We start from the raw sequence: 71,402 nt of genomic DNA on the forward strand, positions 1-71,402 counted from the left end.
TTACCAGTATAAACTTCTTCTTCTTTACGTTCCTCGGCGGTTCTTTTCTTCGGCCTCCCTTGCTCTCTCAGCCTAACCGAGATAGCTGTTGTCCCCTGGTCTGTGAAGCTTTTAGTCTCCACCAGTTTGCCAAACCTTCGGCTCAGGAAGTGGTGGACCGCCGTCCTGTGTTCCTTATCGTTATCAGGTCCAAACATATAGGATGAGCCTCGCACTTTGGCATCTATGAACCTGAAGAAGTCCTCTGCTTCGTCCTCTGTAACCAGCTGGGAGAGCTCTCTGTAGTCTGGGTCTTCCCTCACCCTGATCTCAGGCTGAATAGTGACAGTCATGAGGAAGGGAAAGCGGTGTCTGACGGCCCGGTGCACGTTAGCTCTGTGGTGTTTGTCAGCAAAGGATCCCAGAGAGAGCTCCTGCTTGGTGGGCTTTTCTTTGAGAGTCAACACAAACTGCTCAAGCTCTTCGCTGACTGGCTGGCCTAAAATCACACTTAAATCAAAACTGCCTGGACTGGGTATAGTGACATCTAACCCACAATCAGCTGAAAAATCAGTGTCCTGTGAGACTACGGAATAATTATTCCACTTACATTCTGCACTGCTTTCATTGTTTTTATCTGAGGAGGCCCAGTCTGGTGTCTGTGTGGCGGCTGCTGCTGCTGCTGCTGTGTTAACACGCTGTCCAGTGATGTCTATCTCAGTCACCACAAAGTCTTTGATAAAGTTTTTTATGCTTCCAAGAAAACCTTCATGGTTTGATATGAAGCACGCAGGGACGTTCACTGCATCAATGTCCTGCTTCATGGTCACTTCATCCAAACACTGCAGAGTTCTCACGTGTTCTTGTTGCTGAAAAGGACAAAGATAAAATGTAATAACAAAATGTGTAAGCTGACAAAAACAAGTCATAGCCTATGTATTTATATGGCACAATTTATACACTTAATGCAATGTTACAGCGATGTACATGTATTTAAGAGAGAACTAGACTTTAAAAGAGAGAATCCAAAAGAGAATGTAAACATTTATACCAAATCAGATAAATACAATGCGATAATTTCATTAGACGGCAGCAGAGAATATTAGGGTTTTAAGCCTTTAAAAGCAGTCAGAGTTACGGCACACCTTAAAAAAAAAGATGTCTGGAGGTTAAGAAAGATCATAGGTGTTTTTTATTATGCTTAAGCCTAGGTTATACATGCGAAATAACCCGTCTATTACAGTACTATCCGTATCCTACACACAAATCCTACCTCGACTGTGCTGACAGAGAGCTGTACCTGCTACAACAAAGAAAGCAAAGCACATGCCTGTTTTTACACGATAATATACATTTATTGTGAAGATATAATAATTATTGAACTGTTTGTTTACTCAACGAACCTGCACGCGGTATGTAAACGAGGAGCTGTTGATGTAAACACAACAACGCTGAAACAATTCAATCCAGTTCCGCGTCATGTGACCGTCATGTGACCTTTCTTAAAGGGACCGACCATAAAAAAAACAACGAAAAAAACAAGGCTGTTTATAACTTAAACTTATAACTGTTCTCCGTAAACAACACTGCTCGTAGGAACTAAAATTACTTTAAATGAGTTAACCTTAATGTTAAAATAATGTTAATGTTATTTTTAACATCAACAACCATTTCAGATTAATTCAAATAGTGGCGTAAGTCATGAAATTATATTATTGGGATAACACTAATGAACTCAGCAACAGTCCAAAATATTAAAATGGAATTATGCCTACTAAAATATATAATTTACCACAATGATATACTGTCTCCTTGTTACACAACATAAATGAGTAAAATTAACTTAATGTTAAAGGTCCAGTGTGTAACGTGTTTAGTTGTTCATTATCAAAATCTGTGTTGCCCGTTCACAAACTTGTCCTTTTTCATGAATATTTACCACCACCATCACCAAAATATGGTGTACCACATTTGAGTCTTCTTCTTCGCCCAGAAAAAGAAAATGGATATTGAAAAGAGCAAGAGACCGTCTTTTTGAAACGTGAAGGCTACCGTAGCTGTAATACGTACTTTGAACTGCGTGGTGCGAGAGAGTTGATTGCGATATATGATCTCAACGCTAGATGGGAGACATTCCTACACATTGGACCTTTGTATGCATTTGTAATAAAAAACAATAGGCCATATGTCTTATAATACAAATTTACAGTACACACAAAAGTGTATTGCCTTAACTGTTTATAATATTATTATTATTATTATTGTTATTATAATCTATCAAATCAATAAAACATATGTTTTTTTATACCCTGTGGATATTTATTATGAATAACAGTCATTGTGTTATTAATTTGTGTAACAATTATGCAAGAGGGAAGGTTCGTCACCCAGTGGATGTGTTTAACGGAGCTGGGTTGTACACCCCATCCACCACCACTCATTCCTGGAAATGATTCATGTTGTACTGCTGATGCCAGGAAACACTACACACACAATATGTTCTTTGCCTTTGCTCAGGACTTCCTAAGAAAGCAAAAGTAATCTGCAACATGTATAAAAAACCATCAGCTAGAGTCCTGAGTGGAATGAAAAAGATTGAGAGCATATTTTTCCATAGTGAGGGTCCGTTTCCCAACTGTTCTCTAGGCTTCATTTCAAGGTTGTAGGTTATAGATTTGTAACATAACTTCCTGGAAACCTTGGACCATTCACTCCAAACAGCAAGATGATCATATTCATAGTAATATGTTTCTAATACTAGTGCTGCTTTGGACCAAGGCCCTGAAAATGTTCTGGGAGTCGGGGAGGAACTACATCTGCTGAGAAATGTTTAAAGCAGATGATATTTGCTTCACAAACTTGTGCTGTTTTTGTTGGTATTGTAAGTGTGATTCTGTATAAGACCTCACCTACCAGCACCTCTGTTTAATTATAATTATAGAAAAATACTATATCTTCTTTACATTTTACACTGAGCGGATAACTGAGGAGGTAGCAAAAAAAACGCTTAAGCAGTGTTAATGTATGAACTTCCTCTCAGTTAAATGCTGTAAGTTTGTTTTGTTGCATGTTATTGTTAAAGGGGGGACTCCAGGTATTCACTATTGCATTTCTACAAAGTTCTCCAGAGCTACCGAAGACATTTTTCAGCTGTTTTCACAGACTACATGTGTAAAATCCGTGGAGTTCCCATTTGACTAATACTGATGACTCTGGGATCAGCTAGCTGGACTAATGAACTATTTGTCCTCGCCTGTCTGGAGATAACTGACTCTGTCGTGAGTGATTATTGTGTTGTTTGTGATGCTGATATTGGTGTCAACTATCTCAGTCAGCTTTGTGACAAAAAATCTTTCATCCAAATGCCAAACTGTCATCATAGGAACAGAAAAAGGAGAAGTCAATCAATTAATCAACATTTATTTATATGGCACTTTACAGCAACCAGCAGGTATCCAAAGTGCTTTACATCAGGAACTAAGAATAAAAGAACATATCATACAATCAAAAGAATGAAACATAGAAAACAGTAAAATCAGAAAAGGTTACATACTGTAGAAACAGGAGGAGGAGAGGGAAATTGTCACACCCCTACTACGTATTAAAAGCCATTCTAAACAAATAGGTTTTGAGTTTGGATCTAAAAAGAGCTACATCTGTAATAGTGTGAATATCAGGGGGTAACTTGTTCCAGAGTCTCGGGGCAGCAACAGCAAAAGCCTGATCACCCCACCGTTTATACCTTGACTTTGGGACTTCTAAAACTAGTTGATTTGAAGACCGCAATGACCGGTTGTGCTCACGTAGGGTTACAATCTCAGACAAATACTCCGGGGCCAGGCCATTTAAGGCCTTGAAAACAAACAATAAAATCTTAAAATCGATTCCAAAATGCACAGGGAGCCAATGTAGGGTGTAGAGAACGGGAGTGATGTGTCCCCGTCTAGATGTAAATGTATTTGTTAAAAAGCGAGCAGCAGCATTTTGCACAAGTTGAAGTCGTGAGATGGAGGTTTGATTCAGACCAACATTAAGAGCATTACAGTAATCCAACCTTGAACTAATAAAAGCATGAATCGCCTTTTCTAGATCGTGCCTGTTAAGGAAGGGCTTAACTTTAGCCAGGAGACAAAGCTAGAAAAAGCTCATTCTAACAACATTGCTGATCTGCTTGTCAAATTTCATGCTGCAATCAAATGTAACCTCAACATTTTTGACAGCTGGCTTAGTGTATGAAGCCAGAGCTCCCAAACTCAAAGCTGGACTGTTTGGCATGCATGAAGTACTGAAGATAATACACTCAGTTTTATCTTCATTCAAATTAAGAAAGTTATGTGAAAGCCACAACTTAATATCATTAATACAACTAAGCAGGGAGTTTAGTGCAACACTGTCATTTGGTTTCATAGGCAAATACATTTGCAAATAATTTGCATAACAATGAAATTATGCTTGCCTATAATAGCCCCTAAAGGCAACATATATAAGGAAAACAGGATGGGGCCAAGAATTGAACCCTGAGGTACCCTACAAAAGAGAGGAGCAAGTGACAAGGAGAGGTCACCAATCCTGACAGAGAAGCTCCTATTTGCCAAATAGGAGCTAAACCTTTTAAGTGCCGAGCCTCGGATGCCTACACAATGATCAAGGTGAGAGAGGAAGACTGCATGGTCCACTGTATCAAAAGCTGCTGTGAGATCCAAAAGCACTAAAGCAGCAGGATTCCCGGCAAGGCAAGAAGTAGTAATTATTAATAGAAACTTTGGGTATAAAGAGAAGTAAAAACTGAAAGTCACTGTGAGACCTTGTGTATGCATGTGAGGGTTCATTTTCAGTGATCAATATATTTAGAACTTTAAACACATAATTCACACATGGAAGGATCAGTGTTTCAGTGTTTACTCAGTCAAACACACAGTAATGATTTTTCTGGACAGTGCAGAGAGGTCAGTGTTCACATCTATGATGGTTTGAAGTCAAGAGACGATATCATGAGTGTGCCAAGAAACACAAGTGTTAAACATTACACAATCGCAGATCATCGTTATGTCAGTTGTATGTTATGAGTGTGGATATTACTGTAATTTAAACATTCAGTTCTGTAGAAGACGTGTCGTAACAGACAACAGCATTTTCCCACAACAAGAATGTTGCTCCACGAGAATCAAACTGTGCAACATGTATCTCCCGAGAACATAATTGGTCCAAGCATTTCCAAGAAATAAAAGCATTTTTTGACCCTCGGCGTCCTTCCGCCCACCAACATCCTCTGCGCTACGGAATGTGTTTTCATGTCCTACAGATGTGTGAGTGGGTGCCAATGATTTTGTGTAAGCGCTGATGAAGTTGACTTAAACATTTGGAAGCATGGGACAGCTTTACATACGTATGCATGGATGTAAATGCCTGCATTTGTGTGTGTGTCTGTTCACCATGCTCTCCAGATGTGTCTGTGCTCCATCAGGAAATGCTCCACTCTGGATCTGCTTTAACAATTTACTTTTTTTCTGTTGGAACTCCAGGAACCATTAATGTTGGAGCAATGTGCATCTGACTCTGTGCCTGAGTGAGTTGCAGATAGATAGATAGATAGATAGATAGATAGATAGATAGTGTGAGTGTGTGTGGGACTCTGATGGGAAGTCATGTGATGCAGCCTCTCACTAGTTCCTTTGTTCGTCCAAGACAACAGTAGACAAAAAGAGCTTTATGGGGGACTTTTGACTTTCTCTCAGGTCCATTTGAGAGCTCTGTTTTCTCTGTCTTTGGATCAGTCTTGTTCTCTTTCTGGTCTTTCACTGGTAACATAATCAAGTTTTTGCTAAACCTCCTGTGATTACTTTCCTTTTCACTGTACCTACAGGTACACTGCCAATATTTCTCTCTCTGGCCCTGCACCACAGCGCACACATTAAAGTCAGCCATCACAATAAACTAATATTGTTCATCCAAACTGATCTTTTTCTGTTAATTCGGGCAGGAAAAAAACACTCGTGTGTCTGAGGTAAATGGCCCAGAAAGACGTTTAAAATATCCATCATTGTGTTGTTGCAATATCCACTCCAGCTGATGGTAAAGGTGTAACTAGTCATAACGAGGTTACATGCATTACTGAGAACCTCTTCATTTGACTTGAGTGATGGCTTTTCTGCTAATTATATGATCCATAACAGCACTATAATGTCACAGTATACATTGGATTTATGTTTGCAGTACCTGCACTATGTCCTACTCACAGCATTACAGTAAACATGCTCTCATTTATCTAAGCTGTTGTCGATACATATTGTACATTGATAAGTATTGTAATAGTAGGCGTACAGTGTGTCTTTAAAACAAAACCTTACTTATAGAGTGTGGTCTAGTCCTACTCCATCTGTAAAGTGTCTCGAGATAACTCTTGTTATGATTTGATAGTATAAATAAAACTGAATTGAATTGAACTTAAAGGCCTGGGGTCTAAACACACTGAGCAGTTAATTCTGGGCTACAGACCAGTCACAAAGTGCCTATAAAGCAAAAAAAAAACTAAACAATTCTATCACTTTTCACACATTCATGAACAATCTGTGATACTGTTTCCCCACAAATGATATTAATTAATTCCACCCACACACATATACAGCCCCTCCAGATGGGCAGGGCCATTCACCCAATACCATCGGATTTCCTCCCACACGCCCATGCACAAACACCAAGGAGCTGTGCGCGCAACAAGATGAGAAGTTTCTCTCTCTATTAAAGACACATCTCCATAGCGTGCACTTCTATTTAGGAAAACTTTAAACGGCATTACAAATATCGACGGCGAGTTTAAGCGCAACAACATGGGGAAAGTGAACGTCTGTTTGAAGCGAAGTTACGTTATAGTGATAAGTTTGATCGCGGTAAGTGTTTTTTTTTTTTCTTTCTGCTGCTTCTGCAGAAACAGTTCATAGGCTACTCAAATGAAACCGGTGCCACTTTGTAAGTGTAGATTATTCAACGTATAATCCGTCAAACTGTGGTTGTATCAGATGCTTACATCTACAAGTCGATTATTTCAATTCAATTGTTTTCAGAGCAACCTATTAAAGAAGTGTGATATCTTATTTGGCCTTATATTGGTGCTTCAGTTGTAGCCGAGAGAAACGAGAGGAAGTGGAGCTTGTTTTAAGAAAATGCAGACGTTTAATTTGAAAAATCAAAACTTGTTGGAATAAATATTCAGTAGAGAAAGTGAACCCCCAGTGGATAAAGGGGACATTGTAAATAGCTAAAGAAATCTCTCCAGATGATGATAAGCAGTTTTTGTTATTATTAATACCTTTTTTGTAGCTAATAAAACCATCTATAGAGTAACAGGAACTTGATGCATGACTGCTTACTTAATATTATGGTCTACATAAAACTGAATGTGCATGGATTCATAACCTCAAATTTAGTTTTTATTCTGCATACCTCTCTCTTCTTAATAATAATAATAATAATAACTATTATTATTATTATTATTATTATTATTATTATTATTACATACAGTAGGCTACAACATGTGGTTTTGCTTGTGTCCTCCAGGTACAACTGTTGTTGTTTTTGCGAGGCTGGTGGTTGTCTATGTTGTTTAGTACAGGAGCCTGTACATTCACTACACAATGGGACCTTAACATGCTGTGTGAGCAACATAATCTTTCTTAATGATTTCAACTGTTGGGTGGATAAGTTGTTTGAAGACGTCCTTTTTGGGCTGTGGAAACTATTTTCTGGCAAATTATTTTGTACTACACGATGAACGATGTTGCTATGCATTGGACCTATACTCTATGTATGGACCTGAAGGTGATGCTGATGAAGATGATGATGATGATGAAGTGTGTTGCTGCTGTTGCAGGTTGCCAGTGCCTTGCTGTTGGGAGGCACTCTGTTCAACCACGGATACTACCACCAAAATGAAGAGGTAACACTTAGTTATCGTACAACTTCTCATACAAGAGATCATATTATGGTTTGGCATGTTTTAGCCTGCCACAATGTATTCTTTAATGTATTCTTCGACTAGTGACAAAACAAGTAAGCAAGTTTTAAGTGTTTGCTACAGAAATGAACTTGCAAATCTAAAGCTCTACAGCGTGCATCTGAAAATTGTAATTAATTGCAAATTATGCATAATTCAAAACTTGAAAAAACACTACTATGGTGCTTTTTACAAAATGTGTTGTATGTCTAAAGTTAGCTCCTCAGTTTATTTCTAATTCGTATTGCTGTTTTTTAGCATGCATACACATACAGTAATAGCATACTCAGTGACTGAATGGTGACCTGTCAAACTTCATTCAAAAAGTCACTCCTGCTGAAATCTTCTTTTTTTCCATTGAAAGCTTTATACGTGTATTTTCCTCAAGAACAACACACAACTCAAATATTAGCACCGGAATAACTGTAGATATTTGCCTAAACTTACCTTGACATTCATAACGTTTTTACATAGTTGCAATCTGTGTAGAAACTGCCGATATTGACCTTAGGAACTAGAAGCAACAATTCAGACACTCCAGCAGCATGCATGCATGCTGTTGTCCCTGTTCACCAAGCCTGCTGACCTGGTTCTCTGTTGGTTTTCTCCACAGGTGGAAGAGACGTTGCTTACAGCCATTCATGCCATGTATATTATTTCCACCATAACGCTGGCCTTGACCATCACTGGTGTGTATGGTGCCTGCAAAGAGAAGAAGTGGGCGCTTATAGTGGTGGGTAAAGAAAAACACATTTTTATTGTTATGAGTAGTAGTAATTAGAGATGGTCCGATACCATTTTTTGCTTCCCGATACCGATTCTGATACCTGAACTTGGGTATCGGTCAATACCGAGTACTGATCCGATACCAGTGTGTCATATATTTTATTATGGTTTAACAACTGTATACTACTATCCCTGTATGGATGTGATATAATTTCTATCTTTGTTGTACGGCCTGGCTCAGGTTAAACTCTTTGTTAAACATGAACAAACACAAACAATGAACGCCCCAGAACCTTCTTTTATTATCCAGTTTGACAGTCAGTTATAACGGGAAAAGAACATAAATAAACTACTTTAACGTAGATTTTCTTTAGGGCTTTATTATGCGGTATCGGATCGGTGTATAAACTCCAGTACTTTCCGATACCGATACCAGCGTTTTAGGCAGTATCGGAGCCCATACCGATACTGGTATCGGTATCGGAACATCTCTAGTAGTAATAATCAAGTATAAATGTCCTAAATGTGTGTGTGTGTGTGTGTGTGTGTGTGTGTGTGTGTGTCTCAGTTTGCAGTTGGAATGATCCTGGGGTGTCTGTTCATGATTTTCATAGAAGTTATTGGACTGGCTGTGCGACCAGAGGTATTACAAAGTTAACTTTGAAATATGTTGTCCCATGTGATATTTCTTTTAGACCCAGTACAATATGGACTATATATAGACTATTGCTGGCATCACAAATGCATTCCTGATTAAGTAATACACCAACAGGAAAAGGCTCTAGTTATTTATTTTATATTAAGTGCCTTGAAGTACTTTAGGGTGCTGTCAGACAGCAGGAAAGATCAGGTGACAGTCACAACCCCACCCCACTTAGTTATTATTGCTACGCCTGTCCATTTTAGCTTACCATTCTTGCATAGCATATATGCGATTTACAGTTATAATGGTGGCTGATTTACCCCTCGAAATTCGTAGTAATATTTGAAACAATGGGTATGAGTTAAGTAAACAAAAGTAGCCCTCTTATTTCTATCTTACAACGTGAATTTTGTTGGCTAAAATTGCAAATAGAACCGGTTAACGATAAGTCGCTACACACATTGGCAAATCTCAGGCCCAGCAGGAGTGTAGCAAAAGTCACGTGTAGTGAGACATATACTTTTTACTCATAATTTAAAAGGCCGTTAACATTGAGTTTTTTAAGTACAGATTAGTGCATCACAATACACTTTCACAACTCTACACACATTTGCAAATGATATTGCTACAATAATACCCCTGATATAGGTTACCAGTAGGTAGAATGCTACAGGCCTTGTGCAATTTACGAATGTTAACGTTGATAAACCCACTGTTTAATTCATTCCTTACATTTTGCTTTTGTGTTTTTTGGTTTTGGAAAAGCAATAAAAAAAGACACCCCCTCCAACTCTGTAGCTAACGAGTATTGGTCTACAGGTAGATACCGTTTTGCCAGTGGCAGAATCTAGAGCTTGACAGACCTGCCATGCCTAGTTGTAGTTGAAAAACATACAGTAATATTTTCAAATTGCTAGTTGTCTAATTTTTTATATTACTTTGTTTTGTTGCAGATGGCTGAAGGACTAAAGATGCAATACCTACGTAAGCTGCCGCTGAATAATGCTACTGAGAGCTTTATAGACACCATGGATGACATACAGATACATGTAGGTAACCTTGTGTGGGGTGTGTGAGTTTCTGTATGCGTTCAAGTTATAAGTTATAAGATATTTTTGTCTAATCATTATTTTTAATCTCATACAGAAGCATTTCCAAGTGCTTTTTAAAGTGATAAACCAATTTAAAACACAGACAGACAGCACACATACACACACCACCAACAACAAAAACATCTTGCAGTTGAACAGAGAAAATACTACATTTCTAGTGCAATCCAGTAATCTTATCTGTTGATGACAAAGGCATGGACAAGTGTTTCTGAGGGCAGTATTTGTCTAAATATGGATGCAAAAACAAATGTGCGTGTATCTTCCTTCTCAGTTGCAGTGTTGTGGACTGGATCAGGGCTACCTGGATTGGGGCTACCACATCCCACAATCCTGCCTATGTGGTGAAGAGTCCACTAATCCATGTGTAAGTATGAAAGCTCAATTTCTGAACCTCTTGTGTACCAAGACCCACTGATATATAGTACGTATTGGTAAAACTCAAAGAATACTGTTTATCATTGTGAATCGATTAACATGGCGAAAAAGTCAGGGCCACTATGAGGTTGACGTTTGTGGTTCAGAGTGGAATGTCTCATCTCATCATCATCTTTGGATGAATTGTCGTGAAATCTAGTACACACGTTAATGTTTCCCTCAGGATGAATTGTAATAACTCTGGTGATCCCTGATTCATGTGTGTGTATTCTAGGTGGCAGCTCCTAGAGACAGCAATCTGTTTGAGCATGTGGTTGATGACCAGCCCATCATGATTTATAATGAGGTAATAAAAACATTCAAATTAAAATGTTAATTTCTACAGTTACAGGTTAACGTGCAAACTGGAGACGGTCCTCCCCCCGAAAAACAGCCACATAAATCTTTATATATTTAGGGCCCGAGCGCCGACAGCGGCGAAGGCCCTATTGAAACTGAAGGAATTATTTTCTGCAAATGAATTGGCTTTTTGAGGGGCTTAACATATTCAAAAACTCACCAAAATTGGCGGTTGCATCAAGTCTGGTGAAAATGTACGTATTTTAAGGGTTTCGGGAATAGGCGCACAAAAATGGCTCGCTAGCGCCCCCTACAAAGTTAAAAAAATTGAGCCCCTGCAGTGCGTTTAACGTAGACTCACGAAAGTTGGTTACAGATATGTAACATCACAAGATGTACAAGAAACATCATTGGAGCCATACCCTAAACCCAACAGGAAGTCCGCCATTTTGATTTCAAAGTTCGAAATTAGTGCGAATTTAGCCATTTCCACATGTCGTACTTTAACAAACTCAACGAAATCAACTTCTAATTCGGTCTGTGCCATCTTAAGACATTAAAGATGAAAAGTTGTTAAAAGAAAAACTTTTCGTCATAGGGCGTGGCTGTGGCGGGGTGGCCATTTTGTGCGTTTTGCCATCAAAACAAGAAGTGGGTGTAACTTGAGTGTACATTGTCCACTTGGCTCGAAACTTTTCAGGATTCATAAGAGTCCAACCCTGAGGACAAATAAAGGCCGATATTTATTTAAAGTCATAGCGCCCCCTAGTGGCAACAGGAAGTAGACCTAAAAGTCAAGGTGCTATACTTTAACAAACTCCTCCTAGAGATTTCATCCGGCGGACTTCAAATTTGGTCTGTACCATCTCAACACCTTAAAGATGAAAAGTTATTAAAAGAAAAACTTTTCGTCAATCAGTGTGGGCATGGCGTGGCGGTCATTTTGAGTGTTTAGCGATGAACAAAGAAATTGTTTTAACTTGAGTGTACGTTGTCGTATCTGCCCGAAATTTCTCGAAGTTGGAAGCGTTTCCAGGCAAAAGAGAATACGAAAAGATGTTTATGTCATTTTGACACAAATACATTTAATAAATTACATTTTGATGTTTGAAAGTCTCTAGGTTTTGACATAAATGCAGATATGAATGTAATTAAAAAAAAATAATAATAATTATCGATTTTCAAATATTGCACCTGTCAATACAGAACAAAATATTCTGTAGCCTATTTTGCCATCAATACTGCCGATGTTGTCTTTGCCGTAATCAAATCAGTATATGTTTATGTTTAACATGGTATTTAATTTTATCAATGGGAAACATACATGTGTACAGACAAGGCTAGCCGCGTCAGACACGTTTCTGGTGTGCAAAGACATAGAAAACGCCACACAGCCGCCACGCAACTGACACACAACAGAAACGCCACGCAGGCAGTGTGCAGGAGGTCTAAGAGTGCCAAATTTCCACGTAAGGAGGTAGTTTAGGATGGTGGATGGGTCAAACAAACAGAGGACTTTCATCCAGGAGACCAGGGTTTGTGTCCCGTTTGCGAACTTGTGTTGGCGAAGGAATGTTCTGCCTATTCTGCCCTACTCTGCATCTTGACAATCTCACTCGTTATGCCTAAACCTATCCAATCCAACCAACAAGGCAACGAGTGCTGGCCAATCAGAGGCAGAGTAGGACGGGACATTCCTTCACCATCCTAGAAAACGCAAATTTGAGTCCGTCTGGAAATAAAAGTAGACAGCGATTTTTTTTTTTTTTTTTTTTCAACTTTACAGAACAAACTGAGCTCCATCAAGTTTTGCGTCACATGCGTAACCGGAAGTGAAGTAACGTTTGATTTGAACCCAAACCATGATCTTTTTCTAAACTTAACTAAGTAGTTTTTGTGTCTAAACTCAACCAAACTTTTGTAGATATTTGAACGGAAAATGCTCTTATGTGTCGTTTTTCCTGCCACCGATAGGGGCACTAATTAATGAAACGCTGCAGGTCTAGTGAACACTGTTGTGCATTGCTACATGTGGCTGTTTTTACGAAGCCTCCTAATAAGAAAGGTAATACTTGTAATATCCTAATACATTCTAAGAACTCTTACGTTTCTAAAAAAATATTCTTTCTGTTGTCTAAAACTTTGGTTTCCAGCCTTTTTGGCTTCTCACCCCTTAAAATGAAGCAATGTTGACTGATCTGCTCTCCTGTTTCAGTCATGCATTCCATTATTGATTGCACATCAGATGGAGAGCATGCATACTCTATGTGGCATAATTCTGGGCATCACATTATTGTGGGTATGTACTGTCAGTCTATGTTTTTGCCTATATATTTATCTACTCTACCTTATCTACTCAATCCCTTGGTCTTCTTTTACACTTTTCCAGCTCTCTCCACACATTAACCATTATTCACAGCTATTGATATCATTTCATCTGGACTAGCTCTTCTGGAGCTTTTGATTATATTGAGGAGTCATGACACTGGATGTTCAAGTTGCCATAGTTTTCTGAGCACTTCAAAAAGTCTCTTCCATTAGGGCTTAAAAGTGGAGGTTAAAAGTTCATTTTCTTATCTCAGAAACAGCAACTGACAAAACAATCTCACCTCAAGGTCCATTTGGCAGCTGTTCTGGAGCTTTGGGGTATTTTGATTCACATTTATTTGTTTCCCTTAAGGGAATGGCCAGTATTATTGAGGTGGGAAGTGTGGCTGAACCTTAAGGTTTACTTTTAAAAAAAAAAAGCAAGGCCCTCCCCAACTTACTCAACATTTTCAATGGACCATCGCCTTGACTTAGAAAAAAGCAATACCCTCCTGACTAATTTCTTAAAGCAATATAACAGTGATGAAGAATACAAAGTAAAAACAGGGTTCCCGGGGGGTCTCAAAAAGTCTAAAAAAGTAAACAATTTCAAAATAAAAATTTTAGGCCTTAAAAATTATTGTGTTCTAGGTCTTCGAATTCTTTTAAACAGGTCTTAATTTCCTTACGTCAGTGTAACGCTACCTCTAATGCTCATTGAAATGTTCCAGCAGCGCTTTACAATGTTTTTTTATATTCCATGGTGTTGTAGTTCTTTCTGTCGCTAGTCCAAATATAATTTGCTGTATTACAACTACAAATGAGACCAACATGCAACTTATATTGCAGCCAATCTAGACACCAGTCCTATAATGCCAATGAGGAAATCAGGGAATTGTTTCAGACGATGTTTCCAGACTCTGACTTTGTTTTTGATGTCGTGATATAGGTCTTAAATTGCATTCATAACAGTCTTAAAAATGTCTTAAAAAGTCTTAAATTTGACTTGGTGAAACATGCAGAAACCCTGAAAAAACTGTGTTTTCTGTCCTTTTAGATTTTGTCAGTGGTGTTGTGCATCTTCATCTTATGTCGGTTGAATAAGAAGGAAGATATCCCTGTAGTGGTCTACAGTCCACAGGCTAAAGCAGGCAACTACACCGCTCTGACAGATGCTGCAGAGTACACCTGATTGGGATTGGTACGATACATAGTGTTTTTATGATGTTTGAATATATCAGAAGTTGCCTCGAACAACTGAAGTTGCATGAAAAATTTGTACATTTTAATTTTTTTTCTTAAATGTATTTGTTTGGGTAATATGTATTTGTTTTGCCATCTAAACCATTAAACCTTTTATTCATTTTTGTCATCCCGGAAGATGCATGTTTTTACAATGGTAAAGTTGTGGGCTATGGTCAGAAACAGCACATACTGTACTGTGAAGACTGTAAGTATTTTCTTTGTTTTAAATAAAGAAGATGAAATGGATGTAATGGAGCTTTTACAGGGTTTTTTTCTTAATTTTGTTAAATTACATTTTGATTAAAGAAGCTGCTGGAGCACTTGCAATAAGTACAGTTTTAGGATGTGATTGGTACGTCTATTGGTATGGCATGTATGACGGTCCAGAGCCTGTTGCCTTGCGTCCTTGTACTGTTGTTTGCTTGTGCACCTGCAGGTCGTGGCTGAGGTGCTAACAACGTAACTGAGAGCACCTGACCAGTCCTCCCTGTCTACTTAACCCCGCCTGTCCAGAGACCAGTGTGTAGCAATCCCTTCACCCAGCACCAGCATCAGCAGTGCATTTTGTGCCAAAGCAATTAAAAATGACTATAGTCATGTGAACAACTGACCAAATGTTCATATAAATAGTCATAGTTTGACAAAGTTTATCAGATGCTTCAGTTTATGGTAGGAGACGGGAGTACAGATAGCAGGGAAGCAACTAATAATGTATTTTACGTTTTGGGTGCCAAAGAAGCAAATCCAAAGTCCTATAAAACACCTCTGTGACACCGCCTGCATTAAAAAAAAGGAAAATGTACTGGAAAGTACAAGCGCTTATGCCTGTCCCTCCACCTCCCAATGAGATGTCAAGTGTGTAACCTTACTGGCATCATGACAAAGAAATGTAACAGCTGCAGTGTTTATATTGATTTTTTTTGTCTGTTTCCTTGTTTGCATTTGTGGAGACTGTTGTGAGTTTGTAACCTGGGACCGTTTTTTTTTAAGTACATCAGGACATTTTTTTAAATCAGTAAAAGGACATGTTGAATGAAACAATATTCATGAAAGGATGTGTAACTTCTAATAAAAACAAGTAATGCTGAAATGTCTTTTTTTTTCGTATATAAACTGAGCAGTGGTGAAAGAAGTAGCAATACTTCATTACGAAAAGTGGAGTGGAGTAAAGTTAGTACAATATTTCCCTCTAAAATGTAGTGGAGTGGAAGTCTAGTGTAGCATGAAATGGAAACACCTACGTACAAGTACCACTAAATTGTACAGTAGGTTACTTGACTAAATGTAAGTTTTTCAGCTCTAAGAAACAAAATATCAATCAAAATAAAACATCAAAGGAACAAGAATCACATTTTATTCCTGCTATTTACAAAATATTACATTAGTTCATTCCATAAATAAATAAAAACAGTGTATAACAGAAATAACAATACCATACTTGGCAAGAGTATATTGTATATTAGGCATTAATGGTTAAAGTGCACAGGTAGACATTGGATCTGCTGTGTCAGATGAAATTCATATGACAATGTATCAGTCAAGGATGACATTTCAACCGCAGGCAGCTCATGCAGCAAGTCATTTTAGGAGTGATGTGGCGTAAAGGCTTCTTTGGTGAGAGTGGCATCAGTCGGGACATTACAGTCTCTGCAAGAATATTGTTGACGCGTTTTCCTACAGGAGCCTCTCACAACCTGTCTGCAGTGGCCTTGCCAAAATGTCTCCAAACCTTGAAATCAAACTTTTGCAGGCGAAATAGTTGAGGATTTACTGCATGTCTACTTAATGTGCAACTAAACAGAATCCCCTCTCCTCCTAGTGGGTATCATTTACCCACTAAATATGCCTTAAGAACAACTTAATGGAGTGATGAAGTTTCAAATATACATTGTGCATAACAAGGCATCAAGACATTCTGTTGTCCCAATGAGAGCTGTGGCTCATTCCGTCGTCCAACCTGATTATTTATCCAAGGAAATACATTGCTCAATAATAAATACATGGTTATATTTCAATCAAAGCACTTTGTAAACACTGTTTATGAAATGTGCTACATAAGGGTTATTTATATTATTATTTGTTCAAAGATTATTGGTTGCTCTAATGCTGAAAATTCAATGAGTGAGTTTTAGACAAGTATGAATATGTAAATGTGTGCTTAAAAGAAGTTGGTCCAGTCGACAAGAGTTAAATTAAACCCATTAATTGATAAAGTAGTAGGTACAGTAGATGCAATTATATTCATATCTGTCTTTCCAAAGACTCAGCGATGTATCCAGGTATAAAGGAAATGGATTTAATAATATCTGAATATTATCCAGATAAGACAACACTTACTGTAAATAACAAAATTCTGGGATCAGGTCTAGCTACTCAAAGAAAACAGATGTCTGGTTAATGCTTGGTAAGATATAATAATTTCGAACATAATTTCAGATATATGACAAAAGCATTTGAAAATGTGCTGATTATTAAACATAGTTAATTTCAATAAATTGCAATGTTTTTACAGCAGTAGGACAAAGGAAATTGATCTATGTATGTATATTACTTTTCAATATCAGTTACATGCATTGACACGAAATTATGATGCCAACATATGTTGCTATAGCACAAAAAAGCCAGGTTATGGTATACAGCATAATGTGCAAATACAAATCAGGTATGCTTATGATAATAATTTAAAGTGTGTATCAAAACATATGAGGTGACTAGAAGGCACCAGGAACATATCTGTTTGTTAGGAGAAGAGCCATGAACTCCTGTTTCCTTTTTATCTGGCCCATCAGCTTGATGCTCATGACCAGTAGAACCACCTGGGGAAGGGAAGCAGCAAGAGTTACAAGCATGATGATTTTCTGCTGATCTGGGATCAAATCTGAACAGAACCCTTGTGTAATATGTCTGCTTCGTGACAAGAAGTATCCGTATGTATTTGTTTAATGCAACTTATAAAGCCCATAAAGTCCTACCAAACATATTAATGTGTGAAAATAACACATACCCAAAATACTCCACTTCCGAATTGAACAGCCATCGTCAATGAGAATGCAAGCTTCAGTTCAGAAACATACACATGTAGGCAAGGCTGTGAAAATAAAGTGCAGGTTTATTGTTAATGTGGTGGCAAAAGCAGTTACAATGTGAATGTAGAAATAACTTATCTGGCTATACTGTGATTCATTTGGCCTTTCTGTCTTCCACTGTCAGATTACACCTACTGAAGTGTACTGTGAAACTGTACTGTTTTTCCCAACGTTGGGGTCGGGACCTCTAAAAGCAGACACTGCTTCAACGTGAGAGGTCACCACCAACCAAAAGTGTTGGGAACCACTGTTGTAATTTCAAATTAAAATAGAGAGAATACAAGAGTTTACTGAACCATTTTTTCAAACCAATCTTTAAAATCATTTACCTCTTGATAAACATACTGGTTCTTTGGAGCCCCGAGTGTGGCGCTGCCCCGTAGTCGAATCTGGTGAGGTATACAAAAATACCAGGGGGAAAATGAGCTTCACTCAAAACTGGTGAAAGGAGGGTGCAACATAAATAAAATGAGGGCAAATTAAAATGTAAACAATAATTCTGTTCCTAGTCTTTCTTTACATTAGTTTGGATCATCACTCCTATCAGTTATCATAACATGTTACTTCCAAAAATGTGATCTGCAGCCGCACTGTAAACATTTATTTGAATTTGTAGAGCTACTTCAAGGTTCAGCTTTCATTCACTGAATGGGTAGTTTAAATACAGATAGACTGGGGAGTTTTTAAAAACATGTTTGCCTGTTGCTACACTTGTATTTCTTTGTTTGCATACAGTATTATTGATATGCAGAACAGACATGTCGTCATGCCGCTCAGTTGAAGCCAGATTACATTGCAGTGTGTTTGTTTTCATGAGGAAAGCTATAGGAAAGCATTTTTTTTTTTAGCACTAGCAGAATCTTTCAGTAGTACTCCAGTCAAACACATATTCAAGAAAATGTTTCCCTCAAATGTCTTACTTGACTGAAAGGCAATGTGAGGCTGCAGGACCAGAAATCCTAACGAGTGATCTTATAGTCTGCTTGTACAGTATAAAGGAAGATACTCACGCATTTTCCTGGATATTGACAGTTACAGGAGGCAGGGATGGAAGCGCCCCAGTCTTTATAGCCTTCAATAAGACCACAGCACTCAAACTGGAAGTGACAAACACACACACACACACACACACACACACACACACACACACACACACACGCTAAGTAAGAAGTAAATTCAAAACAGATAAACCAGAACAAAATGCATTAAACTATATTATATTTTATTTTATTAGGATCCCCATTAGCTGATGCAGAACATCAGCTACTCTTCCTGGGGTCCACACAAAACATAAAACATTACAACAGATAAGACGTTTTCAGACAAAAAACAGCCACATTATATAAAAATAAGAGCAGTATAACTAGTATTATTCTTTTGCAAATATAACTATAGATATTCCTCTTCATATACTCTTATAAATATTACACTAAATACATAAGCACTGAATATAGAAAAGTTAAATGCAGATGCAACAACATCTTTGTATACATATACATGTGCAAATATTCCTATACATAAAAAGTACAAAAGTAGTTACAAAATATGGTTACAGGCTTAGGGCCCTTAGATGTTGCTTTACTTGTTTTTTAAAGCTTGATTTATTGTGCGCTTTAGCAATCTCAGCCAGAAGTGAGTTCCATGCAACCATACCTCGATACACTACTGTACGTTGCATTGATTGTGTTCGGGATCTAGGAACTTTGAAAAGACCTCTGGTGGCATGTCTAATATAACATACAACAGGCACATAGACATGTTTAAAGTACAAATTATGACCTTTTAATGTATTGGCTGGATTTGTACAGGAAATGATTCCCCCAAGGCAGGGTAGGCAGATACCTCTTAAAGATAAGACAGACCTGCTTTCCCGGCCAAGCCCCAAAGACTACATATACTGCTGGTGTGGCTTCACTCATGTTTGATTGCCACCTGGGTGCTGTGTGTGATTTATGTGTCTGTGTATGGGGGTTAAAGTTTTTACTAAACTCTACCAAATATGTGTGTGTGTGTGTGTGTGTGTGTGTGTGTGTGTGTGTGTGTGTGTGTGCCTGTCTTCTTTAGGCAGCCTCTCTAGATTTCTTTTTCTTTGAATCTTCTATTTAACAGTGAATGTGGGAGCTAGTATCTTTTTGCCTCAGATGGCCAAGAAAATGCCCTAAAAACACTCCTAAGCTAGCCGTAGTCCGAGGTGAGCACAAGTTGGCTAACTAGAGGTATTTAAGCTATGAGGTGTGCCTCCCCAGTCCAGGTGTTCACTGAATCAAACTAAAACTATCACACAGACATGATGCACATTGTATTTTAAATTTTGTGTGACTTGCACTTTCTGAGGATATTATTATCTCTGATGTCCCTCGCAAATACACAGCCATAAAGCTTAGAAATGATAGAAAAGACACTCTAGAACTTGCCTAAGAATAATCACATTTTCAAGTTTTCTTATCAAAGAAATCCAGTGATGGTTTTCTGTACCCATGGGTTCACCGCAAAAAGGAACTGCTAATAGCTAATTCTGAATAATTTTAATGGTGCCAATTTCACAAAATGTGGGGCTTAATTCTTAGGCCACAGCTAACTGACTCTATAGCTCAACATACTACTTCCTTTTTACATGCATGCATGGTTACATGCCAAATTGAAGAAAGACAAGAATAATATTAGCAGAAATAATAAAAGACATGGCTTACATATTCTTTGAGATATATAAGCTTTTTAAAGATGGACAAATGGGACACACCATTTAATTTTGTGGTGGACAAAAATAGCATTCAAAGTTTTATTTATTTATTGTCTATCTTCACTGCACCTTATAAGGAGGAGGAATGTATTATCTGGAATGTATGGGCAATTATAACATCAAGTTATATAATATAATAAATACATTTATATTTATAAATATAAATGAGCTCCTTACTTCTTTTTGAATACTATACAACAGGGTCCTGTTGGCTTTGCTGGTTCCAGTAAGTGGCATCATGGACAGCAACTTAGACTCCTCGCGGACCACACGTTTCTGAGGAGGGAGAAATCACATTGAACACATTTGTTCTTTGTATATCAAGACATACTAGTTGCTTTTTAATTCCTTAGCATTACATTATGTTAAAAATCTGAATTTGCTCATAAAAGCAGGGCATTCAAGTACTATACCTCATAAACATCTTGGTAACTTAGTGCTGTTCTCACAATTATTGTTTGACTGGCTGCTGCCATCCCAGTTGCATACTGCACACACACATAAAGCAACAATAGTACGTGAAAGAGAAATATCATTTGCAGAAAACACATTTGAACACACACTGTCTTACACTGGCAAAAATAAAATATTACAAGGACACACACACAGTGGTAGTACAAACACCTGAAGCTGTTTTTTTTGTTTTTTTTACCAGAATCAAACACCATCTCTTTCCTGTACAGGCTCCAACCACACCAATCACTGAGAGCAGCAGGCAGCCGATCTCTACCAAGTACATTATCACTACAGAAACACTGGACACCAGCTGAGGAGAAAAATAACACTGGCGTTAAAGTGATACATTGATTGGCAAATGCCCTAATCAACAATTATCATTTTATGTATGTTACTTAATATTATATCGTTGTCACAGATGTATTTCCAAGATAGCAGGGCTACAAAAGAGGTCAAAGGTCAGGGTCACCACCTGAAGATAATTCATTGTCTTGCCCAAGGACACTTCAACTAGCAGCTTCTTGCCAATATGAGGGCTTAAACTCAGGTCGCCCAGAGTAAAGACAATATAAAAAAAGGCACAGCTGTTGTGTGTTCAGGCAATATTGATGAAAGTAAAGCCATGTCTATATAATCCCCCAATTTTCCTTGGATGACCCAGCAACTGTTTTGTTCCTTTTTTTAAATCTGACAAGATGGAAGTCATTTTTCCCTCTGATAAATAATATCTGCTTAGGAAATAATTGTCATCCGCTCAGAAGAACATGTGAAGTCAGTCTTACTTTGCCAGTTTGTATGAGGTCTCTATGCCAAGCTACTGTCATCGTCAACATGAAGGAGCACAGAGCCTTTGGAGAAAGAAATATAAAAATATGTTTTACAAGTTTTACAATGTCAGTGTCTCGAACGTTGTTTGCAATCTGTATATGGTATTTTGTCAGCCATTGGAAAAGTATCACCTTAAATGTTTTAATGTTTTTTATAGTTTATTTAAGTGCTAATGGATGGCAGTAGCACAGCTATCCAAGATTAAGATATAACCTTTACAGGACAGTAATATCACAGCCACATGACTCTAAACTCCCAGCTGAGAAACACAAACACATTGTCAAAAGTAGCATTATAAGGACATTAAAGCCATTCTTTTGGGGGCGGGGGGAGGTGTGAGGAGGGATAGAAGAGAATCGTTATGGTATCCTTTGTAAAAGCAAATTATTACCACCACTATGGCGTCTTTTGATCTTTCCTCCACTTTCTTTGTGTATAACCTTAAAACATTTCGCACTGAAATGTACTGCAGGAATGGCCACATTGTATCATTTTGATGGAGGGGATTCGCTGCTGCATGTTTGTATGTGAGACAGATATAACGTTAGCACTAGCATAGTCTTTTTGGGGGCAATTATAGGCATTTGGGTCAAAATAACAGCAATCAAATCAGACATTTCATCAGAGAAATATCCTATAAAAGGCAATCAAATAGGCCTCTTGACTTAATTTGCATTCTAAAACTGTTAAATATAGCCCATACCTACCATATGCACAGCGTTTGCAAAAATAAACGGCCTTTTCAGGCTCATTTTATCCGCCACCACGACCACTGCGCTCCGATGCATGCTGCTGCTTCTCTCCCAGGCTTTAAAACTACCTTTTACATAAAGCAAATATAAAGACTATAAAGCTATGATTATGACTGTAAGGGCATCTACAGTATCTCTCCGCACAGGACGTCACTGTGATGCACTGGGTGAGGGGTCTGTGCTGCTTTCACGTGCAGTCGGAAATGTTGGAATCAAGGGGATTAGCGCACAGGAATGATGTTGTTCTGCCAAAGGGATTCAGGTGCAATGGGTGTGTGCATTATGAGCAGGGCCGTAGAAATACTGAGCTACTAAAACACACCCCTTAGCAGCAAAAACACTATTTTATTGTATTTAGGCTATTCAGTTAACTATTAGCTATTCAGTTAACATGTTGAGTCTAAGAAATACTTACTCACTCACTAACTTTAGAATGTAAGCTCCACTCAGGTTTACAAAACTCACACATTTATATTGCCTATGAAAATACAGAGGACATGACCTCAGTGACCTCATACAGTCCTTATTATGAAGCTATTGTGTCTTTCTTATTGTATGCATCTCTTTTGGAGGCCCACTACTTTCATCCATTGCCGATTCATTTGAACACAAGTTATAGTGGACAAGAGACGTAATCCCCCTCGTATTTGTCTCTACTGTCTAGTCCACCATGACAGCTGAGAGTGTGCAAAGTAACTCTCCTGAGTTTGACTGGTCATTGTTGAAATTGGCAGAACTTCATTTTGAATCCTTGCGTCAAAATGAGTTTGCACTCCTTAGTTTGACTGTTGCATTTTTACTGGCACAATGACTGCATTTCCCAGGATCCCACAGCCATAATGGGGCTGGGCTACTTCCCTATAACAGGTAGGGCGGGTTTCTATTGTTTCCACAGGTGCTATTGAGAGAGGGAGAGAGACGCATGAGGCTATAAATCAGTAAAAACAGGAAAAGTAAAAGTAAGTAACAGAAGCTGGTGTAGGAAAAAAGAAACGGACACGTGAGTGAAAGAACAGCAGGTGTATTGAACAGGAGCCTGGATTACAGACAAGGATCTTTTTAAATTACATTTTATTTAAAGGAAGTTGCTTTTTTCCTTTCGACAGACGGCTTACCAGAACCTGTGCAAGAGGACAAACAGGATGTGATGTGCGTTCTTTTGCTCTGGGTCACAAAGTGGGTCAACACCTGAGAAGGAGCTGAAAGGAGCAGCAGAAACTGAGGCAGTTTTGTCCTACTGAAAGAGCACAAGAGGGGGGAGAGACAGCCTGAACTAGAGAGCATGGAGAGAATTATAAAGAAATTACCTTTTATTTTTTAAGCCACTGAAAACAGACAGTTAATTCTTCCAAGTTGCTGCTTGTGTGCTGTGTACTTCACAATGTGTACACTCTAAAATGTTCAAATTTCAGACTATTTAAAAAATATTGGTGCGGTAAATGGACTATCAGGTGCTTTCTAACATTTGAACAGCATCATTTTACATCTTGACAAACAAACTTTCTAAACCCTAAACTGGTTTTACAGGCTACATGTGGACCAATGTAGCTAAATTTACCCTGCTGCTGGAAATATAGCCTTGTGACCAACTGTAGCTTTCACTGGGAGGAGAAGCAGTGGAGTCATTTTTTAAATGAAACTTCTCAACATAAATGCATTTTGGGATCCATTTTCTTTTCAATGACTCAGCCTTTATTCAAGAGTAAAGATAACAAATCATCTCTTGGCCTTAAAGTCCAAACATTCCAAGTGATCTACAGTACAAGGGGAGGTCATCTCCTTCATTCCTACACATTCACATCCACAGTAAAATACTCTACTCTACCTCCACCATGCAGACCCCAGGACCTGAGCATGATGACTCTTTTGATTTGCTGTTTAAGATCATCCTGATCGGAGACTCTAACGTAGGAAAGACCTGCCTGGTTCAGAATTTCAAGTCAGGGATTTTCTCAGAGAAACAGCAAAACACCATCGGAGTGGATTTCACTGTACGGACCGTGGATATCGATGGGAAGAAAGTTAAGGTTGGCACTGCATGTGGTGTGTTTGAGTGTGTTGAGGGATGTTGAGGGACATACAGCCTTAATTATGAAGTCTGTAAGGTCATGTGTGTGTTGAGGAGGTGGTGATACGAATATGAAGAACATCAAATCTCCCATATGCAGACCTTTCTGTGAAACTAGCCATAGATTCAGTCATTTTCAATTGGGCCTACCAGCATGTGATTGTAGATACAAGGCAAAGTAAGAAGGACTTTTAGATGTGACTAGAGCAAATGATCAGCCTATCTTCAGGTCTTGAAAAGCCCTAAAAGCATTGAATTCAGTTTCCTCAAAATCCTTATAAGGTATTAAATGATAAAGGCAGTAATGTTAGGTATAAAACACTTACATGTTAATCCATGCATCTGTTTTATGTGGCTTATCTGGGTCAAGGTCCCAATTCAATGATATCATTAGGAATAATTGTTGTCTGCTTCTAGGGAGTATGAAACATAATGTGATACAGTCATGCAATAATGCTAACAGCTTAGCTAAGCAATAGCAAGCTAATGCTAAGCCATATCATCCCTACTGTTTTCCATCATATTTTCATACTTTGGCCCCACTCTGAAACAGGTAGTAAATGGCAATCCATGTGGGATCAAAATGTCTTAAATTTAACAAGGTCAACCCTTCAGAAACCGTGATTATGCTCCAGTAATCCCTGCTAAATGCCTGGATCCTATCAATGCTGTTGTAGAGCCAGCTGGCTCTGACAGTGACAGGCTGCAGAGCACGGGCCTTTTGGTAAAATATTATGAATATTAACAAAGTATGGCATCATTTCTAAAATGCAACTTCTGTCCGATGTGACTTTGTACAACTTTGTGGACTTGCCTTGGGATAAATTACACTACATAGTGAGAGGTGTCATTGGATTACAGTGTCAGTTAGACTCAGTCAAAAACCAGTCAGACCAGATGCTCACATGAAAGACCTGTCCTTCAGGTTGCTCTGCTTGAGCTTTTGTGCAGACAAAAATAAACCTGGAATTACTTCCTTCCATCATTAAGATGGAAAAGGAACTAAATGATTTAGGTGGACAGTGATAAATGTGAGAAATCACATTGAACAAATTGTACTTTGTATATCAAGACATACTAGTTGCTTTTTAATTTCTTAGCATTACATTATGTTTAAAATCTGAACTTACCAAGTACATTATCTTACTTGAGTACTTACGGTCAGGGGCGTAGCACAAAATTCTGGGCACTGCACAAAGGCATTCTCTATGGGCCCCTCCCTACATCCACATCTATTTATTCTAGCATTGTTTGTTACCCTTGGCCCGAGTGCCCAGGTAGTCGGAATACCCATAAAGTTCATCTAAAATACCCATCAGTTCATCATTCATGTGTAATTGATAATCTGTACTGATCAATGGGTAGACACAGGATCTGCAGCCTCTGCCTGTCTTAAACATAGATGTCTCTTAACACACACACACACACACACACACACACACACACACACACACACACACACACACACACACACACACACACAAACATACCTACACCAACTGTATTATTCTGTTGACAATCCTAAATAGATAAAAAATAAAGAATAAAAAAGCATTGCATGCTATCTCATCTCAACAAACAAGTCATCAATTGGACTTTAAATCAGGAGGAATTATTTACTCTATCTACATCATAAGCCTAACTGTAACTTCCACACTTCTTCCTCTTCCTTTTAATTCCAGAGTATCATTGACAGTTTTTACATGTAGAAAGTCAGCATTTGATAGCCTAGAAGCATAATACAATGTTAAAAAAAAGTTCTATTATGATCTGGTTTTTAAGCTTGTCTAGATGAATACAAGTTGACAGTAGAAGGTTCACAATCTTCAACATTGGCATAGAAAACAATGGTCTTGTTTGATGAGTTCAGATTGGTTGCCATGACAGCTGTTACTATGTGAACATGGTCTGTCAGATGCCCAGGGAATATTCTGCAGAGGGACACAAGGAATCTGAAACCCTATTTCCCATAAGTGTATGTGGGTGCATGTGAACTGTCATATTCTATTGTCATTGTCATTTTGTTATTTATGTGTATATACGCCATACATACAGCCATGTGTATTTAATCCATACAGCTGTTAAAGCTGATTCCTTGTTCTTGTCTGTGTGGGTAACAGATGCAGGTGTGGGACACGGCAGGTCAGGAGAGGTTCCGTACGATCACCCAGAGCTACTACCGCAGCGCTCACGGTGCCATCATCGCCTATGACATCACGCGACGCCCAACCTTTGACTCAGTGGCTCACTGGATCAAAGAGGTGGAGCTCTATGGAGCAACCAGTGTAGTGCTGGTTATCATAGGTGTGTGTGGATGTTAACATGTAAACATGTGAGGTGCATGAATACAGTATGACTGCATTTGAAGTGATTTGTATAAGAGGGTGAACAAAGGTTTTGGACAAAAAGTCAAATTTAATTCTCTTATTAAGGTCAACAAGTGTGGAAACTTCAAGTTTTAAATTCACTGGATAATTGCTATTACATTCCACTTAAAAACTTGTGTCTTGCAGTTGTACTTACAGTAGCCTACTGTGTGTACACTTAAGTGTGTTGAAATATTGGCCTTAGCATGTAAATTAGGTACATTGATAAAATTATTAACAGAACTTTGGCAATACAGACGCCTATTTTCAGGTATTGTTTGCATCTCTCAGCTCCCTGATTGTCTCCATGTAGGTAACAAATGTGACCTGGAGCAGGAACGTCAGGTTCCGTTTGAGGAAGCCTGCAATCTGGCAAAGGAGAAAGATGTACTGGCTGCTCTAGAAACATCTGCAAAGGTAATGAGTATACTCGCTTGTGTAAAACACAGAGGAGTTGGTAAAAAAGGTTATCTTAAGTCCTCTGTCTCCCCCTCTGTGTCTCCTTCTCTGTGTCTAGGAGAGTCAGAATGTGGAAGAAGCTTTCACCTTGATGGCCAGAGAGCTGATGTCTCGTAATGGCCTCAATGTCCAGCAGGAGGACTCAGAGAGCCACAGCACACCTCGAGTTCTTCTCCGGGCTAACTCTCGGCCGGTTAATGACATAGTAGCTGCCTACACATCACCAGAGAAGAAGACATGTTGCTGATTTAAACGTGGATAGGACAGGGAAGAGGGTGAAGGACGCTTTTCTTCATAAATGTTGGAGAAGGGGATGTCACTACCCGATCTGTACCGGAAACCCAATTTGTTCAGGTCCTATGCCCTGACCCCAACCAATCAAGGTCATTGCCTAACTCAACCATCTACGCACGTCCGTAGAACAAATCAGGTTTCCGATACGCATCAGGCTGCCACTGGGAAATGGAAGCAGATACAAAGATGCGGAATGTAAAGACTAAAGCATTAATGCGGTGGTTACTTAGTTACCACAACATATAAACATTCCAAGCATCCTCAACACCTACTGCCCTCAACCACGATATCCTTAACACAACGTTGTTTTTGTGGTATTTTTTGTCATGCTTCACTCTGCCGGTACAACTTTGGAAAATCTGGCAAAGACTTTGATTCTATTATAACATATAAGACTCTTAGTATTTCACCCACCTCTTGTGGTGCCACTATGATGAGCAGTGATCCTCTGCTGCTGCTGCTGTGACTACATAATAAAGTCTTACATGGTCACAAATGTACATATAGGATGTGAATGTCTTCCTTAAATCATCCTGTGGACTACCTAATTGTGAACACTAGAGGGTACTGTGCTGCTACACATGACCTATACTGTAGCTGCAGGTTGGTTGCTCATCAAGGTGATTTAAAACATCTGTGACTGCACTAAGAAACAATTACCCACGTTTACATGCAACACAGTAAACAGGAAGTCACTTTTCAAATCACCTTTAAGGCTGAACGTTGCCTAAAATTACTTCCTGCCAAGACAACAGTCAAACTTAAGTAACTGAGCTGACAATGCTTACATCCAGGATATAACTGTCTTTGTTTCTCATGCCAAATTGGCAGGCCTAATTTAAACACCAATCTGGAAGTCATGTAGTGAGACTTGTACTAATCTACTTTAAGGTTTATTGGTTTAGTGAGTGGAACAATTCAAGAGTAGGCTTGTATTTTATCCAACATCTGACAAGCAATAAATGATCAATATGACTTTAACAACAAGTTCTGCTAAATTGTAATCTGGTCTGTGTTTGAGTCCTTTACTGACAGCAGGGAAATGAATAATCCTGGTTTTAAATGGTGTTGGGGCCCAAAACTAGCCTAAAAATGTAGACGCACCCTAGTGGCAGCAAATTTAGGGGGGATCTAGGCACTCTCCGTTGGCTTGCGAGCTGGAAAAACCAAACTCTGTTCAGGCCAATCACATCGTGTATAGAGTTGGTAGTTAAGTTTTTCTTTGAGAAAAGTTGTGTGTTGGTGTCCAGCACAGTGGGTGGTGCTAGTTGACGATCAGTGAAGACCTTTGGCTTCCAAATTCCTTTCTTGACGGCATGTTAAATCTTTTGAATGATGAAATGTAACCCGTTACTCGATTCAGATGCCAAATGTCACTGTTAAAGGTCCACTAATCACTTTATGAGGTTTTATAACATTAATGTGAGTGCCCCTAGCCTGCCTATGGTCCCCCAGTGGCTAGAAATGGCGATAGATGTAAACCAAGCCCTGGGTATCCTGCTCTGCCTTTAAGAAAATGAAAGCTCAGATGGGCCAAAATGAAAGCTCAGATGGGCCAATGTGGAATCTTCCCTTTATGACGTCATAAGGGAAAAGGTTACCTCCCCTTTCTCTGCTTTGCCCGCCTAGAGAATTTGGCCCACCCATGAGAAAGAGAGAGACATCATGGCTTGCAAACGAGCGAAGCATGGCAGTTGGTCAAGGCCACACCCCCACCCTCCACTTTGCCCCCCCTCTCTCTTCCTCAACAGCATTTAAAGCTACAGACACAGAAATGGCACGTCCTAAGGAAAGCTCATTGTGGGACTGGCTCGTAGTGGCTGTAATTCTGCACCATGGCTGAATTTCGGGAAAAGAGACTTATACAGTATACCACTAAGGCCTATATAAAAGCATCCAAAAGCAGCATGTCATAGGACCTTTACAGTTTAATATCAGGCCTTTTATCTGGAAATTGCAAGATCTCCTTAAAACAGTGACTTACTGTATGATGCAATACATCCACTTCTCATCATATTTGGTGGTTAATTGGTGGCAGTGTGTGTCAACAAGTTCAGTGTGTCCACCCACATTTTTGCCTTTCATCATGTCTGTCTAAATACATTTTCAGAGAAAATAAAACCAATTTTATTTCTAGAAAACAGGTAGACAAAGTTGTACATGTATTAATACAAAAAAGACCAAAACTACTTTTTTAGAAGGAAAAAAAAAGTATATCCTGTACTCAATATCAAAATGGCTGTAACAGAAAAAAATAAGAGCACCTGCAGTTGATTGTTTGGGAAATTCAAAGAGACGTGGTTTGCAAAAAAAAAAAAGTTCAAATTGCATCTCCAAAACATCTCCAAACAATATAAAATTCAAATCAATAATCTTTTCAGAAAATGTCCCAAAATGAGTTACCCACACAAGATGGAAAATGTTGATTGCTAAAAAGACAAACAATTTTTTTCCCAAAATTGTACTTTTATACATATCACATTTTTTATTTAAACATCAAATCACTGAGTCTACCTTTATTAATCCATTGTTCAGCCTCTCCACAGACCTGCATTTTAATCCAACACTCCTTTGACCTCCATACTAAACCACAACAGTCTGCTGATCCACCTCCATTCTAACTCAGCCTGATGATCTCAAACCTGTTGGACTTCTTCTCTTTCAGGGGCCGAGGCAAACGCTCACCCTGCCCATCACCCATATCCGCCACCACCTCCAGTGCCTCATTGTCCATCCCCCCTTGTACCCCCTGTCCCGTATCCATCCCTCCAGTTTGTTTATCCATGGGACATTCCCCATTGTAGGTCTTGACATAATCCTCGACGCGCCAGCCCCTGAACTCCTGTGGCTCGGAGCAGATCAGGCCAGTGTAGAAGATGCCGGGGTGGTGCTTGAGCCAGTAGATCAGGTAGTGGATGTTGTAGTCGCAAATCCAGGGGTTGTTCTCCAGCGAGAGCTTCCGTAGGAAGTAGAGGTCCTCGAGTACGCCATACTGGAAATAATGGAGGCTGTTGTTGGACAGGTCAAGCTCACGGAGGTACAGCAGGCCTGCGAATGCACCTGGGTGAGGAAGAAAATTGGATCATAATAAGATGGCAGATACTGCTGCCTGAATAATAAAAGGTTTATCCTGTTTATCCAGAAAAATATAGTGAGGATAAAGACATCACTGAGACAGAGACTTGAAAGAAAAAGAAAAACGGACGCTGGGGACTATAATCCTTCTGAAATCTATTTTCAATCACTGTAACATACGTTACTGTCACTGCAGTTTCATCATTCAACCATAAAGATGACATAGATAGAGGGAACTTTAGGAGAGGAAGGAAGAGGGATGAGGGAGGCCCCTGTTATCTCTCAACTCATGAGATTCATGAATCTCCCAAAAGGGCTACTCTGCATTTGCCTTTTTGAGCCACTATGGCCACAGGAAGCCCAGTGTGCTCTACTTCCATGGTATTTTCCCAGGCACTGAAATGAACTGAACAATATTCTTTGTGAATTATATTCAGTTTGCAGGTTTCCTCAGATTATTTGGCACATTATTCTACTCTTGGCATGAGATGATGCCTGCTTATATTCTTGCAACTTAAGGTATTTTTCCTCCCTTTAGTTACTCCTCTGGCCATGAAAAAAAAAGTCCTTTAATGACCACACTTCCCTTAGCTAGTTGGTGTGATGTGTCACTTCCACAATGATTTTTTTGTTCCATTTGTTCTTTGTTTCAAAGCATCCTTATCTCATCATCCTTTAACCCTTGTGTTGTCTTCCTGTCGACCATGCATTTGTTGTCCTCCAACAAAATTAACTCCCGGTCTGTTCTTTTTATAAAGCATAAAGTATAGATACACCCAATTCTATTGTGCACCTTCTAGCCAACTTCATTCGTTTTACACTTTTGTTTTTGTTTTTGTTAATTTATGGTCAATACACCACATTTACTGTACATGAAATTATACCTTATTTTGGAGTAAAACATTCAGAAATTATGAATTATTTTCACTCTAGTGAAGATCAGATGAATATATGTTGATGGATTATCACAGACTGGTATATGTCAATGTTTAGTCAGGAAACAGTTTTACCATTTTATTATTTTGAATGGCAGAACATATTTCTGATAAAGGAACTTAAAACCCGAAGAAAACACAAGGGTTAAGACTGCTGTCAACTTGTTGTCATGGAAAGAAAGCAAGCAAAGAACTCTATATAATATAACATCCTAATCTCCAAGTATTTTAAACAGCACTCCCCCCAGGATTGCTGAGGCTAATGCTTTAAACACTGTCATAATTTTTCCAGCTTTAGTGCAAATGCATTCACATTCTCTGAGCTAACAAAGAAATGGTATGAAAACACAACCCTCGTCCAACTTTAGCTGAGGTGATAAATTAGGGATTTACCCCCAGGCTTGCCCAACTCTGGGCTGATCTTGAAAACAAGTCTCCATAAAAATGAAACGCAATTTCAAAGTCTCTGGTCACCATAACTACAGATATCCCTGTTGCATAAGTCACACTATTACATACTTGGCTGCTACTTCAATTACAGTAACACAAATGAGATGCAGGCAAGGATTATCTTCTACAGGGACTTGAAGAGCATTAAGAAATATTTTGTTTATAGAGTTCGGAGTTCCAGATGGGTGGGGCCCCACATTGTGACGATTCCTAAAATGTCAAGTTATTAGTTACAGGAAAGTGCACTAAATTGACCTTCAAATATACTGTATTTTTCTGCGGCTGTTTAAATTATGGTTTTGTCTATCTTGGGGGTATGTGCTGCAAGGAAAAACCTCAGCAATCTGGCACAAACATCCGCCAAAACAACAACGAAAGACCAATACAAATAATTGTGCATCTATTAGTAATAACCCTAGTGTGCCAGAGCCTTTTGTTAATGCTTTTCATGTGGAGGGTAACCAGAGTGACAAAGAAACATGAATGAAAAGGCAAGACAAAAGGAATCTAAACAAGTTAAAATTTACTCTAAATATGAACATGATTAGAAGGAGCAACCAGGATTGAGACCATATGTCAGTGGCTATCAAAAGTTCTCAGAATTACACTTTTTTTTTTTTTTTTTCCAAATAGTCTTGGACACATTGGGCAAAGCTGCAGTAGATTGTTTACATGTGTTACAGGGTAATGAAGAAAACCACCAGGTTTTTATAAAGGACTTCCCTTCTGGGCAGGAAGACATGAGCCCAAACATCATTAGCATGGAGAGGGTAATGAGTCTACATTTTTTTAATGACGCTATGGCTAATTCTGCTGAGGCAGCATTATTATTCAGAGCAGATAATCTGCTTCAGTATAATTAATCTTTTGAACACTAAATTATCTTGTGTTTCCCTGATTAATTTTCCTAAACCTTTCCTTGATCTCTATCTAGTAATGAGAGTCGCATATTTGGTTATTTGTGTTGTTAAAGGGGCCATTTTTGTTGTTTGTGCCAGTATTTTCATTATTTCATAATTTTCGTCATCCATGTTTAAAGCTTATTTGTAGTTTAACCTAGTGGTTCCCAAGAAGGCTATTTGCAACCCTTCATCACCAGTAGCATATGTCAAAATGTTGTGAACAAAAGTGATTTTTTGTTTGTTCTATACACGGGTTTCCTGTTTACAAACATTACAGGGTGCATGCGCATACCAGGGGCAGAAAGCCAGATTGGTGAGCTGGTCCGCTACTGCAACAACCTTAAGTATTGAAGCTTTCCTTATTGTTTGTATATAACTGCTGACTCAATAAAATGTGATTTTAGTTGGATCTGTTTATCTGTCTTTAATTTTGCAGTATTACTGTGATATATATGTATGGCTATAATTGTCATTTTAGGCTAATGTAATAGCCAATGTTAGCAGCAGGGTTACCCCTGAGTGTACCCCTATGGTTGGTCTATGCCTTAAAATAATGGCCAGGATTTCCGGGAAAAGGTACGATATGTGTGTCTCCATTTCAAAACATCACTGCAGGTTGACTGTTTTTAGCAGCAGAGGTTGATTGTGGGCGAGAGGGCGACAACACTGTCGTGGTTAGCTCGCCAAAACTCTACTACCGCTGTCTCTGCAACGTTAGCTAATGTCCGCTAGCATATGTACAGGCTAACTATAGCCAGTTAGTTTTGTGTGTAACGTAATAACAACCCACCCATCTTGTAGGAGCGAAGCTTAATATTTCATTCAATAAAATTATGTTACAAAAGGAGCACTAACGCCACAGGTCTTATGTTGATAACGTGGACGCAGATATAAGAAACTCCGAAGGCAGTCGTAATATATTTACCTAGCAGGCTAGGCTAACGCTGTTGCGCTAACGTTAGCAAAATATCGGCGTAGCTTTAGCTAGCAGTCTAAACTTATCTCGAGTCTGGACCTTTAACTGTCTATGGTCCGGACTCGAGTACTACAGCCCTGACAGGTAGATATCACTTAGCTGAACAACTGAACAAGCTGCAACTTTTCTGATTGATACAATGGGCGCCTGATTCTTGCATATGACCCCAATCTGCTATAACCTCCGCCGGTTTTTGGCAAAAGCATGCTTCCCCTAGGTATGTTAAACATCAGGCACACATCACTGGCTCTGTTTGTACAATTAACCACGCAACAACTCCTTGGCATTTTGACTTACGCTATGCTGCTACTACTACTAGCTACACAAAACACTTCTTTCTGCCCCCCGGTTGAGTGCCCAAGCAGTGATGACGTTGCAGAGAAATCCATGTATTTGGCCAACTTTTAGAGGCATGACAATGTAAACCTATGCAGTAATTATTGAGGAAAAAAAAGATGAGAGTAAAAAAAATAACAATTCTATTGTGTTGATCATCTCACATCTCCGATTTATCTTGCAACCCCTTGTGGGGGTCTCGACCCCCAGGTTGGGAACCACTAGTTTAATCCATGGTTAGGTTGCTTTCATCAGTAATTGTTAACTGGTAATGTAGCAGACGCAAAAGAACTGTTAAAAGAGTAGTTTAACTTTTGAAACTATGTCTGTTGACGCTGTTATATGATTTTTATGAACACCTGCCAGCTAATCAGAGACAAGGATCTACTGTATGTGGCCATGGCATAATGCATTGAAGTGTCCAGGTGTGTGTGTGTGTGTGTGTGTGTGTGTGTGTGTGTGTGTGTGTGTGTGTGTGTGTGTGTGTGTGTGGAGGGGGTAACCTGTGTCTATATGGTGCAGGCTGTTGCCGCTAAGGTTGAGCATTTTGAGGTCTTTGGACAGCAGGAACTGTTTGGGCCTGAGATGTTTGATGGTGTTCCAGGACAGATCCATCTTTACTATGTCAGATGGCAGGCCAGACGGCATGTCATTCAAATCTGCAAAGAAAGAAAGACAAAGAAACATTAAGGGGCTGGAACAACAGAGTGGGGTTTTGTAAAGATTTTAAATGATGAAAATGATACACTGCAAGAATTTACATAAACTTTAACACAACAAATAAATATCCATTCCTGTATCCCTGCTGATAGGTATACAGCATTGAGGCAGATGTGCACAATAATTGATATCAGAATACAAAGTGCAACGCTCCAGAATCAGCCGGAGAGCTGGAATTCTAATCTGTCTGCATCTTTATACATTTTCAAGATGTTGTGTGGGTTGTATTCAACATTTAACCTTTCCAAGATGGAGGCGAGTGTGACAGCATGTATAACATTATTTCACTTTTTTGCCAGGAATGAGTGTTTCCAGTGTTTTCAGCTTCACACAAACATCTTCCCCAACCTAGCAAGAGGGTCTTTGAAGACTCTTATGTATAAAACAGTGACAGCCATGTATTCTCATTTCGATACCAGATCCTCTCTGGAGTTTTAAATGAAAGTCCCACGCTGAAGCACATTTCATGAATGCTATATCATCCCTACAATGTTGGAATAGTTAGAATCAAGAGTGGTCACTGTCGACACATTTTGTCCCAAAGCTAGAACAGACCTGAAGCTTGAATCTAGATTCTTTGGAGTTTCTCCACTGACAATAACTGCATCCGGATTCTTGTCTAGACTCCTATTGTTAAGTTCCACTTTTAGGAGTTACTTTCCAATGAAAAAAAAAAAAGGCATTTTAATGGATTTTGAGTTGCTTCCCACAGTCATTAGATTTGTTTCACCTGTCAGTCTGTAAAAATATGCAAATTGTCTTTATTGTAAGTCACATCTGCCGTGCCAATCATGGTGCAGTTCTGTTTAAAACTGAGTAGGTGGCCCCAGCAACCTGTATCATCAAAATGAACATGGGTGATTGTTTTTGAAGCAGTTTGCAAAGAGGTTGCAGATGGGAGGGAACGAGTACGTTAAGGCATCGAATACTGACGGGGATATAATCAATCTATGCTTATTTTTACGTGAAATCACTGTTTCATTTTGTATCTAAAAAAACTAAAGATTGTGTATGATATGTGTGTGGTTGAGCATTCATGCGTACATACATTTGGACTTCCTGGTTTCCTGCATGTATTTATTTACATGGACAGCATAGTTTGCTGAGAAGTATCCTTTGGACGCTTTTATAGAGCAGATGTCGCAGTCTTTATGCACTTTACTGCCACAGATGTTGCAGTTAGTTATCATGGAGGCATGTTGCCATAAATCATTACTGACTCTAAGGAAATATAATCACACACAGGACATTCATATACAGCATGCACACAGATGTAGCCAGTGCAGTACGGAAATGTAATTATTGTTCAATGATGTGATGCAGTGATGGCTGATAAGTGCGCAGCAGGCAAACACATTTACAGAGAACAGATTTTGGAGACTCTTCCACAAGTTATCAGTCCACCACAGTGAGAATTGGAGGTCTAAAGGGAATCCCATCCTGCCTTAGGTGTACATGCGTCTGCAACTTTGTCCAAGATTAGGAAAAAGTTGAAAGAATGCTGGCGCTCTTACATCAAACTCAAATTCCCAGGCTCACTTGTGAGAAATCACACGCCAACCTTTAGAGCCAAAAACAGATCCTCTCTGTCCTAGAGAGATACATCTGTGGTCTTCTGTGTTTTTACAGTGAATGAGGGAAAACTCCTATACTATGTATTCAGTAGTGACAATAGTGGTGCCTGTGATCAGTTGGACCTATTTTCTTAAAGCTGAGCCAAAGATTATCTATGCATTATCTTGATTTGCTATGTTGTTTATCGCTCGCATTTTTCTATCATTGCTTCCTGGAGCAAAATGTGTGTTCAGGAAGTCAGACATTTTATCAGGAGCCTTCATGTCATCTTGTGATTTTTCAAAGAGCAAATTTTTAATATAAAGTGTTTGGCTCTTTCCTACTTTAACATCTGTGCCTCCTTAGAGTGCACTCCTGAATGAATAAACACACAAAAAGAAGGAAAAGAAGAAGAGAGAACATTTCAGGAAAAGTGAAAGTCATTCATTCATAACTGGGTTTTTTACTGAATCTGCTGAAGTCATTATGTCGGTGCACATATGAACATCTGTCCCTCCTGGACTTTTCTGTCAAAAAAAAGAAGTGCTTTGTGATGTGTTACTACCTGAGAAACACTGTGTGTTTCGTCTGATAACACCTCTGCTATAAATTTACTTTGGACCGTTGGCTACTACATTTCTGAGTGATGTCATCATTTATTTAACTATAGCACCTGCTATAAAAAAGGGGGACCAGAGGGTGTGTGCCAATTACAGGGGTATCACACTTCTCAGCCTCCCCGGTAAAGTCTACTCCAAGGTGCTGGAAAGGAGGGTTCGGTCGATAGTCGAATCTCAGGTTGAAGAGGAACAATGCCTCGGGAGATACTGTGGGAGGTGCTGCGGGAGTACGGGGTGAGGGGGTCCCTTCTCAGGGCCATCCAATCTCTGTACGACCAAAGCGAGAGCTGTGTCCGGGTTCTCGGCAGTAAGTCGGACTCGTTTCAGGTGAGAGTTGGCCTCCGCCAGGGCTGCGCTTTGTCACCAATCCTGTTTGTAGTATTTATGGACAGGATATCGAGGCGTAGTCGGGGTGGAGAGGGGTTGCAGTTCGGTGGGCTGGGGATCTCGTCGCTGCTTTTTGCAGATGATGTGGTCCTGATGGCATCATCGGCCTGTGACCTTCAGCACTCACTGGATCGGTTCGCAGCCGAGTGTGAAGCGGCTGGGATGAGGATCAGCACCTCTAAATCGGAGGCCATGGTTCTCAGCAGGAAACCGATGGAGTGCCTTCTCCAGGTAGGGAATGAGTCCTTACCCCCAAGTGAAGGAGTTCAAGTACCTTGGGGTCTTGTTCGCGAGTGAGGGGACAATGGAGCGGGAGATTGGTCGGAGAATCGGCACAGCAGGTGCGGTATTACATTCAATTTATCGCACCGTTGTGACGAAAAGAGAGCTGAGCCAGAAGGCAAAGCTCTCAATCTACCGGTCAGTTTTTGTTCCTACCCTCACCTATGGTCATGAAGGCTGGGTCATGACCGAAAGAACAAGATCCAGGGTACAAGCGGCCGAAATGGGTTTCCTCAGGAGGGTAGCTGGCGTCTCCCTTAGAGATAGGGTGAGAAGCTCAGTTATCCGTGAGGAGCTCGGAGTAGAGCCGCTGCTCCTTTGCGTCGAAAGGAGCCAGTTGAGGTGGTTCGGGCATCTGGTAAGGATGCCCCCTGGGCGCCTCCCTAGGGAGGTGTTCCAGGCACGTCCAGCTGGGAGGAGGCCTCGGGGGAGACCCAGGACTAGGTGGAGGGATTATATCTCTAACCTCGGGATCCCCCAGTCGGAGCTGGTTAATGTGGCCCGGGAAAGGGAAGTTTGGGGTCCCCTGCTGGAGCTGCTACCCCCGCGACCCGACCCCGGATAAGCGGATGAAGATGGATGGATGGATGGATGGATGGACCTGATTTATGTCAAAGTGCCAGGTTTGAATTACTTTATGCTGCAATTTAGTCATTTGCCATGTAGGCCGTGCATTAGAATAACACATGGATTACACATTGCAGTAATACAGCAGTATTTTCATAGTTTGAATACAGCTAAACTATTTCCACGATTTAGCAGAAGTGCAGAACATTAATCTGGACATGTATCTACGTATCCTTCTACAGAGGGTGTGGGTTAGCACTGCTGAGGAATTGTATGTGCAGGTGGGGGAGCAGGTCGTGCAATATGTTTTGTACTGTTTAGACAGTAGAAAAGGAAGCAGTTAATTTTATATCGTGCTGGCATGATTACTCTGGGGTCAACTGTGCGTAGTGCAGTGAACGTTTGTGGTTTGGACACACGCCTGACAGGGGAAATGATTTCTTGATGTGTTTTCTTAATAGTTTTAGGCACTGGATGTGCTGCATGGTAGCATTAGCTAGCAGTGAATATTGAATATACAGTATTATATTAACTTTGAATGTTTTTCATATATATACATACAATATATATACTGTAGTTCAGTTATTTGTCTAACATGAAGGTATGTATCGGAAAAGAAGGGAGAACATTCTGTTTACTATTTTTAGCTACACTCCTATGCCGCATTATTCCCCAAGACCTGTAAGCAGACTTGGTTGGCTGTACAAGAAGTTACATCTTTGTTAATAGAGTTACACACAAGTAAAAACTCGAAACTACCCTTTTTTCTGCGAATCGTGGACTGAGTACAAATGTCTCTTTTTGCACACGTCATAATGGCAACAATAAAGAAAATAATCAAAACATAATCAACCAATTTGCATCCAAAGTACATTGATCCAAATGTTGAGCATTAAATAGTGGAGGTAACTGCCGACTTGCCTACAATAATATCATAACAATTGGTTTCATTTTTATCCCATGGTCTGTTCTCACAATGTTTCAATGACCCTTTCACCTCATTGTGAAAAATGTCTTTGGGAAACTCTGAACCCCAGAAGTCAAACATCAGTTGAGTTTCATAACAGATGTACAATTACCAGTGTTGAAAGGACCTTCAAACTACTGCAGGAAAGCTTCTTGGTGCCAGGCTGTGTCTGCAGCTAAATCCTGCTGTTATTAAAGAGTGATGTTTGATACTGTCCTCTTTCTCTGCCTTTTTGCCTAATTGACATTATGGAAGATTATTGTTTTCTGCTGACTAACTGCCTGCTTGCTGATCCAGGAGGTCCAGGGAGAGGCTGACATAATATCATATCATGTGTGTGGGCGTTTGTGTAACTGGGAAGCAGCCAACTAACCATATACATCTATCACTTTACTGCTGCCTACTCAAATGGCCTGACGTTTATACAGAGGATTTGTTACTTCTGAAACCAATGATTTCTTGACCTCATGAGCACAGTCGTGAAGAGTATAGAACTAGGCCAAAACAATCAACACCACCCAGTAGATTGGTGTTTGAGCAACCTCATGAGATATGTACAGAAAAACCCAAACTGGAATGACTTCAAGGTCAAAGGGAGAACAATATGAAAAGCTGGTTTTGTACTAATGTAATACACCGGCACCATGTTCTTTTATGCTAACGTTACTTTTTGAATGCTAATGTTACCTTTGTTATGCTAATGTTACTTTCTTTATGCTAACGTTAATTCTGTTTTAATGTAAGTTAGCTTTAAGCTAATTTTCTCCGGCTAGCCAACTTTGTGGAGTCTAGTCTAGCGTTATCATCGCTCCTATAGCTGCCATTTCTCACTGGAATTACATACAGCATGTTAGCTAGCCAGAGCTGACAGATGCATGGATGTATTGAAGGACCATTCCGGCGCAAAATGAGCCTAGGGGTTAATAACACATGGGTACCGAGTCGACCGTTCTCTGAGATATGTTTTCATGCTAATCGAATGTGACCAGTTTTAGCGCAAAACTGTAATTAGCTTGTAACGCTAGTCGTCAGGGGCATGCTAAAATAAAAATAATTCGTTATTTCTATACCACTAACAAGGCTCAAAATAGCACCACACTTCCATGGTAGCATAATGAGGGTCCCTACATGTAAACCGAAGCATTGAGAACTTTGTAAGTGTACAGACAGTTTATTAAAAACATAGTTTATAAAGACAGTACCGTTCGGTTGACTAGGTTCATTTTGCGCCGGAATTGTCCTTTAAGAGAACGGACAGATGTCTATGAGCTGAGCTAACTCTATGAGCTAAGCTAACTCTGGTACATCAAATGGTAACATTTATGTTTGATATTGTACATGGTCCCTTAAAATAAATAAGTAAAAATTAAATGTGGCATGTAGAAATACAGCTTACAAATTGACCTCCAAACATTTTATTGGTGTACAGTAAATTCCTTTGTACAAAAAACTAATATTTAGGTATAGTGTAAAAATAGCTTCAGTACAACTACAATATTAATCCAGGATACATACTATTTAGGGAGATTATTGTGACCACTGTACACAAGAGGTTTAAACAGAATTTATATGAAGGCACATTTTGATATAACCACAGAGTAACTCTCAAGTCCAGGTCCCATCTTTAAGAAACACAGCCATAAGAACTCCCATATTATTAACTCTAACCACTCTGTGTAGTATGAGAATGATGTGGAGCCTGAAATCTGCCGTGGTTCACCTCAGAGAAAAAGCCTTAGAGAGAGAGGCATGGAGACACAAAAATATAGGGTTTGGAAACAGAGAGATCAAAATATGTTTCCACTCTGCTATGGATTTTCTAATTCTTGCCCATGACTTGCTTTCCAGTCCCATGTGAAAGAAAACCATGTTTGTTCCATCCCCACACACTCACGTTCCCCCTCTTCACAGTTTGTTTCCACTTAAAGGGATACTTCACCGATTTAGCATTAAGCTTTGTATCAGTAGAAACCCAGTAGTATTTTTTAATGACCGTGCTTCCCTCCTTCATGTTGCCCTGAGACGAGAGATCTCTGTATTGTGGGTCTGGAAAAAAGCCTCTTATGACTCAAAAATCGTCATTTTTTGCGTCACAAGAGGCATTTTTGCCCAGGGGCTATTGACTACTTATATACAAGGGGGTAAGCTTCTCCTCGGACCGCATAACTCCTATGGCGCCATTTTAATGCTACCAAGCCATCACCTCCCATTAGCATTCCATTGATGCCATTCATTTGGGCGCCACTTTGACAGCGAATAACTTTACATCTGAAGCGTTTAAAGACTCTATTTGTCCATTGTTTATTTCTAAAGAAACACGACAATGTATAAAAGGCTCCATTACCTTGTACCTCACGTTATGGCTCCGTAGCAGGCGTTTTTGTAAAAATAGGCTAACAATTGTGTCATAACCACTAACTGTCGCACAGTAGAGAAATTACCGTACAGTACAGGAGAAGCGCGTAGGCAGTTTCGTCTCACATTAGCTGTTTAAGTGTAATTACTAATGTTAACTAGCATTTTAGTTAGCAAAAATTAGCCTGTGCCTATGTTATCTCCTTACAAATACCTACGCTCTCCGTCTCTGCAAGATTCGGAATGATTGAGATTTCTCTTGGCACAGCTACCAGAAGACTTACAACTTTCAGACAGGTTGCTCACGTCACATTTACGTCTTCGAGCTCAGTTGGAGGCTGCGCAGTAACGCTAGCCGTCACCGGAAAAGTGCTTCTAATGGCCTTCACTGGTCTCCGTCCAGAGCAATGGGATCTGTTGGTCCATTATATATATGTCAGTGCGTATATACTGTCTATGACTACAGAAAGTAGCTTTCCCCGAGTATTCCCGAGGCAAAACAAAGGTCAGCCATCTTGAAGCATCGCTAACAGGGAGCTCCGTCTTTTCAACAGAAAACTTTTACAACAATTATGTGCATTTAAACTACCACACATGTGTACCACCGGGATATATTGGTACAGATCGGAGAATATGCAGGACACTTTATTACAGACGGAATACTCGACACACTACGCAAGCTTCACCTGCTACGGAGACCAGCACCTCAGCCTGCGGTGTTGGCACGAGAAACGTTGTTTCGTGTATATGGTTGAAATGACAATAAAACACATTTGAGTTGAATGCTGCCTCACTGTCTGTCTGTAAGCGTGGCTTGGGAGTGGAGTCTAAAGCAGCGAAGCAAGTGCACTCTGGGATTTGGTGTCTTTCATCCATATGAGCCAAAAACACATTTTCTGGCTTATCTTGGCCTAGAAGGCACCAATTTCTATACTTTTTTGACATTTCTACTACATAAGTGACCCAATTTAAACATATATTCATCTTTCCAACGGTGAAATATCCCTTTAAGTTTAACTTCTTTGTATTTTTGACCACTACGGAAGCCCTGAAAGGCAAGGTGATTTTTTTGTTTTTGTTTTCGGGCATCCCGCTGGCCATGATTAGTATCTCCTACGTAGGTGATACTATCTTGTACGTATGAGTTAAACTTTTAGTTACACAGTTCCATTACAGTATGTTCAACAGTAGACGTGTTGTTAATTAAGAAGGTAAAACCTTTTCTTTATGCTGCATTTGGCTGATCTTTCAATTCCCTTTGTATCATGCACTAAGCACTTTAGCACGGCTTTCTCGCCCTTAAAACAGCCTAATTTAGAAGTAAAAGTTTAACTTGTACAAAGTTAAATAGTATCTCCTACATAGGAGATACTATTCATGGCCAAAACCTAAGTTTAAGTTGTACAGGTTTTGACCTTAGGTTTTGGCAGTTTTTAACATTGCCTTTCAGTGCTTCTGTAGACCACTGTCATTCAGATGATATTTGTCAATTTTTCTGTGTTTTGGTTAAGGTCTAACTGCAGCTAATTCACTTTTAACTGATACATATTCCTGCCGATGGTATCACACTATTCCAGTAATCGACAGTTAGTGTAGTAATGCGACCGCAAGGCAAAGAAGAAGAAAATGAGCACAAGCTAGTAAAAATGTATGTAATCAATGTAAATTTTAAAATGTGTTTGTTAGAACTCAAGCATAAACACGATGCATTTCAGTAGGATGCACTGAATATAAACATACATTTTGTTTGTTTACCATAAAACTCCAATGGGCACTTTTAAGTAATATTACACCCTAAAGTCTATGATTGCAGCACATGAGCATTGGTTGTACTTGATTTAATAGTAACTTGGAGGCAACAGGGTACATGCAAATGGCACAGTCTTGCAACTTCATATAATCTGAGAGAGACGGACTAGAGAAATATTCAATAATGTAAGTTAACTAAAATAATACAACTTATTATACATTTGGATATCATTAGTTAACCCAAAGTTTTTAAGGATATATCATACCACAGCATACCAAACTCTGCCAGCACCTGTAAGTGTTCAGATTGTTGAACAGACAAAAAAGGGAGGAGAAAACATAATGTGTAATGATATGATCCACCTGTGACTGGATTTCACAATGATTGACAGCCAATATATAACCAGTGCAACTAGTGAAACCATTGTGCTGGAATGCAGCGCAGTGAAAACAACAAAACGAAAAGACTGCAAACCTCAACTGGCATCAGCCTACAGTACAACTATATGTGCGTCCTTGCAAATTAAAAGCATAGAAACCACGTATCGAATGTCATGCACAACATCTGTAATATATTAAGCATTCACACATTCACACATCACATATCGCTTTCATGGTGGGGCATGGTTTAGGAGGCAGGATGTAGAGAGTTATTATCAAGCATTAAAAACAGAGGAACCTTATAGTGGTTCAGATAAAGGAGCGATTTAAAATTATACTGTAGAAAAAAAAATTGGGAAAATATGTAAAAAGCTTCCTTGTGCATTCACACAACACAGACGTTGCATTGTGTGGTTTTGGCTTGTCTGTGCTCTGTGAAAGGTTTATTTCTGTGAAAGGCTTAAGCTCTCCATTTATACATGCATTCAATTGCTCATTTAAATCTGGGGGCTCACTTGGTCTGAAACATGGACGCAGACAATCTTTCATTTCAGTGTGTTGACAGGGGATGCTATTAGGGCATCAGAGGAAGCAGAAGAAGACGGGGAGAAAACAGATAAAAGGGAGAATATGAGAGGGCAACTAAGACTAAAGAGCCCACATAAAAGTAACAAAAAGTGATCTGTCTGCACAAATTCAGAAATTGTCATCCTTGCCTCCAGTCTGTCTTTGAAAATCAACACAGACAAATTATTAGTTATAACCTCTATGATGGCAGCCTCACAGTGGCATTTGTATGCACAGAGAGAACCAGATGTGAGAACTGGAAGAGCTGAAAGAAGCCCTCCCTATCCCTTCTGATGCCTGCCTATTTCCATATTTTCTGCCACTTTCTAGCTATGCTGACTCAGTGTTAAAACTGAAAACACAAACCGGTTGAGATGCTGGTGGAAATTACTGCCTTCTAAAATGTCTTGGAACACAAATGCATGATTCAAATTAGAATACAGATGCATGTATTCGCAAAAATACTGTGATGAACCACCACAAAAGACCAACCACACAAAAACACTCCACAATGCAACTCATCAAAAGGCCAAACAATGCAACACAATCACAGCAGGTAGCCAATTGATGTTAAAGGGATATTTCACCATTGGAAAGATGACTATATCTTTAAATTGGGTCACTTATGCAGTAGAAATGTGAAACAAATTTAGAAATTGGTGGCTTCTAGGCCGAGAAAAGCCACATAGCTACTAGCATTAGCGCTTGGTGGGCTGTAAACACCAAGTATAAACAAAGCGGAATGTAGAATGGTCGGCATTTAACAGTCACAAACTCCACCAGCAGTTACCAATTAGTTGGATACAAGCACCAGTCCGTGTTAACACAGTCCTCCTCCACTAGTCTTACCCGGCGACAGAGCAGCCGGCCTGGTAGCTGGATAGTCCCAGAGCCATCTTTCTCTATCACTCTGGATAGTCCGGTACACTGTTGTTCAGCCATGTTTCCACAACAACAAAAACACAAAAGTCTCTGAACTTGCGTTGGGAGTTTCGTTGAAGTTGGATGTAGTCCAGTTTGTTGTCTAATGAGCGGACACTTGCAAGCAGGACTGATGGAACAGGTGGCCGGCTAGCGCTAGCTTTCCACCGGCACTCACTCCGCATTCCCCGCTGATGATGTCCCTTTACCGGCCAGAGGCATCAAGCAACACCGCTGGTCTCCATAGCAGGCAAAGCTCGCGTAGTGTGTCGAGTATTCTGTCTGTAATAAAGTGTCCTCCATATTCTCCGATCTGAACCAATGTATCCTGGTAGTACACATATGCGGTAGTTTGAATGCACATAATTGTTTTAAAGTTTGCTGCTGAGAGAGAGACTACTGCTTAGTGAGGATTAAAGATGGCTGACGCTCATTTTGGTTCGGGAATCTTCGGAGAAAGACGACAATCCAACATCCTATTGGTGGGTTGAAAACATGCGGAAGTAGCTCCTACTACTGGCTGTAGTCCATTGCCTCTGGGCAAAAAATCTTTCGATGACGCAAAAATCGTCATTTTCCGTCATCGGAAGATTTTTTCCAGACCCACAATACAGAGATCTCTGGTTTTAGGGGGACATGAGGGAGGGAAGCACAGTCATTCAAAAATACTACCGTGTTTCTACTGATACAAAGCTTAATGCTAAATCTGTGAAACAAGTAATATTAAAATGCTAAATTATGCTCCATGCATGAAAATGCCTTACATAGAACCATCTGAGAAGCCGTGACTGGAAACCATTTGGAACTTTAAAAAAATACCTGGCAGGTGATTGGATGAATTATCTATCATGTCCGCCATTGTTGTTTTTAACAAACAATCGCAGCCTCACACACTTCTAAACCACGCCCGTAGCTGCCAGTAGCTCCTCACCAGACGCTGATTGGTTTGTTTGGCTGGTAGTTTAGACACAAACACATTACTTGAAGCTTGAAGATTTTCTGATCACTCAAGAATCGTGATATCCATGAAACCAGCTGCCGTGCAAGGTAAGAAAATGCCAGCTGTTAGTTTGAAAGAACAGACTACGACCAGCCCACAGCCTTAATAAAACACATCTCTGTTCACTCAGCCTCAATGTCACCTAAACATTAGACTGCAAATTAATTCTCGTGCCCAATTTCACTGGACAAGCAGGCACGACTACACAGAGAGTGCTGAGCAAACCTAACAAATGTACCTTTTATACAAGGTACTCCTCTGCCAGGGCAGTCAAATTGTTGTTATTGATATGTTTGCCAGGAACATTATTTTTCGTCACACGTAAGTAGAGAAGCTTCAGCTAACCACACGGTGACACTGGTTGATTGCACATGGGTTTGACTGCAAATGAATGAATAAGTAACAAATGAATAGATTCTAATGCAGCAAAAATACAGTGATTCTTTGTGTGGGTCATTTTGAGTTGTTTCAAGTTGACCCTTTCTTGTGGACACAGTACACGTGTTTTCTCTTTTATATTCAATAGTGATTACTTTAGCTGAATTAATTTTATAACTATTATAAACTTGACATCTGACTTCAAGATTACGGAGATACAGAACTTGACAGTCTCACCTTTGTTGCTGCAGTCCAGCAGAGGTTTTGGGAACATATAGGTGTGGCACATGGACGTGGCCTCTGTCTTTCCTTTGATTGGCGGAGGTTTCCCCCCCTCTCCGCTCCCTGGCCTCCTGTCCACGTCGTTCGCACACAATGAGTCCACATTGAGCTTCCTCAGCTTCTGGCCCCTAAGCGACAGGGGCTCCGCACACTTGCCATAGTTGCCCAGGTTGCGGTTGCTAGGCACCTGAAGGGTTCTGACCAGGCTGTCCAATTGGCAGTGGCAGCTCCAGGGGTTGTCATAGAGACGGAGGTAGGCGAGGCGGGGCATAGGGAGCAGGACCTCCTCGGTGGCCGTTTTCAGTCCGTTGTGCTGGAGGAGCAGGGTGGTGAGCTGGGAGAGGCCGCTGAACGCCCCGTCCTCCACCATGGAGATGTCGTTCTGCTGGAGATCCAGGCTCTTCAGCTGGGTGAACTGGGAAAACATGTTGTCCCTCAAAACCTAAGGGGGGGGGGGGGAACTGTTGGTTTATGAATATATATATAACTCAGCTCACTTAGAATGTCTGTCTCAAGCAAATGCCTACTGATCTTTGACTTTCTATGTCAGACAATACATAATAGCTTTATAGCTGCTAAATATGTTCACCAGCTAGGTGCTAACTTATACCAGTGTTGTAGTCGAGTTACCAACTGTCGAGTCGGAGTCAAGTCTCGAGTCCCCAGTGTACGAGTCCAAGTCAGAGTCACCATTACCTGAGATTGAGTCCAAGTTAAGTCTCGATTCCAGAGAATAGCGACTCGAGTCCGAGTCCTAGCACTCCATCACTGCCAATTACACATAAAAGTAGTCAGAAACTGCATCCAACTTCCGAGTCCTATTTCATGAATGCTCGAGTCTGAGTCCAAATTAGCAGCTGCTGCACCTGCTGAGCCTCATGGTAACGAGGTGAGGTGTAAAAACCAAACATTGAGCTTGTGGTTACACAATGCAAAAGAATATATATACCATGTTTTAACAGCAGAACTTTAGAGTGACTATATATTGGAAGATTGATGTAATAAACCCTTTTATAATCAAGATCAAATGGGGTTGATGGTCTAATTTGTGTCAGTTTAGGGGTTCTTGGCGTGAAAAGGTTTGCGAACCACAGACCACCTGCTACAGTCCATTTACATATCGTGCCTCTTTTTATATGTGTACATTATCTAATCTAATTTGTGTGTACCTGAATCTTATTTCTTGCCAACAGCAGGTGGTGAATATCTTTAGGCCAGTCTTGCATCACGGTGGTCAGCTGCCTGTCCTGGCAGTCCAGGTACTTCTCTCCTGCCTCCACGTATTCCTTACACTCCTGAGTTTGACGTCTCATCACTCCAGCTCTGCCTCTGCCCCGTACACGGCCCCCAGCGCCCCTCTCTACAGTCCCCGACCGAGGGCCTCTTCGGGGCTCAGCTGACCGGAGGAGCAGCAAGAGGAGAAGGGGGGTGAGGAGATGCATGATGGGAGGGGAGAGGAAGAGAGGCCTTTGAGTAATCAGGTCAACCTTGGAAGACTGTCAGAAGATTGGTGCGATGAGACACGGGAGGCCGGTCACAGCTGTGTGTATGAAGAGAAAAAGAGGTGAATTTTCAAAGGTCTTCAATGGCAAGGTAACACAAACTGACTCACAGTTTAGCCAAGTTTTGTAGGACATTGCAACTAAGGATGTCACAAAAATTGTTCCTTTAGAGGTTCATTATTTGCATCTCATTTGATGCCTTGAAAGTTGATTAGACAGAGGTATAAGGGTCCATAAAGGTGCATTAATTTGTCTACAAAGTCCATCGACCATGAATTCAAACTGTTGCTGACGTATGCTAATGTATCAAAATGTCACAATGTTCAGAATTTTTAGAAGTGTGTGTAATTCTAATTGTGAGAGGAAACTTTTGTTTTTTTTTGTTTTGTTTTGTTCCATGTTAACTTGTAATTAAGTAAATTAAAATGCAGTCATAGTAAAAAGGTGTTTTCTTTCAGGGATATCCCATGAATGTGTTCTACCTTAAAGCTAAACAGTCTCTCTCCATCTCTTTTTTTCCTGCCATTGTTTTTTTTTAAACATGCCCTTTTGCGCTACCTTTTGTGTATCATGTCCCACCACTGATGCCATCTCTCTATCTCTGGTTTCATTTTGGTGTCTTCGTATAAATGACTTCCATACACTTGCAGGATGTTTATCCCTTGTGAAAAACAATAGTACATCTGTTGCATTTAACATAGGCTATACTTTGTGTGAAGTCAAACCCAACCTACTTTCTTAGAGGTTTTACACTACTTCCACTTTTGCTACTGAGAGAGGACAGTGACTATTTGCATGACCACAAAAGGTTGTTTGTCTATAAACTTATTGGTAAAAAGGAATAGTTTTAAATCTTGGGAAATATACTTATTTGCACTTAATACAAAGCTACAACCAACACCTGGTTACTTAGCTTAGCATAAAGAATAAACAGAGTGAAACAACTAGCCTGAAAAGAGTAACTTCCTGGAGCCTTCGCTTGTTGCCTGGCAACCTGTTTCAGACAAAAAGTATTACGGCACATACTCTCCGGATTAACCAAAACAGATATAATGTGTTAATTATAGGTGCTGGTAGATGGATTGTGTTACTGTTCAACAGTCAGGCCAGCTGTCCCAGTTCCCAGTCTTTATGATAAGCTAAGTCAACCAGCTGCTGGCAGTAGCTTCATATTTAACAGACGGATATAAGAGTGCTATCAATCTTTTCTCTCCACCAGAAAGCAAATAAGCACATTTCCCAAAATGTCAAAACTATTCCTATACAGTAAAACCACTATCTGACTACTCTTCGACTTACTGTCTTGTGTATGTTTCTCTCTCTTCCTTGCAGCCTTGCTGTCTTACCATCTGTACTGCCAAACTGCGAAACTGTCCTCAGCCACAAATGTGAAAACTCCAAGACTGGAGATATTAATGTTTGGCTTAATAGTGATGGTGATTGTATTTTTTTTTCCACATAGCAACTCATTTTGGACTCCCTGCCTGCTGAGTATGTGAATAGTGTGTGTGTGTGTGTGTGTGTGTGTGTGTGTGTGTGTGTGTGTGTGTGTGTGTGTGTTTTATGGTTAAAAAAAAAAGTGAGTCATGGGTCCCTTGTGTAATTAGAGGCCAAAAGGCAAAGCCCACAGGTCTGCCTAGACACCACACACACACACACACACACACACACACACACACACACACACACACACACACACACACACACACACACACACTGACACACACAGACTGTCCAACTGTAGCAAACCGCAGCCCCCTTACAATCTTCCAGTCTTTCACACAGTGGAACAAGCCCGTCAATGCAGATGGTGTCGTTCCATTGTGAATAACAGACTGGGCATGTTAGCTAGCTACAGACAGAAACAGCTGAGAATGTACCAGGGGAGGCACTTTCCAGTCCATTGAGCCTTCTTCAACTTGCCAACTATCAATCGCCTCAAATGAAGCAAACATGAAAATTCAATTTCCATCACTGCAGCCGTTGCATGCAATAATACACTTCTAGTGAGCTGTTACTCCAAACCCAACAGGAACTGAATGAATTGGTTCTTCTTACCCGCAAGCAATATAAATTGTGTTTCTTTTTCTTCTTTCTCTGTATTGATATACAAGCATGCCTTTATATATTTGTATGTATTTGTATCTGTGTGTACATTAACTGCAAGCACATGTTCTTAGGTCTGTTTTGTGTGATTGTGCAGCTGATGAGAGACATGTTTCAACACAAGGCGAGACTTGTGCCAGTCCAAACATCAGACTAGACTAGACTGACATGGAAAGCATGGAGAGGTGTCTTGAGTGGACACAGACACATCCGCTCTCTTGCTCTGTGTATAACTGCTTTCTGGTTAAGTAATTTGGTCTGGTACAGTTTGTGTATGTACAGCACTGTGATGCAAGTGGTCCTGTGCAGCTCAGTGGGTAAAAAACATGGCACGAACACTGCAGGAAATTATAGGTTCTGCTCAGAGCAAACACACACTTCAGTACAGTGTGGTGATGGTGAATTTTACATTTGAAACAAGCTGATGAAACCAAAAAGCATTTTAACATTTTCTCACGACTTCCCTTTAGCATTAAGTAATATATACAATACAGTAATACCTTCTAAATAGTGCAAATGTAAGGCAAAATCAAACAGTACAGAAAACTAAAGATGAAGATATTTGAAATGCAATATAAAGGAAGAGTTCCTGAGTGTCTACTTTTATATAAAGTGGCCAGTGCAGATCCTGATGGGGTGGAGGTGGCGGGGGGGGTTACCAGCTGTTTACCCCAAAAAAATGTCCAGTCCTTCTTAGGAAACTAAAGCCACCGTCAGCCTATTATATTCAAGACATATTCCAGCTGGGACCATAAAAAGCCCACTTAGGCCAAACCCCCATCCCTGCGGTTCACCTCGTGCCTATACCAGCTCGAATTAGCCCTTCCAGTCTAGTATTATTTCCCACCCAAGCTCCTTCTGGTCATCCTGTGCCAACCCAAAGAAAAACTGTCTCCCTTTGTCTGTAAACATCGAGCAGAAAGCCCTCAGCGTTTCAGCTAACGTCCTCAGTGGTATTACTCTAAATACTATGCAGACTGTTTTTTGCTGCCATTGCCATCTGTACTGAACCAGAATAAAGTTTGGTCTGGACATGAAATGTGGTAGCAATATGTCTCTTATTTTGGACCATGGAAATATAAGCCTGTAAGAAGAATCTGAGGCCCTTTTGAAAAAAATAAAAGATGGTAGCTGCTTTGTTTGCCCTGTATGTGCATGGACGTTAGCATTTAGCTAAAAGCACTGCTGTACAGTAGCTCACAGCCTCACAGAGCTGCTAGCATGGCAATTTTAGTTCTTTTCAATGCGGTAATCTACATTACAAATAGCTTCCAATACTATCTGACATTTTAACATGTTCACTAATCTAGTTTCAGCATTTAAAAGTCTTAAGGGAATGCTAAGGTAGTCCTTTCTCTCAAGCTTTATGTGAGAAGGTGCACTTGACAAATGTTTTGTTTTCATTGTCTGAAATCCAAATGAAACAGACCAACCAGACTGAAAAAGTGGGTTACTTCTGTATGTCAAATAGATTATCTCATCAATCATATTCTAGCCTTCAGCACTTTATGTAGTGCTGCATTTGGCTGACAGTTTTATCTGTCTGTTCACAGTTTAGTGAAGGTCCTGCATAAGAGTGAAAAGCCCCACCGGTCACTCTGTTAACAGTGTGTTGTTTGGTTTTTATACTGGGTGCTAATTATTAGACATTTAATGTTTTGTTTTAATGCAATGTGTGTTAAATCTTTCTAATGGCTTTTCAAACCAAAACAATTTACGAGTCAGTCTTTTAGACAAGTAAGGGACAGCAAGTACTCAGCACAAGTGTGCTTTTAAACAAAACAAACCACTGAAGAAATGTTTAAGTCTATGGTTTCTCTTTGTGGAATTTGTTTTGGGGAACAGTGTGCAGGGAGTGTATACTTACAGTATAACTCATCTCCAGCTGAACATCATGTGTCTCCATGCCGTGCCAGCTTTAGTGCACCTTTATCTGGAACTTAAACCAACTCCTCTTTCATTTTGATTCCCGCACTCTTTACTCAGTTTATCATTTGATGAGGGCAGCTACTCTTAATGCGTGAAGTTTAAGATACAAATGTCAGTGATTAAGTTATAGTAGCACACCTACCTTACATACACATAATACAGGGTAGTGTTGCATAATAAAGTGTATAAAGTTTAATTTCAAAAGGTAGTTTGCAGGACTTCAGTGATGAGAGGAAGTTACACCGCTCTGCCAAAGAACCAAAAGTCAAAGTGCAAATGAGTGTGAATGACATGGCACACACAGACACACACACACACACACACACACACACACACACACACACCACGTGAACACATAACTGTATACTATAACAATGCATTTATGCAGATGTACTGTACACAAAGAAAGACATTAACACACAAAAGAGACACATGTTGACACATGCTATATCTGTGTATGTCTGCATGACCGGAGGAAACACGGACAGGTTAGCCTCTAACACCATCACAACCCACCTACATCAGGAAGAGGGGGTGAGAGAAGAGACACTATCTGACCTTAAGAGAAATATATTTTTTGCTGAGGCTATTTTTAAATGTCTTATGTATCACTGTACGGTGTCCTTGAGTGCCAAGAAATAAATAAATAAAATGTATTATTATTATTATTATTATTATTATTATTATTATTAATAATAAATATAGAGGAAGCACACATATTTAAAAACACAGTGTTTCAGACTGAAAAGAAACTCTCAAGGGAGAAAGACAGAAGGAAAGTCCTAAATATGAGATTGATGTCAGAAGCTGAACTTGCATGGGACATAAAATATCATGTCAGCAAATGGGAAACTCCAGCTGGCAAAGGGAAAGGGATTTGTTTGATGTCAGGTGACACCGCTGTGTTTCTGTTAAGCCGAGAACACACAAGAAGGTTTTTTTTTTTTAAATCCTATCCAACTGGGGCAAGAACCAACAGCACACATTAGCAATCCAGTAGACCTTAGATTACTTTTGTGGGTCAAAATACAGAATCCTTTTTAGATTTATCTAGATTCCTGTCTAGTTTTTACCTTTATTTATATAGCTTTGTTGTCTTTTTTCTTAGCTGTTGTGTCATTTTCTGTGTAAGTACATAAAGTCAAATTCCAGTCCAGGTTTCAGGCTGAGGAATGAGCAAGTTATAAAACTACAAAAAAAATCTTACTGCACCTTTGAAAACACAATGTCACAGCCTCTCACCCACAAAGCCTTAAGGCTGCACAGTCTCTACCTGCACTGGCTGCCTGTAGAGGCTCTCCATGCTCCAATAACACTGGACTGGCCACTGGGGGTGGAAAGAGTTCAGACTTCCAGAGGAAACAGTTCACAAACACAAGGGGCCACTGTGTTAAAGAGAAAAGGCGAGAACAAGCAGGGAAGGCTCCAAAAACAAGCCTTTTGTCCTTTGCTGCTCAAAGAAAAATGTCAAAAATTCAGCTGAAAACGCAGGAACAAGCAGAAAGTCAGTCAGTCGGTCAGCCAGGCAGTTCATTACGTAATGAAACAGTGACACAGAGATGGAGGGCAACAAGGAGCAAGCTCAAAGGTGAGGGGGTTTTCCTCTGAGAATCAACCTCCCAGCATGCTGACCTTACTTTGTTTCCTTTGGGCTGTATTTCCTTTATGTGTGGATTACATATGTGCCCAAAGGTCTGTGGCTTGTTACCATATAACAGACCCGCCACCCAGCTTTGACAAAGAGACACAAGGAAATAATTACAGTACAGACTATGGGAATGTAAAGAGAAGAGGAAGAAAAAAAAGTCTAACCACAAGACCTGAATCCTAAATGAGAGGACGAGACAGTGACACAGACAGACATATACTTTGTATGTAGAGAGAGCAAGCGACCGAGAGAAACCCTCACACATCCCTGAGAGCCTAATTGAAACCAGACACGTTCATTTTTGCAGAAAAGGAGGAGAGGCAAGAGGGGGGAAAGTTTACAGACAGAAAATGGCACTATTTCAGACAGGGTCAGAAGTGGTGAACTCACGAAAACAAACATCAGAAGGAGAACCTTTCTGGTTAATTAGCCAAATGTGTGCCTTTGTGTGTATTACTTATACCCATGAGAAATCAGTTTTCTCCTATTCTCTAAAGCATGAAATCCGCGGCTACAAACCTCGAAAAAGGTCACCGCCCCATGCATGCGCATTTCTGAGTCCATGCAGCGCGCGTGTGTGTGTTTGTGACAACTGGCCCGCATTCAGCTGACATTATGCAGACACCAGTGTGGTCTCCCCCCTGTTCCTTGGCTGCTTCTAATCATGTTCTGAAACTGCTAACTACGAAACATTACTTTGGAGCCGAAATGTGCCAGGTTCATAAATTCTGGGACAGATAAACTACATTTATTCTTTTGTTATGTAATATTTCACTGTAATGTTTTCATTTTTCTATACTTTTGTGTCTTGCAAACTGCTTCATTAGAATGAGGAAGTTAAAAAACTGTCATGGAAAGCTCACACACACACACACACACACACACACACACACACACACACACACACACACACACATAAACACAACGTCTCCCCTCCTAACAAGCTATATTCATTGCTTTGTATTGGCGCCAGGCATATCTGCACCTTAAACACACATGCAGCAGGCACAACACACGCTCACACAAGCATAACTCTCCCACTTACTCTCTCTCTCCTCTTACTACAAAGGGTTCCACTTAAACTTAACTGCAGCAAGCTGAAACAGCAGAAATTTAAGTAAAAGGGACTCACACTTTATAATCAGAGTAAACTTGCAAGTAAGCTTTTTGTCTTCCCCTTTTTGTGTTGCAGGATTCCTATGGGAAACCACACATTGCTGTGCTGTGCGCTGCATGAGGCTGGAATTTTACTGAAACTCACACAGAGGCATGTAAATCCATGTGCAGATGTACACATAGCTGCACTCACACACATATAGACCCCAAAAAAACCTGAAAGCATAAACAAACAGGAAGCTCTGCAGCACTTCTGGCTTCCTTTTTTGTAATCTTACCCTCAAATTCTAAAATCTGTGCAAAAAGAGCTCTCTGACAAATCTCCTGAATCACAGCTAACAGAAAAGTCAAATTTTTTAACAGGATAAAGAGTTGGCTATGTATTCAATAAACATGAGTCATTAGGTGGGCATGACTATCGACAGTTTCTTACAGTACAAAGAGGGTCCAAGTGGGTAAATTAACCCCTCACTCTGGCATAAGTTGTGCTTAGCTCTGTATGTTGAGCTTCACAGGGAACTGATTGCCAAATCACAGCAGTGTGAGCGCTTTTGATTTATGGCCGGTGCATGCAACCACCAGCCAGTTACATAACAAAAGCAGCAAGGAAGCATCTAACATTAGCAATTGAATGTTATCTTTGTTGCAGACTTGCGTCAGGGTACACTGGCCCTCCATGAACTTGGCACCAGTTTGACAACTCTAAATTAGAGCTTTGTAGTACAAAAAGAGAGCTTACTTCAGCAAATCCTCAAATAGTCAGCTGGAACAAGGTGCAACCTATATGTAATTAATTCAATAATTAATTGCTTGTTTGGAGGTTTTGTCCATTCATATCTGTACACGTTTTCAATTTCATCATTTGTGCATATAAGCTGCAGATAATTTAATTAATGTCTGACATGTTTTAATGTAGAGTTTCTGCATTTGCTGTAACATATCTCAAATTACATATAATTAAACACTAAGTAAGCTCTCCACATGACCAAGTTGTATTCATTATTTGTCTATGCACACAGTATCAGTGCATGCCTATAATGTCTAAGGAACAAGAAAAAGGGGGAAGTCACACTTCTTATAAAACCTTCAGTAAAAAGACTAATCCGAAAATAATCCTTTGGTGGATTCTATTACATACTCTGAAACCTAATAACCATTGCACATCAAGATTAGAAAAATATGGTGTGGTCTTTAAGCCATCAGTGAATCAGATGTAGTCACCAAGAACTACTTGGTGCCAAACAATACTTGCCAAAAACAAATCCTCTTGCATATTCAATTTTGTATCAGGGAGGGAATTGAGGGTTTGCTGCTGCTTTCAGCTGCATAATCTTTTGTAGATAAATACTTTGGTACAATATGAAGGCTCAGTCCTACCTGTGCAGGAAGAGATTCTGGCCCGGGCTCGTCCAATAGGACCTGCAGATCTCCGGTTGGTCCCGCGTCCCCGGCTCCTAATCCTGTCATGAGCGCTGCGTCTAAGCCAAGAAAATCTGCCTGGCTGCCTATAAACTTAGAGCCTGGAGTGAGGGACGAGTGACTGGCTGCTTCTCCAACCTCTCTCTCTCTCTCTCTCTCTCTCTCTCTCTCTCTCTCTCTCTCTCTCTCCCCCCGGCTGCCTGTGCTGAGTGATTGACTACTGCCAGCTCCCTCTCTCTCTCTCTCTCTCTTTCAATCCTTGCTTTTCACCCACACAGCTGGATCGCACTGAGACTGTGAGAAGAGAGAGAGAGAGAGAGTGAGACTGTGAGCAAAGTAAAGCTAGCTCTCAAAGGAGCCACAAGGCTGTGTTAAGCATTACACACACAAACACACACACACACACACACACACACACACACACACACACACACACACACGTGTAAGAGAGTGTTGGGGGGGGGAGAAAATGGAAAATACATGCATCCGGCAGAATTTCCTGCAGCACCGGAGCAATCCCAGAAGTGGAACGCGAAGTATATGGACTACCAGATGATGAATCTTAGTGACCTTGGTAACCCTCCTTGGTTTTCCTCTGGCACCACCATGAGGATATCAGTTTTGTTTTGTAGTGACTGTGGTGGCCATTTTAACATGTTCCAATACTTTGGGTTATGAGCAAATACTCATGCTGTTAGTTCTCTTTGACATTCTGTGATAACTCATGTTTGAGCTATTGGTGTCTAGTTGGAGGTAAATTCTGTGTAATTGTTTTGCACTGCAGGACGTCTTCCCACAGTGGAGCCAGAGAATAGTAATCCCTGCTAATCGGCATACTGCTACTTGCTCTGTCCTTTTCTTCTCCTCTCTGGATCAACACTGAGTGAAACAGCTCCATATTAGGACCACTATTCTGCACTGGCTTAAATGGATTGTTTACTGCCAAACACTTTAAACGGCCTGAGGGCACTTACACCAGAACAACTATTGTAAGTAAGGAGGAGATAAGATGGACATGGGGGGCTTTTACTGCAAAGGCTATAAATCAGTCAACCTGTCTGTTTAGCAGCAGAGGGCAGACGTACAGTAATCCCCCCTCAAACATGCAAGGCCCTTCTGTACACACACATCTGCAAAAGCATCCAAGTAGTCTACAAAATGCTTTTTTTTTAACAAACCTAACCTCATGCATGTACTTGAGTGTGTATGTGTTTGTGTGTTTGTGTGTTTGTGTGTGTGTGTGTGTGTGTGTGTGTGTGTGTGTGTGTGTGTGTGTGTGTGTGTGTGTGTGTGTGTGTGTGTGTGTGTGTGTGTGTGTGTGTGTGTGTGTGTGTGTGCGTTCATGCCCAGGCTGTGTGCCAGGCCAGCTGTGGTGCAAGTGGGGACATGAAGGATGAGTGCCTTGTTAAAATGCTTCAAACATTCTTCAAAGAATGAGGTCGACTTTTGAACCCAATGCATCACTTTAAGACATGTTTATAGTCTGTGTGTACTATATAAATGTCTAAATAAAGCTTTGATGAAAGAACAATGTGTGAATATGTCTAATTTTGTAAAGCAAGGCAGTTTCAAGGCGTGCTTATCGTGTATTCTAAGTTCACTATGTATAGATAAAATCAAAATCAAAGCAAACAAAGTTTACAGAATCAGAAGCAAGGTTTAAGTTGCTACATTGAAATGAATGGAAACACAATGGTTTCCTGGGAGGTAGAAAATCCATCTAAATACCATTATAATGTATTCTAATGGAATGCTTTCGAGACTGGGTGGCAGTTATATAATATAAAAATGAAAAACTGCCCTCTAATTAGGCTAAAGCTGCATTTCCTCCATTTCCAGCCTTCACCATAGGGAAAATATGTTGTGAATGGTGGCTGCCCCAAGACTGAAAGAACAACTCCCTAAATCAAATTGGAAACACTGCACACTTCATTCCTTTCATTTCATCAAAATACAGCTCTAAAACACATGAGGCTACCTGCCCAGCACTAAACAGTAGTTGTTATGTAGTGGAGCATTTAGCTGCTAAAAAGCTGATATTTCCCTCAAGAGTTGATGGAGACCAAGCCAAAGCCAACGAGTGAATATTAGACTTACATTCATCAACACGACAGAAAATGAATGCTACTGTTGCTCCATGTCTGCTGGATGTGTAAATAGGCACAACAATATTAATTTGAAAGGTAATATAAATGTTTACGACTTGATTCGGTTGCCCCCAATGGGCCAAAAGATCCATTAAAGTTGATTTAAAGTCACATTAAAGTGCTGCTGCATAAAGTTGTATGAAGCTTTTTGTGGCTACAGAGGGAGCTGCAGCAAAATCTCATAAATTGCCTCAAGTGATGTCACTTGAGTCAGCATCAGTTGGGGCTGAAGACTACAAGTTTGAAAATCAGGAAAAAAAAACCATCTGGGGATGTGGAGTTACAAAGAAGTGATCTTACCAGACCGCTGTAGCCCACTCCTCATGTTTCTTGAGGCTAACAGCTTGAGGCTATATTAGCTGCTACTAGCATAACACACCCGAATCTCTGACCCAACAGTCAGCTATCAAGTTTTGAAGAAGAAGGCACGGAATTTAGAAAATCCGATATCTCTGGTTCTGCTGCATCAAATTTGATCTTTTTTGTCGGCTGTCTATTGTGAGTCCAACAATGTTATAGCAGTGCAATGCTAAATCGATGGAGAACATTTTTCTTTTCCTTTTCTCTTTGTTTGAGCGAGAAAGAGATGCAGACAGACGAGGAGAACAGTCTGTGTCCCATGCTTCTCTACCTGGCCACAATCCATGACAGACTGGAAACGCATTGGACAACACACAAATGCAGCCGCATGGATCCAACTATTTAGACAAACCAGATGACCCCATATATCCATCTGCTATGGCTATAAACGTAAATCCCATTTATTCAAAGCACCGTACACTGAATCCCTCCCATAAAAGTATGCAGCACTGACTGAGTCCACACTCTGCAGGTAATTGCTGACTTCAAAGACAACACGCATTATTAACTCTTTGGATGAGGAAACATGTCCATCTTTTTTTTCTCACAATCAGTTTATCTATCTCATTCTTTCTTTCTCTCTATATGTGTGTGTGTGTGTGTGTGTGTGTGTGTGTGTGTGTGTGTGTGTGTGTGTGTGTGTGTGTGTGCGTGCGCGCATGTGTCCTTCCCCCCTCTTTCCACTCTTTTTGGTGATTTATTTGTTTCGCATCATTTCTTTCTCTAACACTCCCTACCTTCCTCTCTTTGTTATTCTCTTCTCTGCTTCACTGCACCAGAAGAATGGCTAGACGCTATGAAAGGAGGACTAGTATAAAAGATTACATTGAGTGTCATGTTACACTGAATAATCACTGTGTATTACTAATACAAATAATCTTGCAATTATGCATTACCCTGAGGAATAGGAATATACGTCTGGAATGTGTCTGTGGATAGACAAATAAAAGGGTGCAAAAAAGAAAGATAAGAAGGAAAAAAGAAAAAAAGCATTAAGAGAAAGAAATAAACAAAGACACAATCGCTGAATTGTCTTTGTATCTGCAGGATCTATTATGTGTCACTAAATAAAGAATTTCCCCAGTGTGGGATTAATAAAGTCTATTTTATCTTATCTTTTCTTAAATTTAGGTGTATGTTACAAACTGTTTCTGGGTGTCATGTTGGATTAAAGGATCATAACATCTGACTACCGGCAACTGCAAAGATGTATGAAGGCTGGGTGTAGAAAGAATAAATGAGACTTTAAATACATCTAAATAAGTGTCAAAGAAGAACATAACAATAGTTAATTGTGCTGTAACGACTGTAACAGTGTGGTAATAGTAATAGCTGCCATTAATCCAGGCTAACAGGAGGATGGAAGGGAGATAGTTTGGATGCATTTTATCATCTGCCGCTGTCACAATTTGTGAGCCTGAGAGCCTCAAATGAATCCCATCACACTGCATGGGTAATTTAAAAATAACAAAAGAATAGTGATAAGATACTGGCATGATATTTTGTAAAGAGAAATAAGAAATAGACTTGTAGACAATGTATATGTATTGCAATGTATATGACAGGAGAAGTGACCTTGCAACCAAAACAATGTTGGTTTGAGTGTGTACAGTACATCCAGACAAACATGAGCAAAGGCAGTATGTTGCAGCAATCTAAATCTATACACTGCATAGTTCATGCCAACAGGATTCCCAAGTGAGTTTTTAAGTGTTCAGGTGCCGCTGGAAATTCCACCGGATATCCCTCATTTCCGCCGGATGTCCGTCACCTTCTGCTTTCTTTGTGTTGGCATTCTAAACTCTGGTCGATTTATGAGGACTATGGTTAACTGTTAATTCAACCTGCCAAAGACAATGACGGTGCACTTCTACACAGCCATTATTGAGTCCATCCTTAGATCCTCCATCACCATCTGGTACGCTGCTAGCACAGCCAAGGACAAGGGCAGACTGCAGCGTGTCATTCGGTCAGCTGAGAAGGTGATTGGCTGCAATCTGCCACCGCTCCAGGACCTTTACGCCACCAGGACTCTGAAGCGAGCTGGAAAGATTGTGGCTGACCCCTCCCAGCCCGGCAACAAACTCTTTGAGACACTCCCCTCTGGCAGGAGGCTGAGGTCCATCAGGACCAAAACCTCACGTCACAAGGACAGTTTTTTTCCCTCTGCCACTAGCCTTATTAACAAGGCCCGGAAACCAACCTGACTCTCTCCACACCCCACCTCTGGCTCTACATGCCACTGTACTTAATCTGCTCTTTTTATCTTAATTCTTACTCTCTTATTTTTAATACATTCTGTGTGTGTATATATATATACATATATTTATACTTATATTGTTTGTTCTGTTTAACCTGTTTGTTTAACTTATTTTAGAGAATGTGTGACATGCACCTACAACACCAAAACAAATTCCTTGTATTTGTAAAAAACATACTTGGCAATAAAGCTTTTCTGATTCTGATAATTGCGCCAACAGTTGTTGCCTTCTCACCAAGCTGCTTGCCTATTGTCCTTGGCCCATCCCAGCCTTGTGCAGGTCTACAATTGTATCCCTGATGTCCTTACACAGCTCTCTGGTCTTGGCCATTGTGGAGAGGTTGGAGTCTGTTTGATTGAGTGTGTGGACAGGTGTCTTTTATACAGTACAAGTTCAAACAGGTGCAGTTAATACAGGTAATGAGTGGAGAACAGAAGGGCTTCTTAAAGAAAAACTAACAGGTCTGTGAGAGCCAGAATTCTTACTGGTTGGTAGGTGATCAAATACTTATGTCATGCAATAAAATGCAAATTAATTATTTAAAAATCATAGAATGTGATTTTCTGGATTTTTGTTTTAGATTCCGTCTCTCACAGTTGAAGTGTACCTATGATAAAAATTATAGACCTCTACATGCTTTGTAAGTAGGAAAACCTGCAAAATCGGCAGTGTATCAAATACTTCTCCCCACTGTATATACTAAGGTTTTAATTACATAATTTTAATATATCATATCAGTCGTGAACTAAAGTGGGCCGGTCTAAGGCATGAAACTCCAGGGCTGAAAATGAGCCCCACTCCGGCCCTGTAAGCACCAGACAGAAAGTAATGTCTAAAAACTGTCATGTCAATAATTTTATCATCATGCTCTCTCTTGCCCCTAATGACCATATCCAATTTCAGAGTTATCACCATTAATGCATAGCTCTTCTCACTAATGTGATACGATAACAAGACAAAGAGAGAATATCTTAGAATATGGTCTCCCTGCGGAGAGAGATTCTTCTCTCTGAGGACCCAGAGTGATAAAATAATGCTGAACAAGAACAAAATCACAACTTGAGAGAGTATTTGAGTTGGAGAGGATGACATGCTTACAAACGCTTCCCTGGGAACTTTCTTTTGCTGTTGCTGAACATTGCCTAGAATATTATTACACTTATCCTACTTTTCTAAATGTACCTGCAGGCTTGAACCAAAATCCTGCCTGTGTAACCCTTAGCAGACAAGCCAAAAGCCTGAATTAAAGTCACATTAGCCCTGAGGCTACATAGCTGTAGCTCCCTGAGGAAAGTGCAGACTGGGGTCACCAAGACAAGTTATCCAGCACTGGAAATTTCCCCTGCCAAGCTAATATTAGTCCAAGGAAGCACCATGTTGTCAGTGGCTGGAAGAATATAGAGATGTATTCATGTTAAACTCATTTGCATAGAAAGTTTGGCCACTTCTGGGACTTTGTGTTTCGTTGCCAAACTGGAGGAGCTTACTTTTTCTGTTACTGTATATTCTCCCCATCAGAGATGAAAGCTGATTATCTGAACTTAGAGAGTACAAATCCCATTTAAATGCACTTGTAATCAGTTGCAAATGTGTTATCTGAAAGTTAACACTGCATTCATTGCCTTTTTCTTCAGTGGCTTATAACTGTGGCTTTAAAAGAGTAAAACTAAGAAGTAAAATGCTTATATTGGCTGTGGTCTGTCATTTAATATTCCACATAAAGAAAAAGTAAAAAAATAAATGGCTTTGTCCTTGAGCCATCAATGCCAATTTCTTAATTGCTTAAAGATGCTCAGTGTTGTTGTTTAATGTGACTAAGTAGGAGTAAATGTTCAAGGATTAAATGATCTTTATTGTGTGATAAATATGGAAACATTACTTAACTTGTGTAGGGAGTATTTTTTGGGGATTTTCTATGTATTTCCTGTCCAAAAGAACAGAGAATACATTGTGTGACTAAGATGTCTACAAAATGGAACATTTCTAAGTGAACACAAAAGTAAAAGATGAAGGATTGTGAGACATAAAAGAAAATTGACATTTTCCATAGAGACATTTTGAGAAAGTCTGCAAGTTGAACACAACAAATACACATTTGAACATCCTGTTCTGTGTTGCTACTCTGTCCTTCTGTCCCTTCCCTTCATTGCATTCATCTTGTCAAAATAAAATAAAAATGGGTCTACGTCTAGCTCACCAGAGGCCTGTACTTCGAAGCAAGATTTGGCGTTAACGAGGTAACTTCAGGTTCAACCCAGGGTTTTGTGTATCACGACGGTGGATCACTGGTTACCGGGTTAAATCGCCGTGGTAACTTGTACGTGGTAACATGCTGAACACCTAACCTGGTCAGGAGCAGGTTATGTTGGAGATTACGAGATCTGGATATGGAAAGCACAAGTGTACAGTGTTTCCCACACATAGACTAATTTGTGGCGGTGCGCCATACAATCAACACTAGCTGCCACATATTGCGTTTCATTATTCTTTTACAGCTTTTTTTTTTTTTTAAACGCTATTTAAAACACGCAGCGTATTCATTCAGCTGCATTTCCTTTCCCTGCTCTCCTCCGTCTCTCTGTCACTCACGTGTCTCTCTCTCACGCACACACACACACAGATACACACACAGCCCCTCCCCTCCACACACAGCGTCTGTCTCCATCAAAACGAGAGAAAGACGGCTGGCGAAATTCACAAGTTCACGAAAGGTTGGTATCTTGTGAACACCTTTACACAATCACACATTAAAAAGTGCTATATAAATATTTTATATTCTGAATACAATGTTGTCAGTGTGTTAATGTTGGAGTCCCGACCCGACTCTTAGCAAACGAGCGATTGTGCCTGCTTTAGAAAGTTAATTAGTCGCAAGTTTGCGGTAAAATGCAGTTGGGTTGTCGAGGTCAAAATACTATATGTAGCAGCTGTGAATCAAATAAACGTATTATAAATAATGTTATGTCATTTTTTTACTCTTACACTGAATGTTTGCTGCTTCAATCCAGATGAGTATTGAAAAGTATTTTCCGCGACTGAAGAAGGCACGCGTTGAGGATGAGGACCAGCCTGAACCGGAGGTATCCGTCTGAAACAGTCCGACCAATATAATTAGTTATGTTTACAATATATTTCAGGCTTCAACCAGTGCTGCTCAAGCAGAAAGACAGGGTCACTGGGAGAGAAAGAGAGATTCATTAGGCATTGAAGAAAGAGTAGGAAAGGAGGACAGCATCCAACAGAGTGTCCTCCTCAGTTTTTACGCATTTACAGCATCGGCTATTTTTTGCCAGCTTTCCTTCCTGTTTTAGGAAGCAGCGACTGTATTGCGTTTTGCCTGTAAAACCGTGTCTGTGTTCTTCATATTTATGCAGAATTATAGTTTGCTCTTCTTATTTAAAACATGTGGCTCTGGTAGATGTTTGTGATTGGTCACGTTGTGCAAACACCACCTCTTTTATGTGAACGTGCGCGTCGCTGGATTGGGAATCCCTGGGTTGATTCAACTAGTTGTTAACCACCGTCGTGACACAGCTTATGCGGGACCGCGGTTGGTAGGTGAGGAATAAATCCAGGGCATGTTGATCTTGATTCGTAGTACAGGCCTCAGGTAGAACATATCCCGAATAATAAATAATAACACTGCAGCTTCAGATTGTTGTTTTGGATTCCCTGTCCAAAATGGTTGCATCCTATGGCTTTCACTGTCCCACCCATTCCCAATATACTAGATCCAGCGTGATATCATGACTTCGCGTAAACATTCACGCCACTTTCTAAAGCCAAGTGGCGCGTGTTATCTGTACGCATTATGAGCTATCCATGTGTCTACGCAAAAGAACAGTTGTATGGTGTGCATCAGGGTTCAATGCTGGATCCATGATTGTTTTGTTGTTTTTGTGCTTTCTTTGGGGAACTAAAAGCTAATGGGACAGACAATTATTCCTGTGTTGTATGTTTTACGTGCTAGCGGATTTTGGCAAGGCATGCTTAGTTCTCCCAGTTGTTTATTTCTTTTTATGTTTTATGTCTTTATTTCGGGCTCAATATGAACTCATGGTGCTCTTCTCTGGTTGTGAGTTTTTAAATTGAATTTAAGTAAGTTTATTACATTCATTTAGAACTAATATGCTCAGGCTCCTGATTATTAAATTCATATTTGCCACGTGCCATCTGGCCGTACCCTCTATAAATATGTTAAGTTTATTATATTTTTGGCTAAAAAGGTGTGCAAACTTTTGATATGTTTTCCTTAATCTACTATCTGCCATTTGGAAGTAATGTAATATGAGCTTGGTTACCTACTGTCACCGTTACCAATACTTTTTCATTATACTTTTACTCCATACAAACCACGCCAATAATGGCATACGAACTGGCTTGTCATACATATGCCACTTCATGAGATCAGTCTGTTAGATCACACATATGTAATGTGCAGTGTGAGCCCTGTGTGAAAATGATTGGGAGCTGGTGGTGAAGAAAGTGGAGGAGACCTAAAGCTAATGCCTTTTAGGTGCTTCAAATGAAGTGTTGCTGGATCCTAAAACAGCATTTGAAACCCCCTACTCTACACCTTTTCAACATCAAAATCTGGGGGGCTGTGTCCACCAATTTCAGTAACTACTCAAAACCGACAATCTCTCTGTCAACGGCCACTTCCCACAGCTATTGGTCAGGTATGCAGAGGTGAGAAAGTATACAAGACTTCTCTTCTCTGAAGTAGTTGGAGCAAACCCCTATCCTATCACCCCTTATTACTTTATTACACTGCTGCATGAAGAGTAAACCCACATGACAGCATACTGGAAAAAGTGAAAGTAACATCTTGGCAGTTTCTTCCAAGCCTAATTGCTTTGACTGAGGAATCTTTACCCCCTCTGCTCCACTGAAGGAGGATGATGTGTTCTTTAGACATTGGAGTCTGTATGGAGAATATCAGGGGTGGATTGGTTTAAATTCGAAAAATTGAAGAAAAAAAAATGCCAATACCTCAAGATTTTTCATCCTACAACCCATACTGAGTCAATTTAGTGTTCTCCTAAATGTATCCAAAACGGTTTTATTTCTGTATATGTCTGTATTTGTCACATACTGGCAGAATGTATGTGTTGCTAAGGTGTTCAATGTCCAGAAAATTAAGCAAGATTTGACTGTGTATAACTGTATGTAACACTGTCATGAGCTACAGGCTACAAAGTATCCATACAGATGTGTTCTCTGGCTCGGAATTCTCTTACGTTTAAGTTGAAATTGTTTCAATCACCTTCAGGATCCTAAACCCGGCAAAACTTAAGACCCGTAATAAGTAGTCCCGCGTGCTAAATATCTGGTTCCAGTGTTTCCACCCTTTTTCTGATGTAATGGTGTTGTCTGAAACAGGAATCAGCCACAAAATGGAAATCCTCAACTTGGCCTCTCGAAAGAGTAAATTTAATTTAGCTAATGACAAAATATCAGTTGTGTTACAGGGAAGATCAAGTAGAAGAAACCTTGTTGTCTGAGCCTGTGTGGTACACCAGATGCAAACTCCTAAGTCGAAAGTGAATAATACACAAATGTAAAACATTGAATTCTATCGAAATGTTACAGGCCAGAAAGAATAGACACTATAAATGAAAGTCTTACAGGCTATAGACTAATCTAAAAAAATTTTTTAGGAGATTAGGATTTGTTCAGATGATAAAAGAGACATCCAAACCCCTCTAAAAGCGTCTTTAGAAGTATTTAAATCCCAAACACAATCAAACACTTCTGTATGCATGGATGGAAAGCCAGTGAGTGATTATGTTTTACTTATTGCAATAGTGATTCCTATTGGTTGGTCCGGGCGCCTGGAGAATGGTAGCAGGATATAATGGAGATAATGTAAAGTATTATTCAGCCCAGTTTACAATAACATTGGCCAGTCTCTGACGTGTTTCAGTAGCTTGTAAATGACAAAAATAATAAAGTCAGATTGTTTAAATGGAATTCTCCACACTGTTTGACAGGCAGATTGACGTTTTACCAGACTTCTGTAGTGAAGAGGAAGCTGTGCCTGAGGGCAAAGCTTGTCATTTACCATGTTGATACATTCCAACACTCGTCCATGGTCATAGGCTCTGGGTAATGATGGGAAAAAAATCAGTTTTGAATAGTGCTGTCCAACGATTAAAATATTTAATCACGATTAATCGCATTAATGTCATAGATAACTTGCAATTAATCGCACATTTTTATCTATTCTAAATGTCCCTTGATTTCTTTTTGTCCCATTATTTTTTCTCATTTTAATGCTCTTATCAACATGGAAAGGTGGATCGGCTTGCTTTGTGCAAATGTGCTACTGTCTGAAGTCATCCATTGTCGCCTGGCTTTGATGAGGGGGCGGAGAATTCGCATCAGCTGTGTGCTTGGCCATCAAGTGGTATTTCAGACTGGATGTGCTGCGACGATAGCTCAGTTCACAACAACAAAATACACAGATCATTTTGTTCTTGTCAATGGAACCATTTGGCAACTTTTTAAAAGTAAACTTTCCATTCAGAATCTTATTGGCATCCATTTCGGCGTCTGGCGCTCGCCATCCACTCAAAACGTAACGTTAGCCTACTACTTTTTGGCTGGCTCGCAAGCCCAAACAAGTGCGGCGTGCCTGTTGTTTTGTTTCCGGTCTAGCTAGATCCGGTGTGGTGTTGTAGTTTTTCTAACGTCAGCCCTACTAGCTGTTGCAACAGCATGTGAAAAAAACTACAAAGTTTGCTAGGCCAAAAAGAACGTTAATCTTGCGATAAGAAAATGTACGCCGTTAAAATGGGTTTGCGTTAACGCCATTAATAACGCGTTTAACTGACAGCACTAGTTTTGAATACAAGCAGCTGAAATACGCTTTGTTTCGTGTTTCTCGGCTCACCATTAAGGACAGGATGAGGAGCTTAGTCTGCTGATACCAGAAACCCTATCGCACACCCACAGGTGTAGCATATTATCATTGCTTTTTTCTTTGTAACAATGAAAAAAAACAATTACTTGAATGTACTGCTAATACAGGTGATAAAACTTCTCACTTGCTATTTTAAAACCATGACTAAATTATCATTCAGCGTGAAAGTATAATTCATCATTCTTGTTGTCAGCCAAGGCTCATAGATAGGACTGAGACCTCTTGCACATCCTGTTAATACTGTCAAAACTGTTCTTCTGCCAGTGCATTCCACAGCTGGTTATCTGTCCTTCCACATTCCAAGACTTCTCAGAACCCCCTGTCATTGATTGACAAATGGGAGAGGGTGAGGAAAGAAGAATCTTCTGTGATTGTGTGTTGGGCTCTGAGCGCTGCCAAAACACGGCTGACCTACACTCAATACTGTGCCTGAACACATCCTGTAGACACAGATGGAGGACGGAAGTTAGTATAGCGCCGTTAATGAAAGCTCTCAGCAACACAAATGATACACATAACACCTTTGTGTTTAAGAACTTAGTAATAGTAATAGTTGCATGGTGTGCATCAGGGTTCAATGCTGGATCCATGATTGTTTTGTTGTTTTTGTGCTTTCTTTGGGGAACTAAAAGCTAATGGGACAGACAATTATTCCTGTGTTGTATGTTTTATGTGCTAGCGGATTTTGGCAAGGCATGCTTAGTCCTCCCAGTTGTTTATTTCTTTTTATGTTTTTATTTCGGGCTCAATATGAACTCATGGTGCTCTTCTCTGGTTGTCTGTGAGTTTTTAAATTGAATTTAAGTGAGTTTCTTACATTCATTTAGAACTAATATACCCAGGTTCCTGATTATTAAATTCATATTTGCCACGTGCCATCTGGCTGTACCCTCTATAAATATGTTAAGTTTATTATATTTTTGGCTAAAAAGGTGTGCAAACTTTTGATGTGTTTTCCTTAATCTACTAGCTGCCATTTGGAAGTAATGTAATATGAGCTTGGTTACCTACTGTCACCGTTACCAATACTTTTCCATTATACTTTCACTCCATACAAACCACTATCTGCTTTGGTTTTGCTCCATTTTCCAACCCCAACCTTTTCTCGAAGCCACGCTTGCTCATGCTTTTCTCTGTTGCTTCATCAAGTCGGTTATGATTCATCTGTGCTGACTTATGCTGGACCAAATTTGAAGAGTACATAAAATTTAGAACAACCAGGTGTCACCATAATAACAGATCATGTACAAACACAACACAAGCACAGCGCTGCTAATAACTAAACTAAGCTTCTGGAAAGAAAGCAGTCATAATCACTTGCAAAAGTAACAAGCTTCTGTGTGATATCACAAACATAGCAAACATTATAGTTTTTGGAGTAAAAACTAAATTTGATATTTTTTGCCAATGTGTACCTGTTTATTGAAAATAAAGCATGACTTTGGAAGATGTTTCTAAGGAATCTAGTGGTGTAAGGCTAACGAGAAAAAGCAAAGAAGAAGATTTCTGCAGTTACTTGATGATTTTTGCATAAACATTTTAAGATTGAAGTATTGTCTATACCCATGCTACAGTAAGTGCAACACTCAGACCATGGAACAATATTTAGCCTTGAAATGATAAATTGCTAATTGTATACACAGCTGCGTCATATGATGAGTAAATGTAATATTAAAATGTACGCAGCTGCAACCTCAAATCTTATTACAAGTAGAAACTTAAGTCAAGTTTCAGCTTGCAGAGGACGGGGATAAAGACAGTTTTACACAAGGAGGCCAGAGGTCAGAATCACATCGGGGATCAGTGTCTTGTTCTATAACCCTTAAAGTGGCCATATTATGCTCATTTTCAGGTTCATAATTGTATTTTGAGGTTGTACCAGAATAGGTTTACATGGTTTAATTTTCAAAAAACACCATATTTTTATTGTACTGCACATTGCTGCAGCTCCTCTTTTCACCCTGTGTTCAAGTCTCTGTTTTAGCTACAGAGTGAGACCTCTCACTGCTGTAACATCTTTGTTGGCAGTCGCTCATGCACAGTAGCTAGGTAAGGATCACATCATCTAGCTAGCTGTTTGTTTCTACAACTTCAGTAGTACAAGGCAGGATTAGCTGGGAGACTTCTTCTAAATGAGGGCACACTTCCAACTTTGCGTGGAATACCTGCAGAATAGGGACATGTAAGTAGTGCTTTTGTAGATTATGGTGAACTAGTGTGTGTTGTAGCAGCGTTTTGCCATTCAGAACGAGCTAGCATGCTACGGTTAGCCACCTCGTTTCGGCTAGTGACGTAAAAAGCCCTGCCGATTTTGAACAGCTCACCCGGAGACTGAAGGCAGGACACATTCAGAAACCGTATCTCACTCAAAACAGCATGGATGTTTTTTTCCAAGTTGGTATGCGTGTGGAAGCACCAGAGACACAAAATAACACCCCAAATCCCAGAAAAAGTGTTTTTTTCATAATATGGGCAATTTAAACATAATGGATATGATACACATTATACAGCATGAAATAGCATGAGGGTTGTATTTACTTGAAGTTTGTAGGAGTCTTTCACTTGAAGCTAGTTGTCTATTTAATAGCGGAATGTGTATTCTCAAGGCAACGAATGGAGGCCTTATTTCAGTGACTCATATCTTCTACCTTTAACTTTTATCACAAGAAGAAATCTATCTTTAACCTGTTGTACAAATAGACATCAATCTCACAATGTATCTATGCAGGAGGCGAAGTGTGAGTAGCTTATTAGCAGAGCAGCAGCTTCAGTCCATGTCTACGCAGGATGTGTTCAGGCACTGTGTTGAGTGTAGGTCAC

General features: G+C 39.9%; 5 protein-coding genes across 8 annotated transcripts in view; 2 read left to right on the forward strand and 3 right to left on the reverse strand.

The window, feature by feature from the left end:
- pus7l (pseudouridine synthase 7 like) overlaps window positions 1-1,466 on the reverse strand; it is an 8,733-nt gene extending 7,267 nt beyond the window's left edge. The window contains exons 1-3 of one of the 2 annotated variants that reach the window (XM_078242900.1): window positions 1,383-1,453; window positions 1,253-1,282; window positions 5-848 (exon numbers count right to left, since the gene is read on the reverse strand). In XM_078242900.1, the coding sequence (XP_078099026.1) occupies window positions 5-803 (799 nt within the window). In that variant the 5' untranslated portion in view covers window positions 804-848; window positions 1,253-1,282; window positions 1,383-1,453. Of the gene's footprint in view, window positions 1-4; window positions 849-1,252; window positions 1,283-1,382 lie in introns of both variants that reach the window. The other variant, XM_078242899.1, reaches the window with a different exon arrangement.
- Window positions 1,467-6,654: 5,188 nt separating this feature from the next.
- LOC144512302 (tetraspanin-8-like) lies at window positions 6,655-15,806 on the forward strand. 3 transcript variants are annotated; one of them, XM_078242967.1, is made up of 9 exons: window positions 6,655-6,866; window positions 7,847-7,912; window positions 8,583-8,702; window positions 9,264-9,338; window positions 10,292-10,387; window positions 10,722-10,814; window positions 11,100-11,171; window positions 13,380-13,463; window positions 14,529-15,806. In XM_078242967.1, exons 1-9 carry the CDS (start codon window positions 6,807-6,809, stop codon window positions 14,661-14,663), a joined length of 801 nt encoding a protein of 266 aa, XP_078099093.1. In that variant the 5' UTR covers window positions 6,655-6,806; the 3' UTR covers window positions 14,664-15,806. The 3 variants fall into 3 exon arrangements, with proteins under 3 accessions (XP_078099093.1, XP_078099096.1, XP_078099094.1); XM_078242970.1 differs by lacking the exon at window positions 13,380-13,463; XM_078242968.1 differs by lacking the exon at window positions 9,264-9,338.
- Window positions 15,807-16,056: 250 nt separating this feature from the next.
- Window positions 16,057-22,750, reverse strand: LOC144512038 (tetraspanin-8-like). Its single transcript, XM_078242577.1, has 9 exons — window positions 22,534-22,750; window positions 21,781-21,846; window positions 21,195-21,308; window positions 20,956-21,030; window positions 20,720-20,818; window positions 18,813-18,899; window positions 18,132-18,191; window positions 17,721-17,804; window positions 16,057-17,532 (listed from the first exon to the last, which is right to left on the reverse strand). Exons 1-9 carry the CDS (start codon window positions 22,612-22,614, stop codon window positions 17,428-17,430), a joined length of 771 nt encoding a protein of 256 aa, XP_078098703.1. The 5' UTR covers window positions 22,615-22,750; the 3' UTR covers window positions 16,057-17,427.
- Window positions 22,751-23,458: 708 nt separating this feature from the next.
- Window positions 23,459-28,265, forward strand: LOC144537682 (ras-related protein Rab-19-like). The gene is made up of 5 exons (XM_078281494.1): window positions 23,459-23,537; window positions 23,685-24,605; window positions 26,767-26,950; window positions 27,326-27,429; window positions 27,530-28,265. The coding sequence occupies exons 2-5, from the start codon at window positions 24,411-24,413 to the stop codon at window positions 27,716-27,718; spliced, it is 672 nt and encodes a 223-aa protein (XP_078137620.1). The 5' UTR covers window positions 23,459-23,537; window positions 23,685-24,410; the 3' UTR covers window positions 27,719-28,265.
- A 1,603-nt stretch (window positions 28,266-29,868) lies between these two features.
- lrrc17 (leucine rich repeat containing 17) lies at window positions 29,869-57,072 on the reverse strand. The gene is made up of 5 exons (XM_078281492.1): window positions 56,848-57,072; window positions 48,339-48,709; window positions 47,125-47,611; window positions 34,943-35,098; window positions 29,869-30,825 (listed from the first exon to the last, which is right to left on the reverse strand). The coding sequence occupies exons 2-5, from the start codon at window positions 48,609-48,611 to the stop codon at window positions 30,383-30,385; spliced, it is 1,359 nt and encodes a 452-aa protein (XP_078137618.1). The 5' UTR covers window positions 48,612-48,709; window positions 56,848-57,072; the 3' UTR covers window positions 29,869-30,382.
- Between the last annotated feature and the right edge of the window lie 14,330 nt (window positions 57,073-71,402).

This window comes from Sander vitreus, chromosome 23 (assembly GCF_031162955.1).
Source record: "Sander vitreus isolate 19-12246 chromosome 23, sanVit1, whole genome shotgun sequence".
In the NCBI taxonomy this organism is placed as follows: Eukaryota; Metazoa; Chordata; class Actinopteri; order Perciformes; family Percidae; genus Sander; species Sander vitreus.

Bases quoted from the DNA above. Each gene is read 5' to 3' on its own strand.
- LOC144512302 (XM_078242967.1), top strand. From the start codon at position 6,807: ATGGGGAAAGTGAACGTCTGTTTGAAGCGAAGTTACGTTATAGTGATA. The intron at 6,867-7,846 runs GTAAGTGTTTTT...CTGCTGTTGCAG, and splicing joins TAGTGATAAGTTTGATCGCG to GTTGCCAGTGCCTTGCTGTT. The intron at 10,815-11,099 runs GTAAGTATGAAA...TGTGTATTCTAG, and splicing joins AAGAGTCCACTAATCCATGT to GTGGCAGCTCCTAGAGACAG.
- LOC144537682 (XM_078281494.1), top strand. From the start codon at position 24,411: ATGCAGACCCCAGGACCTGAGCATGATGACTCTTTTGATTTGCTGTTT. The intron at 24,606-26,766 runs GTTGGCACTGCA...TGTGGGTAACAG, and splicing joins TCGATGGGAAGAAAGTTAAG to ATGCAGGTGTGGGACACGGC. The intron at 26,951-27,325 runs GTGTGTGTGGAT...GTCTCCATGTAG, and splicing joins TGTAGTGCTGGTTATCATAG to GTAACAAATGTGACCTGGAG.
- LOC144512038 (XM_078242577.1), bottom strand. From the start codon at position 22,614: ATGCATCGGAGCGCAGTGGTCGTGGTGGCGGATAAAATGAGCCTGAAA. The intron at 21,847-22,533 runs GTAGGTATGGGC...CTTTCTCCAAAG, and splicing joins TTGCAAACGCTGTGCATATG to GCTCTGTGCTCCTTCATGTT. The intron at 21,031-21,194 runs GTAAAAAAAACA...GTGTGTGTGCAG, and splicing joins AGAGATGGTGTTTGATTCTG to TATGCAACTGGGATGGCAGC.
- lrrc17 (XM_078281492.1), bottom strand. From the start codon at position 48,611: ATGCATCTCCTCACCCCCCTTCTCCTCTTGCTGCTCCTCCGGTCAGCT. The intron at 47,612-48,338 runs GTACACACAAAT...CCCCCCCCTTAG, and splicing joins TGGCAAGAAATAAGATTCAG to GTTTTGAGGGACAACATGTT. The intron at 30,826-34,942 runs GTTACCCCCTCC...TTCCTCACCCAG, and splicing joins CCTGCACCATATAGACACAG to GTGCATTCGCAGGCCTGCTG.